The following is a 71,937-nucleotide window of genomic DNA, read 5'->3' as shown; positions in this document are numbered from 1 at the left end:
CTTTCTTCAGAATTAGCTGCTGAAACTGCAAGCATAGATCTTGATGTGACTCCCTTACCAGTTTCAATTTACTGTAGTGTTTTGTTCAATTCATGCCCAATGCTCTACCCTGTTGTGATGTTTGCTTTGCTTCCAGAGCTTTTAAAATAATAGCTATACATATTAATGCATAATATCTAAATTAAGAAACCAGGTGTACTGTAACTTGTTTTTACATAGATATATATAGAGATATGTATGTATATATACATACATGGACAATTGACCAATGGAACCACATCTTTGCCTGGACCTTCTATACAAATCTGTGAAAGAGACAGGATGACTGCCTAGAAGTACTTCTTGTGAGGCAGGTTACATGAAAAACCAGTAACATTTTCAAATCATTCAGTGGCTGTTTTTGTTTTAGTGGGCTTTAAAATAGCTTCCCTCCATGTTTGGTTGCAAACTCTATCTATTCTTGAGCTGGCTGAAAACTATGCCAGCATGAAATTTACTGTCCCCGCTGTCTATACTGCTTCTATGGTCCCTGTTCCCAGGCACTACCCATCACCTGCTTCCTCTCAGGGTAGAAACCTTGGAGGTCTTCTAGTCCAACCCCCTGCTCAACATTCCAGACAAATGGCTGTCCAGTCTCTTTTTTAAAAGCCTCCAGTGATGAAGTACCCACAACTTCTGAAGGCAAGTCATTCCACTGGTTGATTGTTCTCACCATTAGGAAATTTCTCCTTAGTTCTAGGTTGCTTCTCTCCTTAATTAGTTTCAATCCATTGCTTCTTATATTGCCTTCTGGTGCTTTGGAAAACAAGTTGACCCCCTCTTCTCTGTGGCAGTCCCTCAAATATTGGAACATTATGTCACCCCCTACTCCTTCACTAGACTAGACATACCCAATTCCTGCAACCCTTCTTCATATGTTTTAGCCTTTAGCCCCCTAATACTCTTTGTTCTTTTCTGAACTTTTTCCAGAGTCTCATCTTTTTTATAATATGGTGACCAAAATTAGATGTAGTATTCAAACTATGGTCTTACTAAGGCTTTATAAAATGGTACTAATACTTCATGTGATCTTGATTCTATCCCTCTGTTAATGCAACCTAGGATTGCATTGGTTTTTTAGGCAACAAAACAGATTTTATACACCTTGAGGCTGCCTTTGGATGGTGTTGAAATAAGGAGAGAAAAACTACTTTAGCCCAATGGATGACCCAAGCCTGTCTCACTCAACAGGCTCGGGATAAGATGAAGGCAATGTCATGCAGGCACAACAGAAAAGAAGATATTTTGTCACAGCATCTAGGTGAAATGGAGAAGGCCTTCAAGCATTTTGTATCTTCCACCTTTCTTTTCATTCCATGGAAAAAATAGCTATATGATATTATTTCAATTAGTAAGTGTTAGAACCTCAGTACCAACTTTGCAACACCCAGATCTCAAATTTTGATGATACACCTGACTGAGTTTGAAAACCCTAAGATAGCCCATATTATATCCCAGTTATTCTTGGTATTCAGCAATAACTTCCTCATAGCAATTCAATGACTCTTTTTGTTGAGTAAGTTACTCTTCAACCAGGACATTTTTGTGTTCCCAAAGACTAGCCAGGACAAATGGCTTGTGCTGCTAAGAAGATTCTGGGGAGACAGTGCTCCCATTCTGGTTGAGCAAGAAGAGAAAGATGTCATTATGAGCACTAATTATTTGGAGCAAAATATGAGGAACCCTTAAAGTTGGCAAAGATTCTCTCTTCTTCTTTCACATCATCAAAAAGCAACCTCTTTTGGATGCTAGCCAGCAATAGGCCACCTTGGGCTGGGAAGCAATCAAGCTGAAGTTGTCTTAACAGACCATTTATTATACTCAGGGGAAAGGTGGATGTGAACAAATCAATAACACAGAGCAGTGTCTAAAAGTAAAATGTGAATCCTACACAAATGGCAGCAGTACTGGTTCCCTCCCCGCCCCCCAACACCCCTGATCTATTATTCTCAGCTGGGTGAACTGTTGTGCAAATCAGAAGCTTCTGTTTTGCTGCTGGCTCTGCAACTTGAAACAGACTGGCTTTTCCAGCTTCCTCTGGTCGGCTCAGAAGAAAGCGGTGGCTGAGACGTGGCAGTAGGGCTGCTGTTACTAGAGGGTTGTTGTTTTTTTCTTCTTGCTATAGCGAGGAAGAAGGCAGTAGCAGAATCCAGACTGAAGCGATCTCAGGTTACAGAAGAAACATGGAAAACAATATTTGGAAGGTTCAGGATGGCTACATTAAGTCTTTCATAAAAAAAGAACGTGCTCTGGCACCCAAGTGCCAAAGGCAAAAAAAACAACAACAACAATGAGGTGTAATGCTTTATGGAAAGTTCTGAGGATGATGATTTGGGAAAGGATTATTAGGTAAAGTCCAAGTCCTCTCTCTCCCATTTATTTCTTCCCTCAGGTAAGAGCTGTTCTATAGATGAATGAAGCAGAATCACTAATAGGTGCCAGAATGAACAAAAAGAACAAGAAACTCTGCTGGAGGACAACCAGAGCCAGCTTCTCCTGTCCTTCCACTTTCTCATGCAACTGGCTTGGGACAGCAATTCTTGGACACTCATCCTTAGATCTCCACCCTAGATCAGCAGTGCACTTATATTTTGCCTGGCAATTACAATTGCCCTGTTGGGAGTAATAATCACTACTCACTCTTCACCCACAACCTGAACTAAACAGTTTTGGTTCCATCCATCTTTTAAGCTGAGTTCCCAATTTACTCAAGAAGCTTTCTCTTCTTGAGAGGTCCCTCATTTCTCAGCCTTCCATTGAAGCTGAGCCAGCAATTTGTCTGTCCTCTCTCACTCTTCCCATGAATTCCAAAAGGATAGCAGAATCAGGATCAAAATGAGCAGGTAAGCCAATGATGTATTCGGCCATCTTGCGGCTTCCAGGGACTTCCAAGGAAAATGCAGGAGGTGGTGGGTTGAGGAGGAGAGAAGCTTATGGCCAGGAACTTTCACTCCATGTCTTCTGGGACTATTTCCCTTCCTGTTGCTGGGTAGAGCAATGATTTGGAGAGGAAGCCTGGGCACATGAGTACAAAATAGCGAAGGAATGGGTTGCGATATGAGGTGCCAGCCCCAAATTGAACATGGAGGGCTGATCAGACGGATGGACTTTGGGAAGCACCTTTTAATTGCTTTCACTCTCCCCAAATGGGAAAGAAAAGCCTTGGGTTCTTGGAACCTCAGCAGTGGCCACCAACAGGATGCCAGTGAAGAAGACCTAGTTATTGGCCAGAGAGAACAGCAGTCAGACAACTGTTCCATCAGTCAGAGGGGGTCACCATTCAGGTTGTTCCTGCTTTTCTTGCGTTTTGTCTTGGCTGAAGGGGAGGGGAAGTCCAGAGATTCCAGGCGGAAGGGGCGTGGTTGGGGCATCTCCAAGGTTTGGGCAGAGGGAATAGATATCAGGCTGGAAGACAGCATGGAGGTGCTGCTGTTCAGTAAAGGAGGCGAGTTCTGGGAAACTGCAGAGGGAAAAACAAAACAAAACGAGTAGTTTAATTTCAGGAACACCAACAACAAAGCCTCACTATCCATCCTCCATCCTCCTCAGGAGCAATTTGTCCAAATGTCTTGCAATAATGCTCTATGTTCATTTTGTGGGCAAAGGCTCGTTAAAATTTCTGTACAATTATGTGATATATACAGGTAGTCAACAATAGTAAATGGGACTGGAATTTCTGTTGCTAAGCAGCATGGTCATAAAGTGCAATGTCACATGACCACATCACTTAGCAACAGCAATCCCAGGAGTCTGTTCTGTTCCAGCCTACGACCGGCCCTGTTGGAATGTCAGGGACAACCCCTTTTTATAATCAACAGGCTGGAAATAACCCAACCAAATTTATTTACAAAAGCTAAACGAAAAGTTCAAACAAGCCTTAAACCAAAAAGGTTAAACAAGAGTTAAACAATAACAGACCACGACTCTATCAGAAGATCTTCAAACGGTTGCCTTCAGCAACCAGCACCTCCCCTTTTAAACAGCAGTCTCAAGGCGTGGCTTCTCATTGCCTTCTCCTGAGTTGCTTCATTGCTTTCCTCTGTTCAGTTCTGCTAGATTGCCTCCTGCTCCTAGTGTCCCTGAACAGAGCCAGCTGTGGATCGTCTTCTTCCAATCCTTCATGCTCACACAGCTGGGTCTGAGGAGGAACAAGACAGGACGGGCCTGGCTGAGAGTTCTGCGGTGCATCAGAAACTTCCTCTGACACCAAAGGCTCACCAAACCCCTCCTCCTCCTCCTCTTCAGAATCATCCGACTCAGCTGCCAAAACCACAGGCTGACGCTGAATCAGAACAGGGTCGCTGCTACTGTCACTAACTGAATCCCACCAGTCGTTAAGTGACGACCCACCCCAATCCAAGCCATTTCTAGCTTGGTCCCTCCCAGCTCTGAGCCTCAGTAAGAACTGCCTCCTCTTGAATCCCCCCCACCTATTCCCCCCCCCTGCCACACACACACTTTCCATTTTGGCTACCCTGCACAGTGACATTCCTCAGCCAGCTGCCACCACTTCCAGGCCTCTACTTCACCCCCAGTGCTGAGGAGTGCTGTGTCAAGCTGTATGCCATGGCCAGCCACCCCAGTGCCACAGGCCAAAGTCCCAGTTATGCCTGCTGCCCTGCATTCTACAGACCCAGCTGCTTCCAGCTGACCCTGGCCATTTTCCTCCTGATGCTGACAAAGCATTTATGGCGTGACCCTTTGCAAGACAGCAGCTGGCCGCCCCAGGACTTCTTCCTGAGGCTGTACCTGCCATTCTCCAAATTCCACACCTCGTTTTGGTGATGTTTCGGGGTGGGGTGGGGTTGGGGAGGCTCAAAATTTTTCCAAAGGTTTTCTGAACTTGGCAGACCACGAGGAGTGCAGGGGAGCAGGGACAGCTGGATCTTTGTGTTGTGGTGCTGGGATGGCAGGCCATGGTGTAGAGCTTGAGGCAACATTCGGTGGTGGCAGTACTAGGGCTGAAATAAGGTAGTGGCAGCTAGCTGAGACTGCTCTGCCTCTGATTGAGTCCAAGTGGCACCATTGCCAAGGAATATCACTGTGGAGGGTGCCCAAACTGGCAGAGATGGAGAGGGAATAGGTGGCTGGATGGAGTTGAAGTGCCCCTGTAGTCATAAGTGCAGGCAAGCTGCCAAGTACCTTAATTTTATTTATTTATTTATTTATTTATTTATTTATTTATTTATTTATTTATTTATTGAATTTCTATACCGCCCTTCTCCCGAAGGACTCAGGGAGGTGTACAGGGCAATAAAAGTACTACATACAAAAGTTAAAAGTAAGATTAAATTAATTTAGCCCTAACAATAAATAGTTAAAAATACCCCAAACCCTAGACCAGGCCGGCCTGTTCAAATAAGTAGGTTTTCAGATCACGGCGGAATGAGCGAAGGTCGGGAGCCATCCGGAGCTCAACCGGTAATTGATTCCAAAGGGCTGGCGCACCCACAGAGAATGCTCTCCCCCTGGGGGCCGCCAGCCGACACTCTCTGACCGACGGCACACTGAGGAGGCCCTCTCTGTGGGAGCACACAGGATGAAGGGAAGATGACGCCGGCAGCAGGTGATCCTGTAAGTAATCCGGACCCATGCCATTTAGGGCTTTATAGATAATCACCAGCACCAGCATTTTGGTAATCACCAAAATGCACCAGCATTTTGATTATGCGGGGGCACTGCAATGGCTATAATGTCAGGGACACGGCTTAAGAACCATTCATTCAGTGCCGCTAAAACTTCGAACTCTTGCTAAACAAAAAGTGACTAAGTGAGGAATACTTGTAATGAATAATGGAATAGTTTAAAGAATAATATGGAACTGATGTCATGATTTCTCAGCCCTCCCATAAAAGTACAACATCTGCCAGTCTTGGGGACAGAGAAAATGATTTCTTCCCCCAGGACAGAAATGTTAAGAGGGGAAAAAAAGATTTTCTCTCTTTAGATGCCTCTGAGATTCTGATGAGTGAAATTGTAGTACTCTTCTGTACAATTATTCAACACATGTGAGATGGTATTAAGCAGGCAGTTTCCCAGAGAAAAAAAAATAAAGAGCACCTGAAGGGATTTACCTAGACTCTTCCTGGGGTCAGCATTGAGAATCTGGCTGGCTCGTTTTGAGCGGAAGTAATTACTGGCAATATTTTCACTGTCACTCTTACTCAGCATCATCTTGTAGCGGTCTTCTTCTGGCTGGGGACAAAGACAAGGGACTACAGTACCAGTTTCTCCTCCTACAGTTCAAGGAGAATCACAGTTTTTCTAATTTTAATAACCAAGTCTCAGATTCCAGTTGACCTGAAACCTCTGCCTCATCTTTTCAAGCTCCAATTTATTCTGCTATATTGTCTCTAAATAGTAATAGTAATGGCAATTAGTGGAGGAACTAGAAACTTTTGATTGAATACACGGTAATCTGCCCTGAAATATTACTATTGATCTTTATTATAGTTATACAGTACTTTGTCCCCTGCTTATATCCTACCTCATCCCTTTTGTGGCTTTCTGAGATTGCAAATTTTCAGCCTTGAAAAGAGTTGGCCATGGAACCGGTAAGCAGAGTGTAAGGGGACATCCTAGGCTATTGGGACATTATTTTAGAGGCTGTAAGATAGTGGGTTTAATAAGGGAAGGTAACCCAGCCAGATCAACCGAAAGCTACTATTGCCAGAAGATGATAGTAGCAATCAATCTCAGCCCTCATTTTCCCCACTAAGATCTTCTTCCAGTGATCAAGACAAGACAAAGGCTGGGAATACCGGTTCATGTGAGGGACTGAATGTTGCATGTATTTGTAGGAGCATTTCTGAGTGTGTAATTGGACCTGAACAAGGGTTAGCACTAATTATAACAGAAAGGAGATTTATTTTAGAAATTATATTACAGGTAGTTCTCGACTTACAACTACAATTGAGCCCCAAATTTCCATTTCTAATTCGGGTGATGTGGCCATAGGGATGCTGCTGCAACAGCTATAAGTGTGAAAACCAGTCACACACAAGTCACTTTTTTCAGTACCATTGTAACTCCAAGCAGTCAAACAAATGGTTGTAAATTGAGGACTATCGATAGAGATTGATAAAACCTAGTGCCCGCCTAACCCCCTCCTATCAGAAGGGGAGTCAGAAAACATCTGTGCTATGAGTGTATGCATGCACATATGTGCACCTGTAAGGTAAAATAGAAGGAAAGGGCTTCAGATTAGCAATCTCTTAAAGAAAGAGCAGGCAGGACACAGAATGTATCCTTAACTCTCCATCTACACGCCAGTGCCCCTTTGTGGTCAATAGGTCTCTGAGTACTGAAGAGACAATGCCACTGAACTTGGACTTCCAAGAAACACCTACAACAGTGATGGCAAACCTTTTAGGGACTGAGTGCCCAAACTGCAACCCAAAACCCACTTATGTATTGTCAGGTGCAGGGTGGGTGTGGCCCATTGGGTGGGCGTGGTTGCGGTGGTAACGGCAGACTGGGTGGGACTAAAAAGTTCAATCAATCAATTCCAACTTTGCGAGATCTTTTTTTTCCCCGCGAGAAGTTGAAATTGATTTTTTTTTTTGCACACACCGGCGGAGGCCTAAAGCGAAAAGGTTTTATAAAACCCAGCTGAAGGCCTAGGACTGGGGCAATGGCGCGTGTGCCCACAGAGAGGGCTCTGCATGCCACCTGTGGCACGCGTGCCATAGGTTTGCCACCACTGACCTACAACTTATTCTCATTAGGCGTTGAACACCCTTTTTCAACTTACCACTGTCACTGTCTCCCCATTCTCTGCTGATGAATTCTTCTTGCCCGCCTTAGTCAATGACAATGATGAAACTGCTGTGAGAAAAACAGCAACAGTGCCATATCAGTACCCCAGGCCCATATTGTGCCATTGAAAGAGGGCAAGGACATCCGGTGCTCACAACAACACGCCCCCACACACATACACACTTGCTTCAGTTTACCTTTGGAATTATTTTAGTGTGTTTTATCATTAAACAAAACTTTTAAAATTCTGCAAAGCAAAGCACCATTTTCCGTTTCTAAGAACAGATCTGTGTTCCCTAAGGACAATCTGAGGTTTTGGAAACAGGCCTTCCTGCACAAAAGCAGAAACAGAAGGTGTGAGATATCATGATATGGGCCCTAGAGGGCTAGAGAAGGGAGCACAGTCTTTAGTTTGCCTTCTTGTAAGTGGCAATGCAATAGCAGGGTTTTTCTGAATGTTTGGGAAGCTATTAAAGGCTATTCTAAGCTTTGGGATGGAGTGATGGTTCAGTCCCTGTTGGACTGGTGTGTGTGGGGGGGATGCTTTATCTGTTATCTTTGAGCCATCCATGATCTCTTTTTTATTTTGCTTTTTCTTACTTTTAATTCCAAGTCATCCAGAGCACTTGGGAATCAGGCAGCCTTTAAATTGGATAGATGGATGGATGGATGGATGGATGGATAGATAGATAGATAGATAGATAGATAGATAGATAGATAGATAGATAGATAGATAGATAGATAGATAGATAGATAGATAGATAGATAGATAGATAGATAGATAGATAGATAGATAGATAGATAATAGGGAATACCACTTGCTGGTTCATAAAAATAGGACTTTTACTATGCTTAGACATAAGCATTGGCAAATAAAAATGCTCAACTACACTAAAGGCTCTCCTAATTCTAACCATTCTTGGTGACAGATTTCCAGATTTCATTTCAGTTCCTGGCCTGTTTTTTACTTATTAACAGCCATGGGGGCGCAGTGGTTAGAATGCAGTATTACAGGTTAATTCTGCTGACTGCCAGGGGTTCGATCCTCACCGGCTCAAGGTTGACTCAGCCTTCCATCGTTCTGAGGTTGGTAAAATGAGAACCCAGATTGTTGGGGGCAACATGCTGACTCTGTAAACCGCTTAGAGAGGACTGTAAAACACTGTGAAGCGGTATAGAAGTCTAAGTGCTATTGCTATTATTTGAATAAATCCTAACTGACTAGATTGTCTTAAATCACAGTTTACAATCCTCAATGGCCACATTCACCCGGTAAACGAAGCCAAAGCCAAATAGTTCATATTTGGGATTAGCATACAGGTAGTCCTCAATTTTCAATTGAGCCCAAAATTTCTGTTGTTAAGTGAGGCATTTGTTAAGTAAATTTTGCCCCATTTTATGACCTTTCTTGCCACAGTTGTTAAGTAAATCACTGCAATTGTTAAGTTAGGAACACAGTTGTTAAGTGACTCACGCTTCCCCATTGCTTGTCAGATGATCGCAAAAAGTGATCATGTGACCCCAGGGTACCACAACCGTCATAAATATGAGTCAGTTGTCCAGCATCTGAATTTTGATCATTTGACCATGGGGATGCTGAAATAATCCTAAGTGTGAAAAATGGTCGTAAGTCACTTCTTTTCAGTGCCGCTGTAAACCAACTGTTGTAAGTCGAGGACTATCTGTACTATACCAATTAGGCCAGGCAATTGGTGGAATGCATTTGCATGGTCTAGCGAGTTCTTTCTTGCCTGCGTTGGGAGTCTGGAGCAATGCTATCCAGATGATATCGCAGTGCCTGGAGCTTCTCTTACCTGCAGGGAGGCTGGTCTTCTGAGTAACAGGCTCTGGGATTTTCCAGGAGCCTGATTCCTCATCCCAGGTGGACTCCCGCTTGATTTTATCGAAATTGCTATAACTGCAGTCCCGCCGTATTAGAGGCTGCACTTGGTCCAGGAGCTGCTGGAAAAGCAGGAGTTCCCGCTCCTGGCGGCGGATGGTGGCCAGATAATCAATCCTTTCCAATTCAAACTCTGAATGTAGATCTTTGATTTCAGTCTCAGCTACCCGCAGCTGGGAAGGAGAGAATCACCGGGTAAAAGTATAATAATTATTTTACAATAAATGTAATATATGTTCCGCTCTGGGTAAGACAATGGGCACGCAGCATCACCATGCAAAAAGCCAAAAGATAGACATCTGAATGTAATTATTGTATAGTGGGTTCTGGAGCGCAGGAAGGACGCTGAGACGATGAGTACAGCATGGCAGATCTTTATTAGGTGGAAGGGACTGTACTGGGAAATAGGGGTTACCTGCCCTCCTTTTATACCTGGCCAGGTGAGCAGCCAGCCAATGGGTTTGAACCTCTGTTTCCCGCCGAAACAGTTACAGTTCAACGCCCCCTGGTGGTGACTTCTATGTAAGTGTGTATGTGTTCTCTTCACCCGGATACATAACAGTAACACTAAGAGATAGATATCAATTCTCTAAATTAAAATGGCTGGCTTTTCTCTTGAGAAGAACTGCAAGGTTTAAGAAAATACAAATGTCTGTCCTTATCAGAAGCTGTCCTTATTAGTGCTGTCCTTATCAGAAGCTAGGCTTTACATACAGAAACATCACTGGGTGGCTTTGCACTTGACAACTGGGCATCCGGAACATATGGCCATAAAAAACATAAGGCTTCTTAAACAAGCAAGCCTAGATAGAGAAGACTGACAGTGCAACTGGTGTAGCCCAACGCATGGACCAGGACCAAGGAAGTCAGCTTATGGGTCCTGACCTATGTGTTGAAAACCAGTGCTTAAAAAAAGGATATTTTTAAACTTCTGCACTTCCAGCCATTTCATACTGGAAATGGGCTGGAAATAAATAAAAGTACAGACGCAGCTAACTGCTTCGGCAGGGGGAGAAATCACCTTTTCCTTTATCTTTTCCAGCAGTCGACTTTTGGCTCGCACTTCCTCCTGGATAGAGTCGTAGACGTTGAGTAGGACCCAGTCGCTGCTGTCCTCATCGGATTTCTGCAGAGCCTCCAGCAGCTGCTGCTTCCGTTCATCTGCAATTTTCTTCCGACGTGTATGCTTTTCCTTCAGATCTTTGTTCTTGGCCTGTTCTCCTCCAACCACCTGCTGCTCTAGCATCTGCAGTCTAAGAGGCCACAGGGATTCATCTTAGCTTTAGGCAGGTCTTTTAAAACCGTTTCTAAACTCAGGGATCCTGTCTACCACGAGAAACCCTGAAGTCTGCAGCCTCTGTGCTATGCCATGGAAAAAACCCACCTGGACTGGACCACCCACGGCGGGGGGAAAAGTTGAAGATGGCAGGCAAGTTGTTTTACCATTTCAGTGGCTTTTGTTACTGATCTTGAGGCCGCAAAATAGTTCAGCAATTCCAGATGGATAGGTTGGAAGCGAATGAACTAGCGTATGAGTAAGAGCATTTCACCAAGGCAGCGTTAAGTGCTACCCATTCACCTCCACGTTGGCAGAAAATTATACTGACGTGAAACTGACAGTATCCACTGCCATCCCCTATCCTGCTTCCACTGCTGCTTGTTCAAGTCACTACAGTCACCTAAAGCATAATGGGTTTACACATGGTGGGGCTGCCCTTGGATGGTGGCAAAGTAAGGGGGAACTCTACTTTAGCCCTAGTGCAGCTAAGAATTATTTCAGTCTGCCTCACTCATAGGCTGTTGTGATTCAGGGTCAGCCTGTGGGTTCGGCAGTTGGGTCGGACGACTCAGAGGAGGAGGGGGTGTTGAAGAGCTTGCTGAGGGGGTTGGAGAGCTTGCTGATGAGAGCCCTCAGCCAGGCCCCTCCCACCTGGTCACGCCGGAGACCCAGCTGTGTGAGCCTGACAGCGTGGATGAAGATGACCCACAGCTGGCCCTGTTCAAGGACGCCTGACGCAGGAGGCAGTCAATCAGGAGTAAACAGAGGAAGGCAATGGGGCACCTCGGAAGGAGGCAGAGAGAAGCCACGCCCTGAACTGTATAAAAGGGGAATGCGTGGGAGGGCTGGTTTGCTGAAGGCAACCGCTTGAATAGTTCCTGTTTCATAGCTCCTGTTTCATGGTTGGTGTCTTGTTTTGCTCTGTTTTATCTTAATAAATTTGGCAGGCTTAATTCCAGCCTCTTGCCGTTTGTAAAGGGGTTGTCCCTGCCTTTTCTGCAGGGCCGGTAGCAGGCTGGTACAGAACATAGGCTGAGAAAGAGACGAACCCAGTAACATCAGGGGGATGCTGCAGAAAATAGATTCTGTCGGGGTGTGTTTATGCTGCAGTTAGATGCAAAGGAGGAAAGATCCCAAGGGATGGGCATCTGTTTTTACTCCCAGAGCTGTAATCTTTCAGAAGTCAAACAGTACTCTAAGGCAAGAGCCAAAAGCTAGCAGTAGAAAAGGCAGAGCCCAAAATGGGAGGTCCTGCTTCTTCTTTTCTCTCTCTCTTTTTTTTCCACCTCCCCATTTCTTCTTTTCTCTTCTCATCCTCCTCTTATCTCTCTAAATTCAGAGAAGGAAAAGTTTCTTTTTAATCAGAGATGTGATCTAACTGCTCAATGAAATTAGGTGAAAGTTGCACATTTCATTCAAACCGCAGTATGTCTACCCACTCTTGTTGATTTTTAAAGGTCCTCTTTTAATGAATCGGAGCAAAGCCGTGACCTGTTATTCTGAACATGGCAAGGGAGAAGGAGGCCCCACCTCCCTCCTCTTTTCCTCTGCTGAAACCTGAGCAAAAACTATCAGTCAAGAACCTCACACGCCCCATCATGTGAATAAAGATGCAGCATTCCCCATAAACGGTGCTGAAGGCCTATAGACACCTTTTATATGTGATGCACATCTATTTTTGGCTAGCACTTTGGTATAAGTCTGGATTGCTGAGAATGCTCAGATACCAGCCCTTATAGTGGTATGTATGTCAGGACCCCAAGACTGGCTAAGCTGTAAGTAGAATGATTCTTCTGATATGCTTGCCCATTTTCTTCAGTCAATGTTCAGAAACATCCTACAATAGATTTACAGAGAAAATCTGCAAGAGAGCGTTCCCCAACATCAAAGGAAAAGAGGTCTGCCTCGTGTGCTTGGGTGCCTCATGCACTGCAAACCAAGACTAGTGTGAAGTCCCTTAATTTTTCTTGAGAACATAAGTACATAAGCAATGCTGTGTTGGATTGGATGCCTGGCCTATCTAGTCCAGCAACCTGTTTTTACAATGGCCAGCCAACTGCACAAGGAAGCCATAGGTCAAAAGAGGGCCTTCAGAGGCAGGTATGCTGCCATCAAGTCTAATAAGCATTTAGCTCCATGACTTCCCTGAATTGATCCAACCTTTCTTGGAAATAGCCAAGCTGATAGCCAGCATCAACCCTTATTCCATATTGTCTAATCAGTTGCACCTCTTCTGACCAGCACTGATTCCAATCTAGAATACCTAATTCCAAGTTAGAATACTAAATACCTAGGGAGAGATTGGGAAGAAGATACCAAAACTCTAATTTGCCCCAATTTATATATATATATATATATATATATATATATATATATATATATATATATATATATAGTGTGGTAGGATGGAGGGTTTGTTGTCACTGTGTGTTGGGGGGAGAGAGCACGGGGGGAGGCTCAGCTAATCTCAGTGTACACGTTGTACTTTGACAATAAAGGTTTATTATTATTTATTATTATACACACACACATACATAAATATATGAATATATATATACAGTATATATATACAGTATATATATATATGTATATGTGTGTGTGTGTGTGTGTGTGAAATGTTTGTTAAGTATTTAGAATACACTTGCTTAGGCCCCAAACACGGGACAAATCTTATTTCCTGTTTCAGCCTGACTCCGTATATATATATATATATATATATATATATATATATATATATATATATATATATATATATATATACACACACACACACATACATATATACTGTATATAAATTGTTTTTCTTTCAAATAGCAACAAGAGGCATTCATAAACACCATTCCTATGATACCTGTTGGTCTTCTCAGTTACTGACCTGGCAAGTACTTGCTGCTGGTTCATAGGGATAAGAACATCTTCAACTACATCGGTCCCAGGTGTGTCTGGTCGGAAAACTTTCCTCACCTGCTGGTCCACTAGGGGAGCAGGTGACTCCTCTATATTGGACTCCTGAGTACAACAAAACATGGGAGACAGCAATTGAGAATTTATATTAGGTATGATTGACAGAAACCTGGGTAACCCTTTATTTTCAAAGTGCCTCCAAAAAAAGAAAATGGGACAAAATGAATCAAGAGTGTCCATCTTCTAGACATGTAGAATTAAGTCTAAAGTCAAAGCTGATTGGAACATGAGCATTTAGCAGCTGCTTCCTATTATCCTTGGTTTTGATGTTGTCAGACTTCAGCCCCACCCAAATGTTCTGCAAGGGGAAAGAAAGAGCAAACAATTCTGCACGTGTTGAAGGTGCTCCAAAACCAAAAGCCATTCAGCTGTTGACCTCACAATGCTCGTTTAATCAGAATCAGACTAAGATGGAGCATTTTCAAGGTGCCCCTCCCCTCCTGCACATGCAATGTATCTCACACACACACACACACACACACACACACACACATCTTCCCCCTCTGCCAACTAGGTCAGTTCAGGGCTACCAGATGACATCATTCTACACTGACAACATTGATCTATGGTAATACATAGATGCATACATCGAGATAAAAAATCTAGATATCTTTAACTCCTGTGATCCCTTGTCGTTAGCTTGGCCTGATAAAAATTGAAGTAAATAATATCTGGACAGCACCAACTGCTGGCCTTACAGCAATCAAAATGAATGTACATCAGCAATATTTGAAGCATACACTAATATATTTAATGAGAAATAAACTGTTTTGAGTGGCATGTGTATTTAGGATTACAGCATAATTACACAAAAATATTCATGTCGAAGAAATTATTTTTTTCAATTGGATTTATTCCCAATTAAGGATAACTAGGATTATCACAATGTGACACCAGTGCACACCTAGGAAGTAAGCCCAATTTATTGGAATGGAGATTTCTTTGTTAGGGCTACTAGCTATAGTAAAAATTCAGATAACCAGCAGGTCTGCAGAGAGATGTGTACATCACAAATTATTTGCTGCCAACTAGGAGTAATCTGGATTTTTGCAACCCAGATCTGATAGCCACTTAGGATTGGACAACCCTAAATACACTTGGAGGAAAAGTGTATTCACAAGGTTAACATCTGATTCCCCCTCAAGTCTTGCTATGCTGCCTCATCAGGGCTAGTGGGAGAGGTGTTTTTCTTGGAAACGATGAGTGAAGAATGCTGGGAGTACTTATACCTAAGGCATGAAGATCATTTCAACTGTTCAGCTAAAGCAAGCAGGTACCTACATTGGGTAGCTGTCCTATAGGGAGCTTCTGGGAGGTAGAGGATTATGTTAATGACAATAGCAAAGGTATAATTGCATATGTCGGAGAAGGCACTGGTAAACCTGTACTTTATCATATGCTCTTACAGGGGATGTAAGAAGCTTAACACAGTAAAAGATGAAATGAATCGGCTAGAAATGAATATGTTACGTATCAATGGGGTGGACCTGGACCCTTTCAGTCAGAGAACCGTACAGTTTACTACTCAAGGCACAAAAAACACAGAAAGACCGGAATTTCTTTCATAGTCAGAAAGAATACAGCAAAGCTCACACTTGGGTACAATATGATGGTCCATATTTGTGCTTTAACCAAAGATGCAGAAGAAAAGAAGGTTAACAGGTTTTATGGTCAAGTCCAATCTGAAATAGAACTTGTAAGCAAGGTGTGCTGTTACAATGCCAAAGTTAGAAACAGTAAAGAGAAAAACCTAGTAGACTGTGTATTAGTCTGTTATTTATTCAACTATGTGCTGAATATATATTAAGGGTATTGGTGGAAGACGTGCACAGTTTAAAACCCGGAGAAAGAAACAATAACTTGTGTGCTGTGCTGATGGCTCTACCCTGAGAGGAGAAAATAAAAATCATCTACAAGCTCTAGCAATTAAAGGCGAGAAGTCCAGTAAGAAATGACTGTAATCATATAAAAATATAAAAATGACAACAGGTACTGCTACCATCCTTAGAACTGACAATGAAGGATACTGAAGTGATGAACAGCTTCTTATCTCTAAGACCAGCTATCAGCATCAAGAAACCAGTAGTGAAGAAATAGATCAAAAACTAGTATGGGAAAGGTATTCTGATGTTGTGGTGCATCTACATCTACAAAGATCAGGACTATGCAGCTAATACTTGTGACACTCAGTGGGAACAAAAATCAGATTTTTGAAGAGGCAGGAAAAAGTGCATGCTGACGCTTTTAAACTCTGGTGTTAGAGAAGATTTTTGAGAATACCGTAGATAGCACTAGAAAGCAAACCAAAAGGGTACAGAATAAAGAATTCCAGAGTTTTCAATTGTTCTGTACCAGCCTGCTACCGGCCTTGCAGAAAAGGCAACCCCTTTACAGACGGCAAGAGGCTGGAATACGTCTGCCAAATTTATTACAAAAACAAACAAGACACCAAGATACCGGAGCTTTGAAACACTATCTGAGCGGTTGCTTTCAGCAAACCAGCCCTCCCCAAACATTCCCTTTATAAAGAGTTCAGGGCGTGGCCTCTCTCTGCCTCCTTCCGAGAAGCCCCACAGCCTTCCTCTGTTTACTCCTACTTGACTGCCTCCTGCTTCGGGCGTCCTTGAACAGGGCCAGCTGTGGGTCATCTTCATCCACGCTGTCAGGCTCACACAGCTGGGTCTCCGTGGTGACCAAGTGGGAGGGGCCTGGCTGAGGGCTCTCATCAGCAAGATCTTCAACCCCCTCAGCAAGGTCTTCAACACCCCCCTCCTCCTCTGATTCGTCCGACCCAACTGCGGAACCCACAGGCTGACCCTGAATCACAACATCAATTGAGGCACAAATGACCAGTGTCAAATTATCATATTCGGGACACAAGATGCAAAGACCTAACTCTCTTGAAAGGTGGAAGGATACAGGATGACCAACAGCAAGAAAGATGGATGTACAGTAGAGGGCAACAGCAATAACCTGTCCTTGAGGAACAAGTGTAAGAGCTGGAACCAAAATAATAGTTACAGAAAAGAAATTTGAGTCCAAGGGGAAAATGAAATTTGAGAAAAACCTGACCCTGCCTAAGTTCTCTTGAAGATAAAGCGGGGAGGTGCATTCAGACTTGCAAGATTCTCTGATTGTAACCTTATAATAAAAGTAGTAAAAGCTTTCATAACTTTGGCTTCCTAATCTGGACTGCCTCGAAAAGCTGACATCGGGCTTGGTTAAAACAGTGATGGATACACTGTTGGAAAGCCTGAAGAGCCAGGCTGGGGACAATCTAATACTCCATCTCCCAATAAAAATATGTTTTATTGTTAATTGATATTAGTTGAATGCAATAATTTAGCATTGTTGGATGTAGTTTTGGGATAACTCTCCAATTCTGCTGGCACTAGGGGTTGCGGCACTGAATTTCAAGGAAGTTTTCCTTGTCAATAATACGAATTGTAAAAAAAAAAAAAAACAACTCTTATATAAATGCGTTTCCAGCATTACCCTCAAGATATTATAACATTTTGAAGCACTAAGAATTACTGTAATTAGAAAACCCAATTTTTCTCTCCTCAAAGCACGCTGTATTGCTAAATCTGCTTCATCTGACTTGAAAGCCATTTTGTGAACATTCTGCTATTGGTGACGTAAAGACAATCCAACTTCTCCTTTGCTGTTTTATAACAAGGACATAAGAGTTCCATCTGGCAGAATACCTTAGCTGATAATTCAGTTTCTGCAGCAGAGAGGAGGGCCGAAGGTGCTTGGTCAGAAAGAGCTTCAGCTGACTCTGCCATTTCTAGAACAAACAGGAAATGGAGATAAAATAAGAAGAAGCCATTAGGAGAAACCTCTGTTAACCTTTTGTGGTTGGAACTGATTTGAGAGATTAAATGCAGCTAAGCTCCCTGAAGTGCCAGGCAAACATTCTGGGCCTCCTCACTGCTTTGAGGTCTCTATGAAGAGACAGATGGCGATGCTGTTTAACAACTCTCTCTGATTCACTACAACATCTTTCCAGAGTCTATCCTGATTATATCCATGTGACTTATAGAGTATTGTAATATGCTTTATATGAGTGCCTTTGATCAGAGTTTGGGAGCCCCCCAAAGAGCAGCACTTCCATCTTGTTTAGTTTATTTGTGCAGTTTAAATTGATCTACAACTTCTGCAAGACACCAGTTTCCATATATTTTCTAGGATCAAGTGTTATGTATGCAGGCACCTGCATAGCAACAGCCACCAGGGGGCGTTGGCCTGAACGGTTTTTGGCGGGAAACCCAGTTTGGCGGGAAACCTAGGGCCAACCCCATTGGCTGTCCGCTTACCTGGCTAGGTATTTAAGGAGGCCAGGTAACCCTCATTCCCCAGTTGGCCATCCCCTCCAATAAAGAGCTGAACTCACACTCTGGCTGGCGTCTCTTCCTTGCACAATATCTCTTCCACTACACAATATCAAGGATGAAAACTAAAGGCATAGCTAGTGCCATATAAGCATCAGCACTTCACTCTGGATCATCTTGATTCACAAGATCCCAGTAGTAAAAGAAGTAAAAGTTAACTGGAGCAAAACTTTGGGCCCTCTGGCTACTCCAAAAACTGCACTGTTCATCTCTTCCAAAAGCCAAAGCAAGAACTACCCACTGGATCTCCCCAGAATACTCTCTAAAATCTGAGGGAGGACACTGCTCTGAAGAGTCAGCCAGCCACCTTCCTGTTGGCAGGGAAAATATTCCCCAGCTGGCAAAGGCAATACTCAGGAGTTAGCAGATGGTAACTGCAATCAGTAAAAACAAGAAGATGGTAGCCTAATCTGCTTCTGCAATAGGACAGGCAAGCTGCTTGGGGGCTGCAACATACATAAGCGTAAGCTTACCATTCATTGCCCACAATAAAGAGTTTTGCCATGCCTCAAGACAACACTGGCCTTATCAATTTTCTCTGGAACTTTTGAACAGATATTAAAATATCAGACATGGAATTTTCTGCTCTTATGTTTATTAAAGAAGTTACTATACTGTCTACTAGGATCTCTTTCTGGAATCCATATTATTAATTAATCCTATCTTGTTCCAGATGGTCTGGAGGAAGTGTGTATATTGTTCTACTTTGCATAAAATATTCTTCAATTTTAATATTTTGCTTATTATATTACTGCTTTTGTTAGTCATTAAGGCAAAGTCTCTCTCCCTCCCTCCCTCCCTTCTCTCTCTCTCTCTCTCTCTCTCTCTCTCTCACACACACACACCACAAAAAATCTCTAATTTTGTAATCCCTGATGACAATAGATGATAGACTGTTTATTGAAGTTTTGTCTTGGACCTTACTGTCTCAGGTTGAATGGGACAAGACATTGACAGCTGAGTTTCTGCTTCATTATCCTTCTCATTCTCCATCATTTTTCTGTTTGTCTCAGGACAATTCTCTAGCTTCCTCTCCCCGTTAACAGATGAGTAGCTGACTTTGCACCCATTTACTGATCTTACAGTAAAACTGTTGCAAATTGTCATTTCATAATATTCATAGGATGCAAGAGGAGTTCAACAAAAGAAGGCACTCTGACTTTATATCTGTTTCAGGTGTTTCAATCTAAAATCACTACAGTAGTTTCCTGATGGGTGTTCTCAGTTCGTCTCTCAAATCACTGACTTTAATCCACAGCAGTGTTGTTCAGGCTGCCTGAGGTTTTTTTTTTTTAAATTCCATTTATATCCCGCCCTTCTCCGAAGACTCAGGGCGGCTTACAAGCTTAGCAGTAGCCTTCATTCTATGTATATGCCTGCTTATTAGGGCTTTCACACCCCTCCCAAGTGGCATTATTACAAAGTCAGCTTAATTGCCCCCAACAATCTGGGTCCTCATTTTACCTACCTCGGAAGGATGGAAGGCTGAGTCAACCTTGAGCCTGGTGGGACTCGAACCTGCACTAATTGCAGGCAGCTGGTGTTACTTAAGGAGGCATTAGCCCACTGCTCCACCAAGGTTTTCACACTATTCTTGTCTTTTGTTCCATTATAAAGCTCTTCACTGGCTCCCTACATGAGTCAGAGTCTGGTTCAGACTATGGGTGCTTACAATCAGAGTCCCCCATTCATAATCCTGTATTTATCTGCCTTGTTTCCTCCAGCTAGTTCTTTGTGTTCCTCTGGGGCAAAATTGTCTTTTAGTTCGCCATTCCAGGATTGCAATCTCTGGGCTCTGGGATTTCAAGTCTCAAGACTGAAAATCTAGAAATCAGCCTTCTCCTTGTCTTCATCTCTCCAAATGTGATGGTTTTTAATGACCCATTTTATTTGACCAGTGGATTAGCATGAGGCTTGGTTATTCTACCCTACTCAGAGTAATAAGAGTACTTTCCAGGTTATGGTTAGTTTTATATTAATCATAGGTACACACATGTTCTGGAGTACTTTAAGACATCCTTGTTGCATTTGTTTTAGTTCTAAATATTGGTCTTACTGGTTGGTTGTTAAGTTATGAACACATTTGAATGGGTGGAATTTTGTAACTATTTTGTTTTTGGATTGGTACTGTGTCTTGATCAAGGCGTATAATAAATAATTATGCATATTTTCTAACTAAGAACAATTTACATTTTAATTATGATATAATATTTATTATAATAAGGTGACATTCTGCAGCCAGAATCAAGTTTTGGTGCACATGCTGATCCCTACTTTGTCTACAATCTTGTCTGTAAGACCCAAAAAAACCTTTCACATGTACCTGTTCCACTTGTACCCACTTCTTTCCTGTCACTCTCTTCCAAAGTGTGGAACTTCAGATCATAAGCATTCCTCAAGGCACTGATGTCTTCCTCGAGCCGGAAACGAGATTCTTGTTCAGCTTCATATTCTGCCTTCAGCTGGGCCAGCTTCTCCTCATATTCCTGAAAATGTCAGGAAAATCAGCCAAGGCAATCTATTGTAATGCGTCTTTGAACCACTCAGAGTCGCTTTGTAGAAAGAGATGGATGGCATACATTTAATTCAAATAAATAATAAAAAATCCTCTAGCCTATCTTACCTTCTCGACTCTAGAGGATGTACTTATGACTGACAGGGACTTTAAATCTTTTAGACAAAGAACAGGAATTATAGACTTGCATTTAGTGGGTGCCTAGTTGTGGAGGCTTTTATAGAAGCTCAGTTTTGTGGCCTTAGGAGATGTTGTTTTCACTAACCTAAAGACCATATAGGAGCCGTGACCAGGGGGGCCTTTGCCCAGGTTCGCCTGGTGCGCCAGTTGCGGCCCTAACTGGACCGAGATGCCCTGCGCACAGTCACTCATGCGCTCGTGACCTCCCAATTGGACTACTGCAACGCTCTCTACATGGGGCTGCCCTTGAGGACCACCCGGAGGCTTCAGCTGGTGCAGAATGCAGCCACGCGGGTTGTGATAGGGGTTTCCCAATACTCCCACGTAACACTTCTGCTCCGCGAGCTGCATTGGCTTCCGGTTGCCCTCCGGGTGAGATTCAAGGTGCTGGTGATGACCTATAAAGCCCTAAATGGCTTGGGTCTGCGATATCTGAGGGAGCACCTGCTGCCGGCATCAAGCTCCCTTCGTCCTGTGTGCTCCCACAGGGAGGGTCTTCTCAGGGTACCGCCGGTAAAAGATTGCCGGCGGACAATACCCAGGGGGAGGGCCTTCTCTGTGGGTGCGCCGGCCCTTTGGAACCAGCTGCCTGTAGAGCTTAGGACTGCCCCTGACCTTCGCTCATTCCGCCAGGACCTGAAGACCTGGCTCTTTGAGCTTTCTGGCCTGGACTGAGAGTGTTAATTGGGGTTTTAATTCGATTCTAATTGGGATTTTTATTTATTCAAGGTTAATGTAATCATTTTAATTGTTTTTAATTTTTGTATTGTTTTTTAAAAAACCTTGTGAACCGCCCTGAGTCCTACGGGAGAAGGGCGGTATATAAGTTTAATAAATAAATAAATAAATAGAATTAGCCCTCATTATTCTTGTATGGAAACAACTTTGAATATCCAGGGCTATAAATTATAAGTTATTTCTGGAAAGCTAGCCTAAGCCAATGACCACAGATAGTTAACCACGCCTTAATTATGTTAAAACGGTCAGAAAAATAAACAGTGAACAATATTTCAGAAACACCTTGGTTGTGTTTTCTCAAAATGCCACATCTTGAAGTTCACAAACAAAAACAGATAGCTGAGATCTAATGGACAATTGTTTTCAGAGATAATGCCATCTTCAGAAAATATTTCCCAGGGAAGTTTATTTATTTTTATTTTTATTTTTATTACATTTATATCCCGCCCTTCTCCAAAGACTCAGGGCGGCTTACAAGCTTAGCAGTAGCCTTCATTCTATGCATATGCCTGCTTGTTAGGGCTTTCACACACACACCCAAGGTGATAAATAATAAATAAATAAATAAATAATCACCTTTATCTTTAAGCTCCCAAAACTAGCAGCATCTTTTTTGCAGGCTCATGTAGAAGCCTCACCCGCACCCACACACTTCTTTAATGAATCAATTTGAAATGTATGTTTTCAAAGGGAAAAGAGCCTCATGATTCAGCTTCCTTGTTGGGTGATTTTGTTATTCCCTAAAAGTCAGTTAACAGGCTGTCTATACTACAAAACTTCCATGGCTCCCAATCCGCCATGGCTAGGCCTTACGGGAATTAACCTGTCTGGAAGATCAGATTGAGGAAAACTTCACCGTAGAACTTCCTTCCTGCACCAGCGTTCAAAGGACACGGCCAACTTACTTCTCTGATTAGTTGCTTCTCTTTCTCAACATCTGCCTGGAACTCAGGAGCAACTTCTAGTTTGTCCTCAGGTTGAACAGCCTCAGGAGGTAACAAGTGAGGACATTCTTCTAAGGAAGGAAGGAAATACTGTAACTAAAAAAAGCTGCATGCCTTAGAGGCTTATCCATATTGAACCCTTCAGTTGCTCTTCTCCTGTGCTCATGCTGGCTTGACACCAAGACACTTGGGCAGCAGTTTGCAAGGAATTCAATCTGGATGGCAGGTTGCTACATCCCCCTACTACACAATTCTATATATATATAGAATAGTGAGGATAAAAAGCATTGAAGTGTATATATGTGTAAGCACAACAATCAACAAAAATTAAAATTCCTTTTTATTGCCCTATTGTTGTCTTTATGTTCTAGAGTTTTACAGCTACAGTATGTTTATTTATTTATTATTTATTTATTTGTTTTATATACCGCCCTTCTCCCGGAGGACTCAGGGCGGTGTACAGAGCAATAAAGTAAGCATACAATAAAGTAACAATAAAACAAATAAAACCCAAATCCATCAGGCCAGGCCGGCTTGTTGGAAAAGATAAGTTTTTAGATCACGCCGGAAGGAGCGAAGGTCGGGGGCCATCCGGATATCAGCTGGTAAGCGGTTCCAAAGGATTGGCGCACCCACCGAGAATGCTCTCCCCCTGGGGGTCACCAGTCGACATTCTCTGACCGGTGGCAGTAATGTTGATTACTGTAATGACACAATGGTTGTAACCAGGGCTTTTTTTCTCGTAGAACGCTCAGAACGGAGTTCCGGCACCTTTTTTGGATGGAACCTTGTAGGTTAGGCAAGGCAGGTTGTATGACATGTGTGAGTTCCGGCACCTTTTTCTTTTATAAAAAAAGCACTGGTTGTTACAACTTTTATTTGGCTGGCTGTTGCTTGAAACTCAGCAGAAACTTGCTTTAAGCAAACATTACATTTGTTCCTAATGAGCTGCCGTGAATTTTTTTTAAAAAAAATGCATAGGAGAAAGATAATCCAAAGAAAAATAGTAAATTTATTTAGGTTTCTGCTGGGTTTTGACCTAGTGACTTTCTATTCAGAAGTTAGGCTTTCTAACCTTTGTTCCTGGTAAAAGTAACTCCAGAATATATTAGAGACAAGAATAATCACTGATTCAGTTCAGAAGACATTTTTAATTTTGTTAATTAATCAGTGAGCTGCTGGGGTTATTTTGTAAGAAAGTAGAATGGCCAGAAGCATTCAAAATATTACTAAGGGAAATGGATTGCTTTAAAAATGCAGAAAAACAAAATCCCACTTTGAGAGATCAAATTTGCAATGAGAGGAGGTAAGTATAAAGCGACATTGCCTGGCCTTGATCTAAGAAATGGTTGCTGGTCCATTCTGGCAACCAGGTAATCACTCAGTGCAGATAAGCCCAAAATGGCTTGAAAATGGTCCTGGAAGCAAGATTCTTCTGCTATTTTATAGTGACTGAAACTAACCACAACTTCTACAATTTGGATACTGTCCATGTTAATTCTGGATAGATGAACTTTCAACATTTTGTTTCTTTCATTATTTTAGCATGGGAAATATGTGCTTGTATTTAGCTGCTGCAGGCAATCTGGATTTTGTATCCACAATTTGAGGAAAAAGCATGATTTCCCAGAATTTACAGTATGAGTACTGGATTTCTGAGAAAATGCCATTTCCCCCCACCACCACCACCATTTTAAGAGACTTTTAAAGTATCAATGCATCATGGAAAAATGGTTTGCCAGCATTAAGGGCATCTTAGTTCTTAGATATATGATCTAAAAACTCATTAAATTCAGCAAAATGCTTTTGGAAGTTTATTAGATTCCCCAAAGCATGTTAAAAAAAGAAATTAGCTGTTATCCTTTCCATGGTTGAGATGCAATATACACAAAGCAACTCTAGTACACATTTTAAGATTATCCTCACTGGGAATTCTTTATTGGTTAGATGTTATTATTAGAGTGAACTAATTTCTTGGGGAAAAATTAAAGTTGAAACAAGCTAAAGGATTACTGAACTATATTCCAAAAATTGGGATTTATCAATGTATGAAGGTCTTTAGATAAATTGTGCCTGGATATGTGTGTAAAAAGTATTACATTTGTGTAGCAGATTCTAAATGTTGGTTCAATGTAATTTGTTGAATTAGCTTTCTTTTGATAGAATGGCAAGATCAGGATAATATCATTTGATTTGATTTTTTTCTTGGAGATATCAACGATGGAAATCTGAGGCTTCTTTACAAGCAACACACTTTCTATAAGTTGAAAACAAAACAATTAAAAAGAATTGTCCCTGGAAATAAATAAAAAATATATACCCACAAACATTTTCCATTCTGTTCCTCTGGGGCCCTCGCATCTCTAGTCATTGAATGCAACTTGCGTAAACATGTTCTTAATTCTTCCTTTCACTTGTCAGACAACTAACGGGAAAGTGGACAGTGTCCCTGCTTTATAATAATGCAATGGATGTCATTGTTGAAGAAGATAAACTCTTTTTCAAGCAAACAACCCAAGGAACTAACACAACAGATAGGACCTTGGTGCTCTCTAAGCTTAGTTTTTTTTGCAGACATTTCATTACCCAAACTAGGTAACATCATTAGTATTAAGACAAATGTACCATCACCATCTAAATGGGCCCTACCTTGTAAGTTATTCAGGTTCATCTGCTGAGCCAAGATAGCTCTCAAATGCTTGATCTCCTCCTGGTACTCCCTCAGGAGAGCATCTTTAGGGTCCTCATTGATGCGAGGCTTGTTGCGGATGTTCTTGGCTCGGTGGGCATAGCGCAAACTGCTAAGAGTCTCATCATAATTGTTGTCAGCAGGAGACAAGCATGCCACCATAAGTGTCTTGGTGTTACCTCCAAGAGAGTCCTGCAGCACCCGAGTCAGTTTGGAGTCTCGGTAAGGGACATGCCTGCATCTTCCATCTGCCAGGGCTGAGATCACATTGCCAAGGGCTGAGAGAGACAGGTTGATTTTGGTGGCCTCTTTGAGGCGCTCACCAACAGCTCCAGTTTTGGACTGCCTCTCACTCCCAGCAAGGTCTACCAGATTGAGCTTTGAAGCCCTCAGATGATCTTGACCTCTCTCATCTGTATAAAAAGAATGAATCTGGGGTGATCAAAGTTCTTGAAAGAGAAAGTAGCTCCTAAATTGTACGTTATAGTCTTAACCAACCTGACATCATTCAGATTACCTGGGATTGCATCTCCCAGACTTCCCAACCAATAAGGCTGTTAGCTCATCTGTTACAGTCCAACCTCATCCAACACGTGTCAGATTCAGAAAAGCTGCTCTAAAATGTAAGGAATGCATACTTCCTCTGCCAGTGATAAGAAAATTATTTCTGTTCATTTCAGATGTCAGAAAGTATATCTGCAGGCATTTCAAAAACTGAACCATGTGTATCACATTTACTCAAGGCTAAAATAAGATAATAAAGTGATGAAGCATTTGAATGGACTAATACACTCCATTCCTCCATTACAGTGTTCCTCTACATTAAAATGTATAAGACAAATGTTTTTATTTAATTTATTTTAAATATTTATATGGCTGTCCAACTCAACCACTTTGGGAGGTGTAGAACAAAAATGAACATTAAACAAGATTAAAATAATGCTACATGTCATTAAAAATAACTCATGTGTAAAATAGCAAACTGAACAGCTTTGCACTAAAAAAAATTAAGCTAAAATATGATGTAGTTTGCTTGGTAACCCAAGATCAGCCAAAGTGATTTTGGTTTAGTGTTATATGTGAATTAGGTTTTCATTAGTTGTTCAACAAACTAATGGTCTGATTAAAATAAATTTTGCCTTAACTATGTGAAACCAATGATAACCTGGCTAGGAATAAATGACATGAAGCAGCTATGCACAATCTTCTATGACAGTATAAGAGAATCGGGAGCATGATTTTAAGATTTGTAGTCAAATGAAAGATTTCATAGGTTCCACTATGCAACATCTTTACTGGTAGCTGTTATTGCTTAGAAGAAAACCGTCTTGGGACAGCCCAACCTTTATACAACATCCACAGATCAATTGTGGAACACAATTTCATTTTCACAGGAATTAAATTTTCTTTTGATTCTTTTCTCCCTGCTTCACCAGCAGAGATCCAGAAATCTGCTTTATGCTATCCCAACCCACCGCCTTACCCATCTACATTTCATTTTTACCTACAACGTAGATTTCCATATTGATGGTGAAGACAGAATGGGAACGCGAGGAGTCCTTGTTCATCAAGGTATAGCCCACTGCACGATTTTTCCAGCCTGTCTCCATGATGCGCTCACACTGCGCGATACTATGTACTGTGTGCTGTGAAAGACCCTTCACATACACCCCTTTCTCTGGATGCTCTTTCAGCTGCAAGGAGGGTCATTAGAGCAACAATTACAATGAAGGCTGCAGAGAACTGTATAGACTAAGAAATGGCCAGAAGCTCTATTTCATCAAGTGTCAGGGCAGTAATAAGGTGTCCAGGCAATTGGTTATTTTGGATCCAGAATACAATAAGCACAAAGGGATTTAAGCTTTATTGTTAGCTCAAGCATAACATAAAAAAGAATACTTACCAAACAAGATGATACCCAAAGGGTGTCCAGTTTTCACAGTACTACAGTACTGGGTTTCACGTGGAAGCCCCCAACAAACAATAACAACTACAATTTTTATCAAAACTTGGCAGTCATGGTCCTGCTATGGTAAGGAGACTGCAGGACCTGACCTTGACTGGCTGACACATAATTCTGGGATGGGAATTGAAAGTCTGAGTTTCATTGTGGGAAAAGCTTTGAAACTACATGAAGATCCCACCTCTTCACCTTTGTTCAGTGAGCAAGAATGAAAAGCAAGCAGGCTACCTCAGAATGAGCTCTAAACTTCTGGATTAACTCTAATATGAAGGAGAACCAAAGCATGTCACTAAACTCCTCAAAATAACAATGGTTGTCCACACTGCCCCTATGTGCTCAAGGTGTAATCAACCAGAAGGAAGGTCTTGAATATACAATACAGGTGGTCCTCGAGTTACGAGTGTAATGGAGCTGCCCATTCCACTCGTAACTCGAAAACTTGTGGGAGGGAATCTTGTACCTCGAATGAGATCACTCCCTTGCTTGTTAAAGACGCACATGGCTTGTTAAGTGAACATGAGGTATCTCAGGGTGGAGAAGGCCATGGAGGGCCTTGTGATGGAACAGGCCCCCAAGGCCTTCCTGACCCACTAAGATACCTCATGCTTCCCCCTTCCTTCCTGCCACGCCAGACTCACTGTGAAAAGATCCGTCTCCTCTCTGCCATGGTTCCTATTACCACCCGGATTTGAGGCTGGGGGATGCTTCCATGACCCTCTGGCGGCCCGATCCAGGCACCGGAGGGCTTCTCCAGGCCACTGCCGCCCAGATCTGAGGCTGTGGGATGTTTCCGCGGCCCTCCTGTGGCACAATCTGGGTGCCGGAGGCCTTCTCTGGGCCATTGCCACCTGGAAACGAGCCGCTGGAGGGCCATGGAAGTGTCTCCCGGACTCAGATCCGGGTGGCAGTGGCCTGGAGAAAGTGTCGGCGCCAGGATCGGGCCACCAGAGGTCCGTGGAAGCATCCCCCGGCCTCGGATCCAGGTGGCAGCAGCCAGAAGAAGGCATTCAGCAGCCAGACTGCCATCCCTCGGCTTCAGTTCCATTCTCTGTTGCAGAGAACAGAGACCTAAACTACCATGAGATCACACGAGATCAGTAGCGTAAGATCTCGCCCCACTGATCTCACATGATCTTGTGTTACTTTAGGCCTCCATTCTCTGCGAATGCCTGGAGCAGCCAAGAAAACAAAGGATCTTGATCTTCGCAAGGTGAATATTGAAGGCCTGGTGCCTAGGGAGACCCGGGAATGAGGGTGGGGGTGGGGAGGGAGAGAATAACCAGGGTGAATGTTGCAATGCCACTGCGGTTGCTTGTAAAGGCGAACGACTGCCGTGGTGCTGCCATATTCATAATTTCGGGACTTGCTCATAAGCACTAGGCGGTGCTTATCGTGTAACTTCGAATGAGCATTAAGTGAACGTTGTACAGTATAGTATATTGAATGCCCTGCTACTGAGTATCCAAAGGGATAATTCCTCCTTTATATAATTTTATTAAAAAGTTCAAAAACAAAGGCACAAACTAATACAAACTAAGATAATGTAAGAAAAAGAAAAAGAACTCAAAGAAAATGCTAACAGTGCAAGATAGAAAAAGTAAAAGAAAAGTGGAAAAGAAAGAAAAAAGATACAAAGAAATGGTTTCTGATCTTCTTTACAGCAGTTACAAGTACAATTGTAGATTTACCTCTTCCTCTAAGATACATCATGACTCTTCTTTCTATATATCCTCTAAACTTCTAAAGCATAAGTTCATTTTTTATGCAACAAGTCTATAAGGTGTTTCTAGTCAACAATAAACATAGATAATATCTTTTCTCTAACCAACATGTCAATCTTTCCATATCAGCAAGTTATCTTCACTAACCATTTCTCCATTCTGAGAAACCAGACGTGAACATAGACATGCAGAAATTTGACCCATCTTGATTTTAACTGATGGGGAGAGACGGCAGAACCCAGAATGTTCAAGAATTTGTCTCTTCAGAATTGAGAAATGGATTACTCTAATTTATTGCTTAATTCAATGTGTTACTTATTGGGCTAACAACCTGTCCTATTTTTTATTTCACGTCGCTAATAAATTTTTCATTGTATTATAACATATATTCTTGACAGTTTCTTTTGCTCACACTGAATTGTCAGAGCTTAAATTTCTGGCAATTGTTGGGATGTTTGACTTACTTCATACTAAGTTCTTGCCCTGTTAGTCTGTTGTCCTCACCTCCAGTTTCTGCTTGGTGTTTGGACCCAGGAGGTCTCTGATTTCTTCATTATAGATCTCTAGGTAAGAGGCTCTCACCAAAAACTTGGTGTTTTCTGCACACTATGAAAATAAAATAAAAGGGAAAAATATTTCTTAGATTTCCAGTCTGAGAATTTATTTGGTGGGGGCAGGGAGATTTATTTCCCATAGGTACATAGATTGTAACTGAGTTGTTGTACTCCAACACTCTGCAACTACCAACACAGCATGTTAAGGAAATGGCTTATAAATACACCATCATTAATACTACTTTCTTATTTATTCATTACTTAGTCCAGTAATGCCAGGGCAACATACATTATCGTTACCTTCTAGAATATGTTAGCTCACACTGTGTGTGAACGCATGTTTGGAGAAAATGTTTTAAAGGAATCTTGAAAACAGTTGATATAGTTTGAACCTCCCAATGACTAATACAAAATCAGAATGTACCATCAAAATACATTGTAGGGAGGAGATTCACTTATAAGAGCTCTTTTGCTATCATTGGAAAGATATCATCATATCTTTAGTCACCATTTACTTCTAGAATTTTAATTACTTATTTTGTGTAGTGAACCCTTCTGCAAGCCTAGTCCAAGGTGCCTGAAGCAGAAAATCTAATTTCAAAAAAAAATGTATGAATAAAATAGTAAAAAAATGATTTGGAAATGCACAAAAATATATGGGAAATATGTTTTAATAAGTTGAAGGTTATTCACAATCTCTCAAGATGTAGTCCTTAAAATTTTGAAAATAAAGAATAGCATCCACTGAGAATAAAATATGGAATACATGTCAAATAATAAAATATAAAGAGGATATCTCATGTGAACTAACACGAATCAAAACCTTTTAGGAAAATTTCTTATACGTGAATAGATGTTATATAAGAGCATGGTATAACATTTTTTGTTAGTGCTCTTTCAATAAGACCTGTGCAAATTTTCTTGATAGAAGTTATAGCTAAAACGGCTTGTTGAAGTGTATCACCATACCATGATTATTAGCTTGAGATTTGTTTCTAATTTATGTTATCACAAATATCACTCCTCAACATATTATAGTTATTAAAAAGTAAAGGTAAAGGTTCCCCCGCACATGCGTGCTAGTCGTTTCCGACTCTAGGGGCCGGTGCTCATCTCCGTTTCAAAGCCGAAGAGCCAGCGCTTGTCCGAGGACATCTCCGTGGTCATGTGGCCGCCATGACTAGACGCCAAAGGCGCACGGAATGCTGTTACCTTCCCACCGTAGTGGTCCCTATTTTTCTACTTGCATTTTTACGTGCTTTCGAACTGCTAGGTTGGCAGAAGCTGGGACGAGTAACAGGCGCTCACTCTGTTACGCGGCACTCGGGATTTGACCCGCCAAACTGCCGACCATCTGATCGACAAGCTCAGCGTCCTAACCCACTGAGCCACCGCGTCCCTCTATTATAGTTATTATACATATACAAATATATGTGTGTATGTGTACAGGCACAAACGCATAATGCCACTGTTGACTTTAGGAGAATTATATTCAGAGCCTTCTCTGCTGTATGAATGAGTTCAATCATATTTGAACATAGTCATATGAGTATCAGTAAGGAACATTATTAACAAATGACAGTCTTTTTAATAAAATGGAATTATATTACATTTTACTAAATCTAACTCATGCTTGTGTTGTTCAGGATCTCTCTTTAATGTTTCTGCAGTGAAAGACTGGTAACAGCTATCTGTAAGAGAATAGGTAGACTGACTGGTCCATTAGATAGAAATGTATTTTAATATTATGCAGTGATGGAAATCAGCACACCCACAAGGAAATAAGAGCACATGAACCCACAGCAGCTAAACTATAATGGCTAAGATAAGACAATTTCTTAATGAGGCACACAAAGTTGTTGAACTGGAGTTTCTGGAAGAAGAAACACAGAAGAGCCAGTGGTTTAAACAACAACTAGATACTGTTTTGTACATTTTTTTAATTAATGATATACTGTACCTGCACACTCTCAAACAAATGTTCAAAGGCTCTGGGAATGATACCCCTCTGGGTAGGTGGGTCCTGAATCCCTTGCATGGTAAAGGATTTCCCACTGCCTGTCTGCCCATAGGCAAAAATGGTCCCATTATAGCCTTCTGTAACACCCTGAAAAAGAAGAAATCAATTAATCAAACAGAATAATAATAATCAAACAATTTGGACTTGTATGTTTCTACCTCAGTATCTGTCCTGTCTTACTGGATCCTCTTTCTAAAAACCTAATCAGGAGCATGCTTGCGTGACTAAACTTGTCCAAGAGTTTCAGCAATCTCTTCTTATAGACACAGAAATAGAATCTGGAAATGGAAATTGAGAGGCCAACATTCAGGCCCATTAACTAAGCATCTTTGGACAGGAGCTTCAACAAAAAGAAAGATGCAAATTAATAGGGAAAGTATTCAGTGGTTTCCAGGAAAACACCACCCAACTTCATGTAAATTCTGCAACTGACAAATTTTGAACAAGCAAAATACTATAGCTTGCTCCAACCTGGAATTGGAATTCTCATTATCCTCCACAAGACTGCCCAAAATTCTATATAGGAGTAAGAGGTGAAGGAACCAGAGAGAGTGAGGGAAAACAACCTGATAATCTATTGGGGGTAAAGATGTAACATTTGCAGTCGTATTTCTATCTGGGAAGAGAAATTAAAGAGGACTATTTCTAAGTATTCGTGTAAAAATGCTTTAAATGCGCATCCTGTTACAAACTAATGTGAAATATGGGGATTTTCATAAATATCATTTCTATATACTTAAAGCCTAAAAGACTTTTTAAAAATCTGAGTCAATAAATTATCACTTACTGGGACCACCCGACAGATGCATTGTCAAACTGTTCCATCCAGGTAAATCATGAAACTAATGTTCATTTGCACAACAGACTTAATCCAATCTACAAATAACCTAATCAACATCTCCTTCCCAGTGATTCTAGCAGAATATAATCACTCAGATAGCTGATTTACATGATCAGGTTGCTTTCGTATGACTAATCATTTCTTAAGTGCAAGAATGTACATCCATATCCTCTGCCAGCCTCCAGCCCACTGGGAAGGCAATCTCTGCTCATCTTTTTCAGTTACACATCAAAACCAGTGTTTTTCGGAACTTCCGGTTTGCCATCGCAGCGACCGCGCTCACTGAAAGGTGAGCTCCGTCTTCCACGTTCGATTTTGTTCCGCTGGGGGACCCTGGAAAGGGTCGAAAGTTGCCCTGCAGGGGCGACGAATAAGGAGGGGACCCCCGCTTGATCATGGGAGGGTGGCAGCCCTTCCGCTTGATCTGGGGCAGACTTCCAAATTGGCGGAGGAAAGACCATCCACAGCAATATGGCTCGTCACTAAGCTGCAGACAGCCGAAGTCAAACTTACCATCAAGCACTTCTAAAGTCACGTGGATGAAACTGGGTGAGATCTGATATTCTCTTTAAGATCTTAAGTATTTTCTTTTCCTGTAAAAGCTGCCCAAAGTATCTTTTCCCCCTGTGAGGAGAGAGGGAGGGGAATTTCTACCCCAGCCTCTAAGAACAGCGGCGACTGACTACCCAGGGGAGTTAAAGCACTAAAAGAACAATTTTAATCTAATTGGATTTATATGTTTCTGAAACTTGGGGACCAAAAGTTTTCTTATTTTTACTGGAGACTTTTGTTTTTATTTACAAAAAAGAAATAAAATTGGAAAAAGGATTATAAAAATTTTGGACTTAAAAACCTTTGAATGACATCAGTGACATCTTGTGGAGACGTTTGGTATTACAACTTGTTATTACCTAAAAGAGACTTGGCTTGAAGCCCAGACTTCCGATAAAACTTTCGAGCTTGATAGATAACACCTGTGAGAAACTCAGCTGTAAAGAGAATTTTTGGGTGGCATAACTGGCCTGCTTGAACTATGAATGTAAACCTTTACTGACTTTCACAGCTATATGTGGGGAATTGCTTTCCTATTTCTTTATCTGAGGAACATTGGTCATTACATGAGATGATGAAATATCTTAGACTATAAAATCTTACTTGACAAATGACTTCTACTATAAACATCACCTATAATACATGAAATAGAGGTCCCATACCTAGTTATAAAACTATTTTTAACATCTGATTTTAAAGTCCTCAACTTAACACACTATTAAGAGAATATGGATAAAGACCAGGAAAAGATCCTTTCCATGTTGAAAGCAATACATGAAACCATTATTTCAGCTTGTGACAAAATAAGATGCAACATAAAAGAACAAGATGCCAGCTTAGATATACAAACCCAAATTTTGACTACAACCAAAGAACAACGCAAATGATAACAGAAGTGAAACAATCAAATACTAAGACAGAGGACTCAATTGACCAACAAATACAGTTAATGGAAAATCCAGAAAAGGGAGTGACAACACTGAAAATGGAAAAGACTTTCTATATAAATCAGAAGAAATTTGAGGAGAAAGAAGAACAGATTGAATGGAAGATAAACATATCAGGACAATCATGGAGAATTGGAATAATAGGGAGACAATCTAATTAACACAAATGGGCTAGCACTTCCAAAAGAATGGTAACTAAATGGTCTCTCTTATTTCAAATAATATATATAATAATAGAGGGAGATCTATTTGATGATTTAAAAGCACTACCATGAAAGGCTAGTTGGCAAAGGAAGAAAGCCAGAATAAGGCTGAAGAAAATTGAGGTTCTGATTTATTAGAGGGGATTTCATATTACTAATTAGATGGTTAAAGGGAGCAGTTGAGATAAGGGGAATTTTAGTCATTAAAGTTAAAATATTTGGAAATTAGTTGAAAACAAGGATTCTATTTGTTTAATTTTTTTAAAATCCCATTTATATCTCGCCCTTCTCCGAAGACTCAGGGCGGCTTACAATCTAAAGCACAAATCAATGTGCTTAGCAATATTTAAATATTAGACCCCCCAAAAAAATTATGAATATGTTTGATTTATTGATCAACCCAGACAATATATATAATGGCTTTGATTTATTGAAGGGAATACTGTATTATTAATTAGATGATTTAATATGGTGGGAAATAGATAACTTTTAGAAAAAAGAACAAGACTATACTCAAATAGATGTGTATTTTGAACATTAGATTCTGTTATGAATTGAGATAAGGGAAACTTTGGTTACTTAAAGCCTGGAAATTATAAATATCAAATGTTAAATTTGAATATTGATGGGAAACTAAAAATTGGGAAAAAACCAATAACAGAACATTGATTGTCTATAAAGATTGAATGTAAAAGTAATTAAGATATGTATAAGCTAAAATTTTATTGATAAATGTAATAATGATGTTTTTACTTAGTTGATATAATAAGAACTGTATTAGCTTAAATATGAGATAGTAGATATTAGGGGAAAAAGAGAGGAAATATTTGATGCTGTAACTTGAGATTTGTACTAAAGATTTTTGTATGTTATTGAACTATTGATTAACCCAACCACCACGCTGCTTTTTAAATACCCAAATGTAAAATTAGAAAACTACCGGTAATAAAATCTTATTTAAAAAACACCCAGTGTTTTGTCATGTGACCCAGCACAAGCAGCTACCACATTGTATGATATTGTGTTTATATATTTATTTATTTTATTTATTTTATTACATTTATATACCGCCCTTTCCCGAAGGACTCAGGGCGGTTTACAGGGTAATTAAAAAACAAAGATACAAAAGTTAAAAACAGATTAAAAAAATTATATTCGTCCCTGCATAAGTAAAACCCCAGTTAAAAATTAAGATTAAAACTAAAATTAAAATTCTCATATATTTATATTTTATGAAATTTGTATGGCTGCCCAATTTATATTTTATGATTCTGGGCAGTGCACTCTAATAAAAAACAAGAATGGTCAAAATCTAACCCTAGATAATTTGGAACCTACATAACGAACCATAATCACATGTATAATTAAATCCGAGTTTGACAAGTAACTCACTCTCAAAGCAGAGTAAGTTCGTCTTGGCCTAATGCAATTATAAGCAGATGCCTTTACTCCCAATTAGTTATTGTGTTTGAGATCACTATTTTAGGAATAGAGAACCTTTCTTCTCTCCTGTTTTTTTTATAAGCTCTTGGGCTGGAATACAGTTACAGTATCACTGTAACATTAATCTGTTCCAAGCAGACACAATGGGCACTGCTTGTTTCTGCAATCATCAGTCTTTGGGAGGGATGCTCTGAGCTATCCAGCACTGAGTTATAAGGAAGAGGCCAGCTTCTTCAAACACTATATCTTTGGGGGGGTTTTCTTAAGAGATGATTGGGCAGGAGCTGACTGAGTTTAGGAGTATATGTGACACAATTGATCAGGGAAAGTCAATTTAACCTAAAACAAGCCAGGGACCATTTTAATTTAAAACTTTAATCCACAATTGGTTACCCCATTCTTAGCATAGTCAAGTATACTGTGCAGACCAGACATAATGTGGTTTCTGAACCACAGGTATAGCTTAAGATGCTGAGTGATCCCAGCCAATTTTAAACATATTAGTCCAATTTAAATCATATTAATCCAGCCACAATTTACCACGATCTGCTTATAACTGTAATATTTATAAACTGTAAGTAATTTGTCGGATACTAATAACACTGATCACTTTCACTCACCTCTATCACCGGGCAGGCAATTTCATTGTAGATCTGTTCCGTATTGTGGTTCATGTAATATGCCCCATCAAAAGTGAATTGTTTGGGAGGATCATCTTCAGCTGTAGGGTTCTGGATGAAGCACTGGCCACGGGCACTGTCCATATTAATTACTACCTTGCAGCCAAGCTGTTTTTCACGTTCATTCAAAGGGCGGCAACGCACAATCACTTTCACTGCTTCTGAGGCCATGGCCAAGACCCATGAATTCTGGCTTGTTGGGTCTGTCTGTGTGTGTGTCTGTGTGTGTGTGTGCACTAGGTCAAATTAATTCTAGAGCATGAAGTTCCTACTCACTTCTGTGGATGTCAGGAGATAAGTGACCAAAAAAAAGGCAAGTTATAGGCAGCTGTTGTATTCAGATACAACTGGCCTTGGAAACTGGCTCATTTTGCCTGGCAGTATAAGCATTAGAAAACAAATACTTCCTTATGGGTACAGTCGATGCAAAGAGATGTGCCTGAAGCAATGAGCTTTCTAGAAAGAAGGCAGAACCACCAACATCAATTAAAAAGTGCCAGGGATGGGGAAAAAACCAAAGGCAATGTTGGGCCTGGATGGTAGAGGGGAATCTGAATGAAAGATGCAGTTGATTTTCCTTGGTCTTGCTGTGAGAGAGGTAGTGATATGCTACAGCAGAAGGTTCCAGGTTTCCATCTCCCACATAACTAGGCTGTGAATTTGTACAGATTCTGGGGACAGTTTTCTATGGGACACACCTAGAACCCACTTATGACCTCACAATACCTCCTAGAGACATAGAAGGCCAAGCGGTGAAACGGAGACATCCAGCAAATTATCTCCGCTTGTTTCATCCAAGGTTGATGCTGTAGCAGTGAAAGGAATACAGGGCCCCTCCACCACTCTGAATGTAGCTGATCCAAAAACAGGCTTTCAAGCTCAGAAACTATCTACCTCTGCTGCCCACCCTCCCCCAAAAGGCCTCAGTGTTACTAGGCACTTTGAATTATGCCTGGATGGAAAGAGCACAGGGTTTCCATGGGGAAGCTGGCAAGAAATTAGGTGCTTTTCCTGATCAGTTTGATCCTAAGGATCGCTAAGCGCTGTGTCTTGGAAACAGGAACATGGGAAGATGCATTCAGTCAAGCAATGGTCCCATCTCAAGCCTGGTGCAATAGACCTAGCTCTTCCATCAACCCCTGCTCTGTGGTCAGAGAGTGAATGAAGAGTGTGAAGCTCACACTAAGCTTTGGGGCAGTGTCAGAAAAATGGCAGGAGACAAACACGCAAAAGGCAGCTATGCTAAGTCATGTTCCAGTAGCAAAGAAGTGCCCGGCAAGATATTTGTGTCTTGCATGTGGGACAGAAGGCAGGTGGCTGAAAACCACTTCACATCTACTGACCTGGGATGAACTGGAGGGGGGAAGGGGAAAGCAGAGTCTATAACCTATTTATTATTTGAATGAAAAGGGGCAGAATGATGAATGGATGGATGGATGGGGAAGCTGAGGAAAGTTTAGCGAGTGCAAGAAATATGGCATAAAGCGGAGATGCCCAGCAAAGTAGGAAGCTCAGGGAAGCAATGCTCTCCTTTAGAAGTGGGCAGAGCTTGCCATGCAAAAAGCCTGGCGGGGGGGGGGGGGGAAGATAATGGAGCAGTGGTGGAGGGTAACACCCAGGGCGCGGCCTCTGACCCCGGACCTTCCTTCCGTGTGCCCGCCTCTCACCGTCCCTCCAAGGCGGGTCCTGGCTTGCCCGCCTGCACCCTCGCCCGGCGCCACCGACTTCCAGCTTCTATTTGCAGCCTGCGGGGCTGCTGACGGTAGCGTCCCTGTTGCCTAGGTTACTAGGGAACATCGCTTAAGTCCCCGAGGTTGCTCAGAGGAGCAACGGGCAGGGAATGTCGCGCAATTACTCTGCTCGTTCTTGGGAGGAAAAACAGATTCCGTGAAACAAGTACAAAGGCGCATGTTAGGCTGTGGCAAAGCGAGGAAAAGATTTGTGGCACTTTTAAAGATTCTTAGCACTATAACGACATAAACACTTCAACGAGTTAGATACTTGGAGTACAATCCTGAGATACGAGAATATATACTCTCCTATACATGTGCTTTTCCTATTATTACTTATAGTGATACCATCACAATCACGGGTTCACTCTTTTTCATTTTTTTGGCGCTCCGTCGCATTCACAAGCCTTGTGCCTTGGCTGTTGGTAGTTGCTTTTTGGAATGTAAAGGGATATTCAAATTTTTGATGTACCCCAGATTAGAGCAAAAATAGACACATTCCGATTTTGTAACAAATTTATAGTACTAGTGCCAACTTGGTGTCCAAAGATTCAGAAGGCGCACACACACAATAAACCACGCTTTTTCTATTCAGTGGCGGTCTGGATTTTTGCAATCAAGGCCTGACGTCTAATATACGCTGGGGAGAAGCACGCCTGTGGGTCTCATCTGTTTCAATCATCATCCCTCAGTTTTCCACACACCTCTGTCTAACTTGACATGGGTGCTATAAAAAAAACCTCTGCGACGAATATTTACATTAAACTGAGATTCACCCGTTATTTATTAAACTATGCAAGAGACACCCCCCCCCCGGATGATTATTTTGGGTAGCACACATTGGTTGACTGGAAATCGGAACTCCTCATCTGGGGAGGCGGAGAGAGGGGGGAAAAGCATTTCGGTGCACTGGAGACCGGAAGTGAGTGTATCCCGCGTGGTCGCGGCGAGAGGAACCCGAGGAGGGCGCGAGTATTATGGGGAGGCCCAGCAAAGTGAGGACTAAAGCTGAGGGGTGGCGAGTTACTTGAAAGACTTTGGGAGTTGTTGAATTTGTAGCCAAGCGCAGGTTTTGTGATCAGGGTGGTGAAAATGGAGGATGAGGGTGCCTTGAGAGGCAACGGAGCCTGGGATAGGTGCTGCGGCCGAATTGGTGAATGATAGAAGGACGAAACGGAATTAGAAGTCTTAGAAATTGAAAGCCCAATGAGCGAGAAATAAAGATTTAGAAAACTCAGTATTGGCCTGATGCGAGATTGTTGTAATATATCCACGCTCAAGAAAATGACATGGGTGTGTCCCATTTTGTGAGAAGATAGTTGTTCGTCCTTGATTGAAATCCGCCCTGATTATAAAGTTGCTCTGCTTCTTAATGTGAGGTTCTAAGATATTGTTTCTATACATATTAATGGGACCATTTCACCTATCTTCCCAATTGGCTTATTCTTCCTGATACTTGGGTAATTCCAAACAAATGAACTGCAAATAATACTGTAAAAGTGCTTGGTTTTGAAATAGTTAAAATAAAAATTCCTCGCTGCTCTGATGTTTTTAGGGGAATATTCCGTTATTGGATATTTTAGATAATTTCTTGCCTCTAATCTTTGGTATACAGACATTTGTTAAGAAGAGAGGGGAAAACCAGAGCAAACCTAATAATAGCAGGCTATGGGAAAGTAACCTGAAATAAGAAAGTAGATTTGGTATGGAGGGGGATATTTGTTTTGCGTAACTTGAACCCTACTAGTGTTATTCTTCATTCAATTCATTTTTCCATTTCAGACTAAGAATCAAAAGAAGGAGCGAGCAGCAGCCCAGCATCGATCTCAAGAAGAATATGGCAGTGTGCCTCATTCCTTTGTGTTTCATCGTGGTCATATTGGCAAGAATATACAGCAACTCATCCAGGATGTTCGGCGAGTGATGGAGCCCTATACTGCTACCAACCTCAAGGTGAAATTATTAAATGATGCCATGGAAGGCTACTGTGGTTCATGGAAATAATTGTTTTACAGGTAGTGCTCATTTAACAACCACAATTGGGACTGGGATCTCAATCATTGATATTGGGGTCATTTTCTAAATTCCATATGAACACTTGAAAATAATCTTTCCAAAAGCAAATATTAATTATGTAGATTTATATGTTTATGGAAACTTTATGTGCGCTTTATTCAAGTTATAATTACTAGTGCTTGCATTTTATTTTCAAAGCAGACTATAAAATGAGGTGGGGACAGAGACTGTAAGAAGGAAAACAACTTGGCTAAATATTGTAACCACTCTAATCTTCAGACCATTTTTGCAATGCTATTTACTTCTATTGATGAAGTAAAATTTAAATATATTTTATCCTAGATTTTGTCCCCAAAGCACACCAGACAGTGGAACAACCCTAGTCACTGTTGTGTCTTTTTTAGGCGCAGAAGAAAAATTCTTTGAAAGATTTTGTGGCAATAGCTGGACCTCTGGGTGTGACTCATTTCTTGGTCTTCACAAAAAACCCCACCAGTATCAACATGGTAAGTGATATGTTAAGGAAGTATTCCATTTTAAGAATCTATGACCCTGGTTGTCCATGCTAACTGGTCTAATCTAGACCTCTGTTCAATTATATGTTTTGGGGAAGATTTGGAGCATGTTCTGACCTGGCGCATAGTTTCAGTTTCATGCAATACTATTACATCTTGTTGCCACCCAATGTGAAGAGGAGATATACCTAGAAGATGGCCATCTCCCTGGTTGCATGTGGCAAATCAGCCCTGTTATATGTAGGTAGAAGTAAAATAGGAAAGCTTCACTTGAATCTTGAATCAATCAGGATAAAATTTTGTAGCTTCTGATAAATGAGCAGGAAAAAGACCTCGGAGCTGTGTTTCATGACAAGTATGTACATGTAACAAATTTATTTCTTGTTGAAAAAAAATAATTAAAAATAGAGCTGTTAATATTGTAAAGTCTCCTGCTGGATATTGCAGGCTTGAAATAAGATAGGGGAGTCAAAATGATCAAGAGATAGAGGCACTTGTCTTTGAAGATATATACAATATTCAAGACTTTGGTTTTTAAAAAGGCAAATAAGAGGTGACTTGCGGTAAAAAGAAATTGGCCCTTATTTAATTAAATATACCAAATACAGACTATTTTATTATACTTGTCCATACATAATTTACACCTAGTGTAAAGTAATTTGAAGTCACAAATTACACCAGGTCTTCAGTCCATTGAACTGGGATGCTGCATCACCCACAACTTGGAAGGACTGGTTGTAAATCTCCTTTTTCAGCACTGTCATAACTTTCAACAGTTGCTAAGTGAGCAGTTGGGTGAACTGTTATGTGGAAATATGAGCAGGAAGAATCTTGTGCTTATTTTTCTGCTTTGGGACTTAAGGCATCCAGATGGCAACAGTTGTGAAGAAATAAAATTGTTGAACCAAACAGATACTTAACAATCATTATTTTACATTGTTTGAAGGCATCTGCTTTCACAGTGGTTGAATGTTAAGCTTATTTCTTCCCTGAACCGTTTTTAAATTTCTTTACCCAGTGAATTATCTTAATTCTATCTGCTTACCAGATGCAAATGATGACAATTGTCTAGCTGATTTAATTCTGTGATTCTTACTTCAAAGTAAACGCACTGATGCATCTGTATAAAGAGTGTCCATACCATTGGAAATGAAACAGAAGTAAGAGCTATAAACTATTAATGTTAGGGCCTGCTTTAAGCTGCTGAATCCTGCAATATTAGTACTTAGGAATTAATGCTCTTTCCTGGTGATTTCTCTCTTAGAGACTCCTGCGCCTTCCTGGTGGACCAACACTGACCTTCAGAGTCATTCAGGTACCAAAGGGATTATCTAGAGTGGGATAGGCTGGGTAGAATTTGTCTGGAATTTGTCACGGAAGGAGATGCTAATGCTTACGATTTTAACTGCTTGCTGTTCCTATGGATAGTATGCAGAACTGCAGATGTGTTCCCTAGTGTGTGTGTTCTGTGCTTGGGTGCAGAGTAGTTCTTATTCTCCTCCTCCTCCTCTTCCTTCTGTAACAAAATAATTGAAATTTGAAAGCTTTGTGTATTATTCATATAGAATGACCTTGCATAATTAATTTTCTATAAGTTCTGGCCACTGCCATTATCTGGTTTCTGAGATTTCACAGAGAATAGCCCATATATTTTCAAACCCCCATTTACTAGCATGAAGAATACAGACATTATATAGGTTGTTTTAAATAAAAGCTGAGATTTTGAGGCAGTCCTCGAAATAGAGTCATCCCCTTTGAAAAGAATGTAAGCCTCACTTGTCTGTGTTGTTTGCAACAGTATTCACTCATCAAAGATGTTGTGTCGTCTCTGAAGCGGCATCGGATGCATGAACAACAGTTTACCCATCCTCCTCTCCTAGTGCTGAACAACTTTGGCACTGAGGGCATGCACATCAAGGTCATGGCCACTATGTTCCAGAACATGTTTCCCTCCATCAATGTTCACAAAGTGAGTATATTCAAGCTTGGAGATTGGGAAGCTAATTAGGTGACTAGTTTGCTACTCAGACTCCTCTGGTCTGATTCCTGTCCTTGTGATAACGTTGCTGCCTCAAAATTGAAAGGGATAGAGCTAAATCTGATCCAGGCATAGAGCACTGGTAGATGAAACCTAAATGGTGGCAGAGTTATTTTAAGATACTGTTCAGGTTCTTGGGGATAATTTTGATCCCGATGCAAGTGATGATAGCATATCTTGGATGATAGTTCTTTGTGATTTCCTTCCAAAGTAAACGCACTGATGCATCAATCCTTTATTACCCAGTTTGCTGGATTTTTGGTGTTTCTAACACTGAGTTCTTGTTAACTTTGGAGTGCAAGTTTTATAAATGCAGAAATGGAAGAGAGTTATTTAGTTTCAAATCTTCCTCCTCGGCTTTCAAAGTTGAATGTCACATATATTGTTCAAATATACCTAGTGGCCATCTCTAACTGTGGAAGGGGGAAGGAAGATATAGGTTAAAGCTCATTCCCACTGCCTGGGTTAAATATGATTTTAGTCAACCCAGAAATAAATTTGCTTTTTGAGAACCTGTAGCTGGAAACTGTGGAGATAAGATGCTCCCGGAACATTTTCAAAAATGTTCAGGGAAGAAAACAGAGATTTTCCAAGTTTTCCTCTATTCCCCTCCCTCCCAGAAATATTTAAATCAACGATAGTTTAGAATTGGACATAAGAACTCTTGGACTTGGAAGTTCAATCATTGGGAAGTAGTTTGAGTACTGATTTGTTGGCAGCTGGAAAATCTTAACCTGAGGTTGCTTTTCAAGAAAGGGCGCAATACTGGAAGAAGGAGGACCTGCCTACTATTGAAGAATGGACTTTGAAAGTTTCGAACTTGGCAGAAATGGCTAAAATCTCAGCATATTTCGGGAGAAGGGCGGTATATAAATCAAATAAATAAATAAATAAATAAATATGTGAAAGATCACTCGCAACAGAGATATATAGTGGAATGGAGAAGATGGATTGATTATATTCAGAACAAATAGGGGACTACAAAGTATCATTTAGCATTTGAATAGTTATTAGTTATTGTAATTAGAGGCTATATTATTTTTCTTTTCTATGGCTAAGGAGAGTTAAAGTGCGATAGGGTTTAAAGACTAATTATAGTAATTAGAGTATTTTAGAGTAAGATTGTATGATGTAATACCCTGTATTCGGCTCTGGGAAGTCGGGGGTGGTGTTGGGATGGGAGGGATGGGGAGGGGGTTGGGGTAGATGGGGTATATGTTTCAAAAATGTATTTTAAAACTTTTCAATAAAAAAAAGAAAGAAAGGGCTGGAGCCTTAGTCTGAATCCTCGGGTCTCATCATGGGTGCCCTTCTTTTTCCCTACCTGTCAGGTCAGTTTAAATACCATCAAACGCTGTGTCCTGGTCAACTACAATCCTGACACTCAGATAATGGAATTCCGTCACTAGTAAGTAGGTTTTAATTTCCGCTCCGTGCCACTCTTGCTTCTGATGGTTTGAAATAGACTGCACAGGGATTCTTGATGTGAAATACGTTGTATTCAATGCGCAGAATTCTACGGTGCAGTATGAGTATGCACTCGGGGAGCGGGGAGGAAGGAAATGTTTGCAGAGTATTCAGCACTTTTATGGTATGCTGGAAGCTAAGGGGAATTTATGTGCCTTTTGCTATTTTCATGCTAGCTCTGGGTCCCTGTCCCACACTGGCTCTCCCTAACTTGGTTTGTCCAAATGAATTGGATTCTAATCCCCATCATCCTCAGCCAGCTGAGGGTAGAGGAAGATGGAAGTTAAAGATCAGTGTGTTGGGAAAATGGAGGCAAGGCTTTCCTGCTGTCCACAATGGCTCTATCATGACTACAGATTCCATTGCAGACACAAACAGGGGTTTGTCCAAGCTGGATGCAGATGATGAGAGCATCGCAAACTGAGGTGTCTCTGATTTTATTTTTCAGTAAACGCTCTGATGTGTCCAAGCCGGTTAGAAATGGATTTTTTTTAATGATGGGTGACAGCAGTTTTTTTTTCTGATGAGCTCAGAAATCGTTCCTCTTTTTATCATACAAACCCAGACTTCCCCTAAAAAGTGGTCAAAGCAAAGAAGAAAAGTCATCAAAATATTCATGTTACTAACCAGTGGCTATTCCTTAACATTTAAGACAGTTTACTGAACAATTTAAATAGTAGGTAAAGGGGAAATTAAATACAAAACTGCAAATTTTCAAGCAGTCCTCTAATTGAGCCTCCTGACAGTAAAACATTTAAGCAGTTATAGAAAAAAGGGAACTCTTCAGACTATTTTACATCTAACAAAATAAGTATCTTTCCAAGTTTGTATTATTTTGTTTTGCAATGGTAAAGCATTTAATCATCTTGTTAATTTTTTAATTGTTGGCATGTAATTCAAGAGGAATTGGAACATGCAAGAACCAGGATAAATAAGATGTCTACCCAAAGCTTTGACTACAAAGCTGATTGCAAAAGGAGTAAATTTTAGATGGCTGATGCCAGAAAGGATTCTAATCAATTGGAATAATACAAGATATCGATAGGGTTCAGTGTGGAAGGCAGAGGATTTTGATGAAAGATATAGAGCATTTCTGGGAGAAAGAACACAATATCAACAAGCCAGAAACAGACAGAACAAACAATAGAGCAGGGCTTTTCAACCTTTTCACTCATTGTACCGCTTTTAGGATATGACAACATCCGAGTACCACCAGTCGCCTAGCAAGGTGTCAAAAACTTGATGATCAAAAAAAAAAAGGAAAAAAGTGATGAAGTACAGGTAGTCCTCGACTTACAACAGTTCGCTTAGTGACTGTTTGAAGTTACAATGGCACTGAAAAAAGTGCCTCCCAAGCCACAGCCAAGCAAGACACATGCCTGCCCGCCCGGTGGCGCTCTTCCTCCTGTCCTAGGTTTTCATTGTTGTGAGCATTTCTGTTGAGGATTGGCAGCGGGGGTGGGGTGGGGTGTTTGGTTTTTATTCCCCCCATCTGCTGGGTGGTTGTAGCAGATTTTGGTCACTTCACATGACCCTGGGGCACTGTGACCGTCATAAATATGAATCAGTTGCCAAGCATCTGAATGTAAATCACAAGACCCTGGAGATGCTGCAACATTCCTGTTGATCAGCGCTTCTTCTGGGCTCAGAAGCGCCAGGATCAGCACCGAGCTCCAGCTGGAGCCTGGCACTGATCCTGGCGCTTCTGCTGAGCCCTGACAGCCCCGAAGAAGCGCTGATCCTGGCGCTTCCGCTGAGCCCTGACAGCCCCAAAGAAGCGCTGATCCTGGCGCTTCCGCTGAGCCCTGACAGCCCTGCAGCTCCAGCCATCTCTCGCTCAGGCTTGTGTGGTGCTTCCACCGGTTCAGCTCATTCCCCTCCCCCGCTACCACTTTTCTAGGATGGTCGTGTACCACCTGCCAGGTGCCAATGTACCACTGGTGGTACTGTACCACTGGTTGAAAAGCCCTGCAATAGAGGAAACAACTACACAAATGGAAGAAGAAAAAGAGAAGATGAATCAAGAAGATGAGGGAACAGTAAGAGCAGAGGATTACGAGATCAACAAGACCTAAATTTAAGTAAATCAAAACAGAGAAGGAAAATGGATTTATTTTTCAGTGAATATAAACGGATTGAATTCCCCATCAAAAAGAAAAAGAATTTTCAAACAACTATAGAAATTAAAACATTGATATAATTTGTTTGCAAGAGACACATAAAAAAACATAAATTTTTGGAAAATCCAAAATTTGGAAAACTACACACCAGTCTTCTTTTTCTGAGCGGGGCCTTTATTTTACACTAACATTGAGAACCATAGCAGTTAGAAAACAGTTGGAGCGGTTCATTCAATGAAGTCAGGGTTCAAAGAGCTATATAGGTCCACTTAACGGCTGAAGGGTCTTGTTTATTTCAGAGTTTGTGTATAAATTGTTTCTTGTTAATATGAGGACAAGAATAGACCTTCCTGACGTACTATCTCTTGTCTTGCATAAGGCTGGTAATTAGACCATTAATTTAAATATTGACTGTCTTCCGCAGTCTTGTACACTAGACTAGATTGTTGGATTATAAGTCCCAGAATTTCCAGACGGCATGGCTGTTAGCAATTGTAGAGCTCTAATCATGATTCTCAAGCTCCTTGGCCAGAAGAATGGTCTTTCTCGGGCCTGATACCATGGTACCTTCCCTTGGAGAGATGCCAGGGCTTGAACCAGGGCTACCTCTCCTCCTCCTGTTCCCCCCCCTGCCGCCGCCTCAACAAAATTGTAATGAAATGTGCTTTTTTTCCTGATGAAATCTGCTGACACCTATCCTGTATTTTGTAGCAGCCTGAAAGTAGTGCCAGTGGGCATGAGCAAAGGGTTGAAGAAGCTCCTGCAAGAGAGATTTCCTAACATGAACCGCCTGGATGACATCAGTGAATTGTTGGTCAGGTGAGAGAGCTGGGGTGGGGGGGGTGTACTGTCTTCCTGCTCCTTCCACCTAGAATTTAGCTTTCTTTTGAATCCTGGGGGGAATTCTGCAGAGGTGTGAGAAAGGGAGGTGATTTGAACTCAGGGCTGGGGTTGTGTCTTCATTTTACAGTATGTGCACTCTGTTGGTCAACCTATCCTACCCCAGCATAGTGCCCCTCCATAGTCCAGTCAGCACCATGCTAACCGAGATTGGTGGGGTTTGTAGTCCAATACATCAGAGTGGGAATTATTTTCAGTGCTGATGATAGTCATGCTAGAAAGAACAAAAATGTGTTGTTTCATTGCCCTGACCTGCAGAGACATCAATCTCTCTGAGAGCGAAGCTGAGCAAGATGGCAGTCACAATATCACGGAGCTGCCTCAGGCCTACGCTGGTCGTGGGAACATGAAGGCCCAGCAGAGTGCAGTCCGACTCACTGAGGTCAGTCAGGAATGTTGTCCTTGAGAGTTGGGTGGGAGTGTTAAAAGATTGGAAATGCTTTACGGACTTTTCACTGAAAATAGAAAAGAGTGAAGGGACAATAAATGGATGTGACTGGAAAAAAAAGAGTAAGTAATAAGCTGAAGGGATTTTTTCTTTTGTAAAATCAAAGAGGGACGATGAGTTTGTTTTATAACTGTTGAAAAAAAGGTCACACTGCTTAGTTTTTCTGATTCTTGCTTATTTTCTTTTTTAAGTTTTGCTCTTTGTTTTTTTTTTCTTTACATTAGTCTTTTACTTATGTAAACAGTCTTAGTGATTCTACTAAAAAAAAGTTGGGTGAACATGGATGTAGCATAGGGGCTAGATAGAGCAGAAAACCGAGCTCTTCTGAATCTCTAGCTCATCTGCTCTGATCATCTGGCTTTGGAATGGGCCCCCCATACAGCCTTTCTTCCTTTCTGCTCAAGATGCCTGAATTTGAATTTCTTTGTGTCCAGATTGGCCCTCGGATGACCTTGCAGCTCATCAAGGTGGAAGAAGGACTAGGTCAAGGCAATGTACTCTACCATAGCTTCAGTAAGTATTGTGGCTCTTCTGTTTTAATTCTTCTTGTGTTGGGGAGCAGAACCAAGAATATTGCTGGAGGCATGTTCAAGAACATCTCTCCTATGGTGGTGTACTCTATGACTTAGAGGATAATTAGTGTGATTAGTGCAGTTGCTCTTCCAGTACTGTTGCAAACATTTCTCCCTTTTTGCAAGATTCAACTGGAACAGAAAGTTTTTGGGAGATCAGTGTTGTGCTTTGGAGGAGCTGATGAATGTACATCATGGACTTGTTTTAAGAAACCTTGGATGACTAGCCTTGGAGGTTTGCACTTTTCAAACGTGTGCGCACGAGAGAGAACTGGACCCACTGGCTATGAACACCTCAACTACCTCTCGCATCCCTCGATCTAATAACTTGGGCGTCCAAAACATTCAAGGCCAAATTCAGTGTCGTAGCCCCCTTGCACTTTGTAGTTTAAAACAGGTCCATTGTTTGATCACTTCCAACTTGAAGTGAAAAGAGCCTTGGTGGAGCAGTGGGCTAATGCCTCCTTAAGTAACACCAGCTGCCTGCAATTAGTGCAGGTTCGCATCCCACCAGGCTCAAGGTTGACTCAGCCTTCCATCCTTCCGAGGTAGGTAAAATGAGGACCCAGATTGTTGGGGGCAATTAAGCTGACTTTGTAATAATGCCGCTTGGGGTGTGTGTGAAAGCCCTAATAAGCAGGCATATACATAGAATGAAGGCTATTGATGTGTGCTTAGATTGTAAGCCGCCCTGAGTCTTCGGAGAAGGGCAGGATATAAATGGGATTAAAAATTTTTTTAAAGGGTTGTAAAGTTCCAGGCAGATCCCGTTGGGGTGTGGATGTTGTGGATCTAAGGCACAGCTAGTTTCATGCAAGTACATTCATCGAATCCTAGAGTTGGACAGAGTGATTTAGGCCATCAAGACCAGCTCGCAGTGCTCAGTGCAGGCATCCCGATTAGACAATCCCAGACAAATCATTTCTAACATCTGCTTGTATATAGGTACTGAAGGGTGTGTGTGTGTGTGTGTGTGTGTGTGTGTGTGTGTGTGTGTGTTCCACTGCCACCTTTCTGGCTGGTTGGTTCCTTTGTTGAGCTACTCTATAAAGAACATTTGCTGTGTCATTTCCAGACTGGGCAAATAAAACACTTCCTGAAACACTAGAGAGCTGCTTTTAGTCATTATAATGAATTAGATAAATGAATGATCTACCATTGCAAGCTAGCTCCCTGTCTTCCTATAAATTGATCTGTCTTTCAGCAGTCAAAACATTTCTGAGACTTCACTCAGTTTATTGCTCATCATGGCAGATGGGTTTTACCTGTCCCTTGGTTGCCTCGAGGCTTGCATAAGTGAACGAAGGGGGAAGCTATCAGCCTGACCTTAGTGGCTCTTCTTCCCTGGGCAATTTCCCATTGGGTAATCTCCTGTGCCTTCTCCCAGTTCACAAGACCGAAGAAGAGATCCAAGAAGCCTTGGCCAGAAAAGAAGAAAAACTGAAGCTCAAGGCTCAACGGCGCCAAAAGCAAGAGGCAGATGTGGCCCACAAAAAAACACTGAAGCAAGCTCATCGGTAAGGGTTGGGAAGAAACGGGCACTCAAGCCAGGAAAGCTGCTCTTCCAGGCATTTGTTTCAGCACGGGGGGGGGGGGAAGTGGGAGTGGTGAACGTCCCTTTGGGTTGAGAAGATTGGCCCGGGGCACTCGTGGAAATTATCCTTGGCCACAGGAAGAAGAGTCTGGCAGGGATGAAGAGGAAGACGGAGCAAGCGGTAGGGGAAGACAGCGATGCTGAGGACCCTGGAATGCAGGAGCAGCAAAACGTAGACGAGCCCTCTGACGACGATGTAGAATATTACCGCCAGGAAGTTGGGGAGGAGCCAGATGAAGGTCAGTGCCTACTTAGTAGCCTTTTAAAGTAGAACAATTGGGTGGTGCAGGAGGGAGAATTTGGGGAGGAGCCAGATTTTCCAACAACCCCATAGGAGGGTTTCCTCTTTGTTCTCATAATGCTACAAGCTGTGTCTTTTCTGAAGCTGTTTTTCCTCTTTCTGGGTGGGCTGTGGCTTCCTACTTCCTACTTCTTTAAAAAAAAGTGTTGAGAGTCTAAAAATGACTCTTCTTCACTGCTGTGTTTACTGCGTTCCGCTCTTTCTAGATCTGTTCCCACAAAGCAGAAAGAGGAAACGGAGGCTCAGCCAATCCACCACACCCAAGAAAAAATGCAAATACGTGCATTCAGTGCAAGATCAGAGTCAAGAGCGTATGGGGGCCAAAGCAACAATGAAACACAAGAAGGCTTCCCGGCCTGGTCAGCAGAGGCAGCCACAGAGAGACACTCCTCAACACCGACAGGGGAAGAAGTTGAGCCAGCAGCAGAGGAATACAAGGCAGTACAGGAGGCCACGGAATGTAAAGCAGAAGCAACCCCAGGCTGCAAGACAGCCAAGAGGCAAAAGACAGACAGGCATTAGGCCTCTGGGATCACGATGGCAGGGAAAATCTAGACTGGGGCAGAAGCAGGCCTTCAAAGGAAAAAGCAGTTTCCGAAAAGCAGGGCATTCAAGGAAGCAAAAATCAGCATAACGTCCTGAGCCTCTTGCATGGTCTTTGTGATGTACTGGTGGTTTTATAAAATATATATTGACTTCCCTAATCTGCCTCCTCTTCTTTTTTGGGTTGGACCTATACATGCTGTGGTGTGGGATGGGTTGGAAGTGTCTTTAACAGCTGGAAAGGGCAGTTGATCAAAGTTTTTTTTTAAGAGGACTTGCGCTTCGGAAGGAGATGAAATAAGGAATAGATGGCCATTTCTTTTGAGGATTAAAATTTTTCTACTGCGATGCAGAAGGTTTCTGAAAAAAGTAAGTTTTTATTTGATAATGTAGAACAAAAATGGCAAAGAAGGATATACCTATGACTGCTGATTTTATCGGCAGGATTTTTTTTCCTTTAGCAATAATAATAACTCAACTTTTAAACTCTGGTTCTCCCGCAAAGGTTTTCAAAAGATAGCAAATATATTTGGCTTCTTTGTGGGCAGCTGCAGCTCTTCAGAGGCTATAAAAAGAATAATTTGCTAAACTTACTCGTCCAAAATGTAGGGGCAGGTTTACGGAAATACATCCTAGTTGTATTCAAGGTTAAATCTGTGGAAGAAAATACAAGTAGTCCTTGACTTAACAGCCATTCGCCTGAAAAAAATGACTTGCAACCATTTTTCACACTTTTAACATGGTCACCTGATCAAAATTTGGATGCTTGGCAGCTGACTCACGAGCATTGCAGTGTCTTGGGGTCATGTGATCACATTTTGCAACCTGACAAAGTCTGGGGAAACTCGCAGCTGCTACTAACTTAATCACTGCGTGATTTATTTAACAACTCTGGCAAAGAAGGGGGCAAATCTCAACAATGGTCTTGCAGCAGAAATTTTTGGCTCAATTGTCATAAATTGAACACTACCTATATAATGATATATTTATTTTTGGTCAGTGTTTACTGATGATTGGACAATGTTCCTACAGTTTTCTTAGCAAGATTTGGAAGTGGTTTACTGTTTCCTCTTTCCTAGGCTGAGAGAGAGATTGGCTGGCTCAAAGCCATCCTGTTGGCTTTGTGCCTAACGTGGGACTAGAACTCACAATTGCCTAGTTTATAGCCTGGTGCTTGAAACCACTACACCAAATTTGCCCTCTAGCAATATAAAACTTTATGCAGTAGTTTAGATATGGCAATTTGACATCTTTTACATCACGGGTGTCAAACTCACATGACGTTGCAATGTATTGTGACTTCACATTGCCGGAGCTGGGGTGGGCATGGCTTCTGCATGATGAAACCAACCCGCAGGCCCACAGTTTGACACCCCTGCTTTAAATTGTCAAATTGCCATAGATTGAATTTTAGTTTAACTTAGTAAATCAAGCCATGGTTAATAAAGATTGATAATAGCTATAGAATATACTTTTCTAGAACTAAACTCAAAAATCAAAGCTAATACATCAAATTGATGAAAAATAGGTGATGAATATTTTACTATTAGAAAAATGATTACAATTTCTGAGATGGAGGCAATTGTTCCATTGGTTTCAACATGTTTTAAAACAATGACATCTTATTTTAGTCATTGACCAATCAAAAAATAGAATCAATAAAATGAACATCACAAAAGTATCCCCTACACATTTAGCAACCACTTGTGAGCAAAGCAATGTCATATAATTGTAAAAAAAAAATCCAGAGATTGCCATGACTGAATTTTTAATCTTGGCATCCTTATCATAAACACAGATGTTTAAATCCCACTGGTTACAAATCTAGGCAGCACACATACACATCGGGTTCTTTGAATTGATTATTTTATTTTATTGTGTGGACTCTAGCAAGACTAATCAACTTTAAAGTTGATAGAATCCAGGGCCAAAACCAACTTTTTCCATTACTGTAATCGTTTTCACACTAAGTACCAAGTTCCTGATTTAACTGGTGATTGCTGTGGTCTATTCAAAAATGACATAGGATTGGTGGTGGAACTGGATCCAAATAATGCCTCCCTCTGCTTATCTCTGGTTCTTTGAGATGGGCTGCATTTGGGAGTTAGATTAGCTAAAGCAGGGCTCTTCAAATTTGGCCCTTTTATGACTCATGGACTTCAATTCCCAGAATTCCTCAGCCAGGCATGCTGTCTAAGGAATTCTGGGAGTTGAAGTCCATGAGTCATAAAAGGGCTGAGTTTGAAGACCCCTGAGCTAAAGCATTCTTTCAGAATTCTATCATTTCAAATAGCGTTTTAGTGGCCTTTTTTTTCCTAAGCCAAAAACTCCTCTCAGTCTCACTTGACTAAATGCAATAAACCTTTCTTTCTTCTCTAAATTATAAAAAAAACCCTGCTTTTTGTAGTTGTATTCAAAAGTGTGATATGGAATGACATTGAAGATCTTGGAGCTAAGATCTCAGCTGCTTCTTAATCACATTTATTTTTCTCAGTAGCTTTATTCTATCTTATCTCACATTCTCCCAAGTTATCCATGGAGTTTAAAATTATGTACAGGTAGGATTTCAGAAAAAGTCAAATCTTTTTTCAGCTCTGGGATTTATTCTTTGTTGGACAGCCAGGATCCCTCCACCTCATGCTGTCTTGTATTCTTGCTCTATTTTCAGCATATTGTGATCACATGCAAAAGAGCTGTAAAAGTCCTTTTCATTGTGCAAGGGAGGTTCTTTTCAACTTTATTTAGTCATGATTCATCTACTTCCTCGTACAGTTTCAGAATCTACATAATAATTCACTACCTCATTTTGAATGTGCACTTCAAAACGTCTTTGCAGTAAGGGAAAATACGGCTGACTCACTTCTATATGGAATCGACTGGAAGCTGGATTAGGTATGTGTGCATTGGGATACTATTTAAATAGCTACTGCACTCTCTATCTTAGTGTTCTCCAGATGTATTTGTCTACATCCCCCACTATTTCCAACAATAGTGGTTGGAGGTTCTGAGAAGTGCAGTTTTACAGAACATGAGACATGTCGGAGAACACTGGTGTAATGCTGCTTATTTCCTTTTCTCAGCTTTCATTTTGTCCCTTTCACTTTGTTTCACCTTGTTCCACATTTATGTCGTCTGTCTTTTAACTCTGCACCAAGTACCTGAGGTATGGAAGATGTATTTTATTAAACTCTATGAATGGATGAGTTGGGAGACCTGACAGCCAGAGTAGTGCAGGAAGTCTGTCTTCTACAGTTTAAGCTTTGTCCTAAGATAATATACCCTAGATACTATGACCAAATCAGAGTTTTCAGGGTTGGAAGGCACCCTGGAGGTCTCCTAGTCCAAACCCCTGCTTAAGCAGGAGACCCTATACATTTCAGACAGGTGTCTGTCCAGTCTCTTTTTGAAAGCCTTCAGTGATGGAGTGCCCACAACATCTAAAGGCAAGTTGCTCCACTGGTTGATTGTCAGGAAATTTCTCCTTAGTTCTAGGTGCTTCTCTCCTTGATTAGTTTCCATTCATTGCTTCTTGCCCTGCCTTCAGGTGCTTTGGAAAATTGGTTGATCCCCCTCTTCTTTGTGGCAGCCCTTCAAATATTGGAACACAGCTATCATATCTCCTTCTTTTTACTAGACTAGCCGTTTCAAATTCCTGCAACTCTTCATCGTATGTTTTAGTCTCCTGAAACAGGCCCCCTAATCATCTTTGTTGCTCTTCTCTGCACTTTTTCCAGAGTCTCAAAAAGCTTCTGAATTCTGTTAGTCAATGTGACATTTATCTCCTAATTTACCTTTCCTCCTTGCCAATGCTGCATGTGACTTGTTGAAGGTAGAATAGCTTAGTTTTTTTTCGGTGGGAAGAGGTGTCATTTGGGATATTTGTGAGTACGATGTGATGGAATGTGCAGTTGGAGAATAAGGGGGAGGGGAATCTTGGCAATTGCAAGGTGGCTTCCCAGGGAGAAGACAACACATTTCCAAAAGAGGGCCCCACAATAAGAGATTGTGCAGTCCTGAACTAGATAAGGGGGGGAAGGGAGGAAAAGATTCAGGGTAGCATACTCTAGAACCGTGGTGGCGAACCTATGGCACACATGCCACAGGTGGCACGCAGAGCCCTCTCTGTGGGCATGTGCGCCGTCACTCCAGTCCTAGGCCTTCAGCTGGGTTTTATAAAACCTTTTCACTTTAGGCCTCCGCCGCCATGTGCAAAAAAAGAAAGGTTCTATCAATCAATCAATTTCAACTTCTCACAGGGAAAAGAAAAAGATCTCGCAAAGTTGGAATTGATTGAACTTTTTAGTCCCACCCAGTCTGCCATTACCACCGCAGCCATGCCCACCCAATGGGCCACGCCCACCCAGCACCTGATGATACATAAGTGGGTTTTGGGTTGCAGTTTGGGCACTTGGTCTCTAAAAGGTTCACCATCACTGCCCTAGAACCTTCCAGAGTATATTTAAAGTTAGAAGGTTGTAGCTTTAAGCTGGTAAGATTACGTCAGTTAGGTGTCAGAAAATAAAAAGAAATGACACAATTGGATTTCATTCACCTTCAAGCTTAGGCCCCACATATCCCATGTCATTAAGCTTATGGAACCAAACAACAATGGAAATTTTCCAGCTACAGTTTCAATAGAATACATTGTTTGCAAAAAGTTGCATCAGACAAAACTATTTGCATAAATTCAAGGAAAAGTAGAAGATAATTGAATACTTTGGTTCAATGGAAAAGACAAACTAAACGTAACATAATAAATCAAACTGAAGTACGTTTAGTGAGCACAGGTCAAATTTAAACTAACTGCCACAGCACAAAAATTATAATGACTATATTAGATGCATTAATGTATTAAAACTATTAAATAAAAGGGCCTGATACACTTTTGGTTAAGCTACGATCCAGAACTTGCTTTTAACCAGAATAGAAATAACAAATTCTGTGCAATTAATAAAGAAAACAGCATAGTCTTTCATTATGCTAAGTTCAAAAGGAATGCAGTAGATGGCTAAAACATCAGAATAGAAGATCAAATGTGAAAAAAATAGGTGAGGTAATTTGATGAAACTAGTGTGTAGTGGGGTGCCCCAGGGCTCTGTTCTAGGCCCAGTGCTCTTCAAAATCTTCAACGATTTGGACGAGGGGATAGACAGGGAACTCATCAAATTTGCAGATGACACTAAGCTGGCAGGAATAGCTAATAGCCAATACTCCAGAAGATAGGCTTAAGATACAGGAGGATCAGGACAGACGTGAACACTGGGTGCTATCTAACAAAATGAAATTCAATGGTGAAAAAAGTAAGGTGCTACATTTAGGCAAGAAAAACCAAATGTACAGGTATGGTATAGGTGGTACCTTGCTCAATAATAGTAAATGTAAGAGTGATCTTGGAGTCCTAGTGGACAATCACTTAAATATGAGCCAGCAGTGTGCTGCAGCTGCTAAAAAAGCCAACACAGTGCTAGGCTGCATTAACAGAGGGATAGAATCAAGATCACGTGAAGTATTAATACCACTTTACAATGCCTTGGTAAGGCCACACTTGGAGTACTGCATCCAGTTTTGGTCACCACGATGTAAAAAAGATGTTGAGACTCTAGAAAGAGTACAGAGAAGAGCAACAAAGATGATTAGGGGACTGGAGGCTAAAACATAAGGAACGGTTGCTGGAATTGGGTATGTCTAGTTTAATGAAGAGAAGGACCAGGGGTGACAGGATAGCAGTGTTCCAATATCTCAGGGGCTGCCACAAAGAAGAGGGAGTCAAGCTATTCTCCAAAGCTCCTGAAGGCAAGACACGAAGCAATGGTTGGAAACTAATCAAGGAGAGAAGCAACCTAGAACTAAGGAAAAACTTCCTGACAGTTAGAAAAATTAACCAGTGGAACAACCTGCCTCCAGAAGCGGTGAATGCTCCAACAATGGAGGTTTTTAAGAAGAGACTGGACAGCCATTTGTCTGAAAGGGGTGTCAAACTGCTGGCACACAAGCCAGATGTGTCATCCGGAAGCTGCAAGCACCCCATTGCCAGCAATGGCAAAACCGTCCAGATAGGTTGCATGATGTCAGGTGACATCGCAAGTTTGACATGTCTGGTATAGGGTTTTCTGCCTGAGCAGGGGGTTGGACTAGATGACCGCCAAGGTCTCTTCCAACTTTATTATTATTATTATTATTATTATTATTATTATTATTAGTAGTAGTAGTAGTAGTAGTAGTAGTAGTAGTAGTAGTAGTCAGTATAATTGCTTGTGAATACGTACAGTATATGCAAGGGGAGAAGTTAAGACTTTATGAGCTATTATTGATAAATTGTTTGCAATCAGGGATGAATGACTGCAATTTTAAAACACACACCAGAAAATGGCTATATTGAACTATATTTAAATCATTGGAATAAGCCTTTAAACTTGAGCAAAGCAAGCATTAAGGAAAACAGTATTTTTCCTCTCAACAAGACAAATTTAAAAATGGAGTAATAACCTGTAAGATAAGGAGGAGAGTGTCTTTTCAAAATTTCTAAATAGCTCTTTGTCAGGGATATTTGACAAAGCCCTTGTGGACCCCAAGTGGTGTATGAGTGCATATTTGAGATCTATTAATAATGAAATGTTGATTATTATTTTTGTTATTTGTAATAAATTGGTAGTAGTAGTAAAAGGCACCAAGCTAGAAATGGGGAGATCATGACTTCTAATCCTGCCTTTGGCTCAAAGCGAGCTGGGCAACCTTGGGCCAGACACTCACTCACTGCCGTGGGAAGGAGGCAAGGGCAAACCGCTTCCTTTGTTCAGCATTTTTAGGCTAAAGGCCAAGAATCCTGTATGTGTTAGGATGCTACTACAACTAAAATATTTAGCATGTTCAGTGTGAAATAAAAAGCTATCATAATTATTTATAAATGATAAAATATACTAAATTATATTTTGAAAGTTTAGGGAGGCACCGAATAAGAATTGGAAGACTACTTTGGCTTGTATATATTTCCATAGATGCATACTGATTGCTTATGATTTACAATAAAAATATTATTTTGTGTCTCTTGGATTATGCATTTTTTTCTGGAAGACACTGATCGGCTGATTGTTGGAGACACGGTGTCAGAGTGCAGAATTAGGCTTGACTTTTGTGTTATAACAGCTTACAGGTGGTCCTTGTTTAACGACCACTCATTCAGACTAGCAACAATACTGAACAGAACGGTACTTGTGACTGCTTCTCAAAGTTCCATCTGGCGAAGCACCTCCATGGTCCTATGATCATGGTATCCGTGCTCAGCAAACCACTCAGATTTCCAATCTTTCAGCATCCATGGTCATGCAATTTTGATTTGCGATCTTCCCTGCATGGCTTCCCACAAACAAAGTCAACAAAGAAGCCGGCAGGGAGCTGCAATCACGTGAAGTCCTCACTTGATATCCTGCATGGTCCTCCCTTAAGGCCAGTAACCAGGGACTTCCAGAACTGCCATTGCTAAGTGGCATGGTCATGTGACATCGTAATTTACAATTGTGTCACTTAGTTACAGAAATTGTTGTCCAAATTATTGCTGTTAATTGAGATCTGTAACTGTACCTTGAGTCAAATGTTATTCCACTTGTTAAATAGTGGGTTCTTTGGCGCAGGAATGAAGACAAGGTAGCTGAGTACAGGGAAACTCATATTTTATTTCGTGCAGAATCTGTACTGAGCAAATGGCTGCAACTAGCCGCAATATATAGTCTAGCCCCTAGGCGCAGCCAATAGGTTTGAAGCAACCTGTGGATAGCCAATTGTAGCGCTGGAGACTTGTAGTCTGGGTTGCTGGAGAGCTGTTAGCTGCTCCAGCAACCCACGTGCTATTACTATGAGCCCAGTACATAACACCCCTCCCCTCTTAGATCAGACAATATTAACACAAGTTAGTCTCAATGCAATTATCAAGACTCATTATCAAAACACACTAAAATAAAAGTAATAGAACAAAAAAAACCCCATATAGGTTACAACGTGATTAAACAATGTCTGAATGAATAGGCTTCATGGATAGCACACTTAGACAGTTACAACATAGCACTAGTTTCTGTAGTATAGGGGCATGCAGCAATACAACAATATTATAGCTCTTTATTTTACAACGTAATCAGCAAGATATGAAGGGGGTTTGTGTGCCCTAGTGGAATGTCTCGGAGTCCCAATCACTTTGTGGTCTACCAGCTTACCCAGTGGGCTGGGTAGACTTGTGTCCCTTTGTGCTCCTGAGTCAGGGGGATTAGATGCTCTCTGGCTGGCCTCTCCAGGTTGGCCCAACCCAGAGTGAGACTGATCAGCAGAGTAGGCGCAGCGGTTGCTGAAGTTCGGATGGCTTGCTCCTTCAGGGGATCCACGTTGCATTCCAGGACTCCCCACTTCTCCCTCTGGTTCCACCTCAGTTATGAAGGAAAAGTCCTGAGAGTCCATGTGAGGACTGGCATGGCCGCAAGTTTGAGAACCTTGGGAGGGACTTATGATGCAGTCCTCACTTAGTGGCCGTTCTGGAAACCGTTTCCTGAGCTGATCAATGTGTCGTCTGACAACTTGCCCACCCTCCAACCCCACTTCATAAGACAGGGGTCCGGATGCTTTGGTAATTTGAGCAGGAACCCACAGATTCCCATGACAATAGTTCCTGGCCCAAACCCAATCGCCCATGTGCATCCCCCTTGGGGGTTTTGGTCGAGAGGCTTCTGCTGCCACTCTATCTGGATGCAACCTGTCCAGTTTAGTGATCAAACGCCTCCCCCAACGTAGTTCTGCAGGACTTTTGCCTGTAGCAGTGCAGGGCGTGGAATGCTGGCAGAGTAGAAAATCTGCCAATCTGTGATGCCAGTCACCTGTGACAATGCGCTTGAGTGATTCCTTTGTTGTCCTCACCATGCGTTCAGCTAGACCGTTAGAAGACAGATGAAAAGGCGCAGACGTTGCATGTCTGATGAGATTAGCTCTAAGGAAAGCCTGAAATTCAGCAGCAGTAAATTGGGCCCCATTGTCTGAAACTAAGACATCTGGCAACCTGTGTGTGGCAAAGAGTTTTTTCAGCACCTGGATGGTCCTAGCAGTAGTCATGTTAGGAACTGGAATTACTTCCAGCCATTTGGAGTGGCTATCCACTACTATAAGGAAGAGCTGTCCCTGAAAGGGCCCAGCGTAGTCTATGTGAATCCTAGACCATGGAGTGTGCATTTCCTCCCACCTGTGAATTGGAGCCTGTGGCATTTCAGGCCTAGATTGCTGGCATGTATAACAACCATGGACTTGTGCCTCAATGTCCTTATTAAGGCCAGGCCACCAAAGGTAGCTTCTAGCTAAAGCTTTCATTCTGACAATGCCTGGATGGCCTTCATGTAATGACTGTAAAACCCTGTCTCTTAGGGAAGTGGGAATTATGACTCTGTTTCCCCATAAAATGCACCCTTTGTGGGCAAATAACTCATGCCTTCTGACAAAATAGTTCTGAAATTCAGAACCTAGGCATTTATCCAACCAGCCCGTGTATACCCATGACAATACTCTACTAAGTATTTTATCTGTGGCAGTTTCAGCAGCAATATCCCCCGCATGGAAGGGAAATTCAGGTATGTCCTGTATGGACAGTATTCTAGCAGCTGGAGCCGGATCTGGTTCCATTAGTGGCAGTGGTAGTCTGCTGAGGCCATCAGCATGGCCCATTTCTTTGCCCAGTTTGTAAATCAATTTAAAAGTGTATGCAGATAGAAAAATAGACCATCTCAGTATTCTTGGAGAAAGTATGTGGGGGGGTTGTTTGTTGTGAAAAGTCCCAACAGAGGTTTGTGGTCTGTAAAGACCGTGAAGTCCCTGCCATATAAGTAGTCATGGAATTTTTTAATTCCAGCAACAATGGCTAGGGCCTCTTTGTCAATCTGAGCATAGTTGCACTCAGCAGAGGACAATGTCCTAGATTAAAATGCTATAGGAACCTGTGTTCCATTTTTTTCTATGTGGCTTAAAACTGCCCCCACCCCATAGGGAGATGCATCACATGCAAGACATACTGGTTTAGACTCTTTGTAGTGAGTTACAGTGGACTTTTCTGACAATAGCGCTTTAAAGTCCTGGAAACTTTTTTCATGTAAGTTAGTCCATTTCCATGGAGCTTTCTTATCTAGAAGCCTGTGGAGGGGCTCTGCTAGTGCGGCCTTATGAGGTAGAAATGTGTGGTAGAAGTTTAGGATGCCCAAGAATGCTTGTAGCTCTCCTTTGGATTTGGGTCTAGGAGCCATTTTAATGGCCTTCACTTTAGAATCAGCAGGGTGAATGCTGTTAGCATCAATTCGGAAACCCAGCAATTCTGTTGAAGGAACCCCAATACACTTGCTTTTTTTAAATTTGAGGCCTGCTTCACAAAGCCTCTGCAAAACAGCCCTGAGCCTACTGGCTAATACTTCTGGGGATTCCCCTGCAATGAGAACATCATCAAAATAAGGGCAGACGCCATGAATACCCTTAATTGTACGCTCCATGATTCCCTGGAAAATGCCCGGTGCAACACTGACTCCAAACTGTAAGTGTTTAACTTTGAAAGCCCCCCTGTGAGTCATGATTGTCCGAGCCACCGCTGTGGCCTCATCAACCGGCAATTGCTGATAGGCCTGTGCTAAATCAATTTTAGCAAAAATAGTACCCCCTTGCAAGGAGGCTAAAATGTGGTTGACTACTGGGACTGGGTAAGCGTGTTGCTTGAGGGCTTTATTTAGAGTGCATTTATAGTCAGCGCAAATGCGAATTTCCCCATTGGCTTTAAGTGGAGTGACTATAGGAGTATCCCAGTCCCCACCATCAACAGGCTGTAACACGCCCTGTTCTACAAGCTTATCGATTTCTGAATCAATTTTATGTTTTAAGGCAAAGGGGACCCTACGAGGCTTAACCCTGATTGGAACTACGTTGGGATCTAGCTTGAATGAGATAGGCGGGCCTGTGTATGTTCCTAGGGTTGAATCAAAAACATCTGCATAGTCCTCACATACTGACGCGAGGTCTGCCATTTGTGTCCGGTTTATACCAGTAATCTGAATACCTAAGGCATCAAACCAATTGAGTCCAATGAGACTCGTTCTCTGGCCCCCTACTACTATTACATCCAGGTGCCCCCAAAACCCCTTAAATTTTACCATTAAAGTGGCTTCTCCCTTAACTTTAACGTGAGCATTTTGAAAATCAGTTAGGATTATATCTGAGGGTCTTAGTTTGGCCCAATTGTTACTGCGCCTACACACAAAGTTAAAAGTGTCTTGAGAAATAATTGAGACTGCAGAGCCAGAGTCCAATTCCATCTTACATGGAACTCCTTGTAGATCTACCACAAGCTTAAGTTGGGGTTTGAGGAGGCGTCGAGCCCCGGTGTGGCACACGCTTCTATGGCTTCTGAAAAATCCCACACTAACTGGACTCTGGGCCCCAGTACCTCTCATAATCGGTTCTTCCGACTGGTGTTTGGGTGGCCAGTCTCTCTGTTGGGCTCTGCAAACCACTGCGATGTGGCCCGTCCTTCCGCAAGCTCTGTACGTGGCAGATCGGAATCTACAATTGGCGCGAAAATGGTTGCCGCCGTACCCTTTACATCTCGGTAAGAGAACTGCCTTGTAACTGTCCTCTTGCTGCTGGCTGTTGCGGTGTTGCGCATTGGGTTGCTTTTGGAGTCTGTTGATTTCAGTTTCTTCTTCCTTTGAAGATTCATTGGTGCGTTTGGTGCCCTAAAAGTGGACTGTTTCTTCAAACTTTGTCGTTTTGGCGGGCTGTACTGCTTGAACTGCGCCCCCGGCGGCTTCATCGGCCATCACTTCATCTTGTGCCTCAGAAAATGTTAAGTTTGGTCTAGCAAAGAGTCTCTGCTGAAGCGTTTGGTCCCATAGGCCACAGACAAGCCGGTCTCCTAGTTGCTTTTCTAAATTAGAAAATTTGCAAAGGCGTGCAGCCTGCCTCAGGCCTGCTATGAATTCCGAAGCTAATTCACCTGGTTGCTGCACTCTTTGGTTGAAGTTAAACCGCCAAGCCATTTCAGACATCTTGGGCTGAAAATGTCCGGTTAGCTTCTTTTTGAGGTCTACGTAGACCACTTCAATCGGTGTCGGTGCGAAAAGGTTCTCAGCCACATCAAAGGTTGCTGGGCTGCACACGCAGAGTAGTGTTGTGGCCTTCAGTCCTTCTTCTGCAATCTGATTAGCCCTGAGGTAGTTCTCTACCTGGGATAAATATGATGGCCATTCCTCCGGGTGCTTCACGTCGAATTCCTGAAGTTTCCCGACCTTCGGCATTCTTTCTTTGCTGGTTCCTGTGTTTCTTTCTGAATCCTGCTTTCCAGGCTCAGGGAATGAGTCCACTGAGCATGAGGTCGCTAGTGTAGCTTGCTAGCCGACCTTGAGAGAGGGGGGGGGAGAAAATGCCTTTTCCCTCCTCCATGCACTGCCTTCCCCTCGTAGACTTCAACTCGTTTTTTAGTGAAGCAGGATCCCATCCTCGTCGCCAGAATCTGTACTGAGCAAATGGCTGCAACTAGCCACAATATATAGTCTAGCCCACAGGTCTGCAACCCGCGGCTCCGGAGCCGCATGCGGCTCTTTCAGCCATCTCCTGCGGCTCCCACTCCTCTGCCATGTGCAGTCCCCAAAAAAAAAGTGGGACTAAAAAAGTTCAACCAATCAATTCAAATATGCAGGGTAGGTGCATATCTTGCCTTGGCTCCACTCTTCAGTCAAACCCTGTTCTGCGCATGCGCGCATGTATGCGCATGTGCACACATTTTTTTGCGGCTCCCAGTTTTTCCTTTTGTGAGGGAACCGGTTCCGAGTGGCTCTTTCACTGTTTCAGGTTGCTGACCCCTGGTCTAGCCCCTAGGCTCAGCCAATAGGTTTGAAGCAACCATTGCCGCCTGTGGATAGCCAATTGTAGCGCTGGAGACTTGTAGTCTGGGTTGCTGGAGAGCCGTTAGCTGCTCCAGCAACCCACGTGCTATTACTATGAGCCCAGTACATAACACCACTATTAGTTTATTCTGGAGCACTCATTTGTTTTGTAAATGCATTTTTAAATTTACTCTGGAAACCAACTGGAAGGTACTAATAATGAATATTGCCTATCCCCCAAATGGATCCTTTAAGGGATATCCAACCATCCATTAATTCATTGTACAATGACTTACAAACTTGCTTTGTTGGGCCTAAAGAAAGATTCTACCTGTAGAAGTCCCAGATGGAGAACTATATCTATTTTTTATATGCTGAATTTCTCTTTTTTTTTCTAATGGTCAAAATACTGATTTACTTTATTTATTAATTTGCATAGCGGATCATGAATACATAGGTAAATCAAGTTCTGATTGTATATGAGAATTGTTTTGTGAGTTTTCTCTCTTTCCATTCTCCACATTTTTATATAGCCATCGTAATCATATTAGACTTCCTGGAAATTCTGTTTATCAAATAAGCATCTATCCCAAGGGAGCTGGAAAAAAAAAGCTGAACAAAACAACTTATTTTTTTTTAAGAGAGCTGCAGTTGAAGTGATAGGTGTCAGCATTTCTGATAATATGCTCCTTCATGTTCTCTGTTTGTAGTCAACAGGTGGCCTTGGAAGCCCCTCACTTCATTCATCCTGCTTTGTCCAGTATGAAGACAGAGAACCTAAGCCCTGAAGAAGAACGTAACCGCTTCCAAGAAAAACTGTGGGTCATCATAGTTCTGCAGTTCTTTTTCGCTGTTTTGGGGAATGGCTTTACAATCTACCACTTTGTGGCTTGGGAACGCACCTGGCATTCCGGCATCATCTACTCCTTCAACCTGGCGCTCTCTGACCTGTTCTATGCCATCTCCTTGTTGCCCTTGGCTGTTTACTACTATCCCCCCAAGAACTGGAAGTACGGCTTCATTCTGTGCAAATTGGATCGTTTTGTCTTTTTTGTCAACATGTACGGCAGCACCTTTTTTATTGCTTGCATCAGCCTGAACCGCTACATCGCCATTGTCCATCCCTTCTTTGCCCGTGAGCGCATCGAACCCTTCCATGCCAAAGTTGCCAGCGGGATGGTGTGGTTTCTCGCGATAGCCATCTCAGCCCCTGTCCTTTATTTCTCCACAGTGGAAAGTAGAGGCAGCACAAAAATTTGCCTAGGAAGTGCTTCTTCATCAGAACTGCCTGCTTATCAGCAGTACAGCTGGTTCCTCCTGACTGCAGGCTGTGGACTGCCTTTTCTCCTGACTCTCTTTTCTTGTGTGGCCATTGTTTGCGCTGTTAGACGCAGTCACGGTATCACCAGGAAGGAAAAGCGTAAAGTGAAGATACTGATTTCTACAGTTGTGCTCCTTTATGCCCTCTTTTACTTGCCTTTTCACGTCTTTCGCAATTTGAATCTTTATTTTCGTATGGATAAATACAGCACGTCCATTTACATCGCCTATCAAATAACTAAAATCCTAGTTCACTTTCATGTTTGCATCCACCCATTCATCTATGCAGCTCTAGCTAAGAACATGCCCAAATGTTGCTGCAAAGGTTTACAGCGGCAGAAAGCGCTGCAAGCGAAAGAAAAGAATCTGGAATTGCAACCAGCACCTTCCTGTGACCACTGAAATCAGTGATAAAAATACAATTGGCTACTAGTTAGTTTTGCTATTCACTGACAAGCTGTCCACTGAGGTATATTTCCTACTGAAGGTAAAGATTTCCCTGTCAGTCATGTCCAACTCTAGGACATTGTGTTCATCGCCATTTCTTGGCTAAGGGAGCCAGCGTTGTCTGAAGACCATTTCCATGGTCATGTGGCCAGCATGACTATACTTGCCCAGGCGTACAGAACACTGTTACTGTTCCACTGAAATGGTACCTATTTATCTACTAGTATTTGTGTTAAGTGGGCAGGAGCTGGGGCAAGTAATGGGAGCTCACCCCATTGAGCCGAGTTCAGGTTTCGAACTTGGGCTGTCAGCTCTCTAGCTGACAAGCTCAGCATATTTAACTGCTGAGCCATCATGCCTCACTGCTATTTTCTACTATTTTCTCATTATTTAATGGGACATGCACTTTCACCCTTGCTTTTTGATATTTATGTGGAACCCCTGGCTTGTGCTGTTAGACTACATGGAGTAGTACATAGCTGAACATAAACCGGTTCTCTTTAAGACAATTGTTAGATGTTTTTGTGCCAGCCATGGCAGTTCCCCCAAAAGGTCATCAGATGGGAGCAAAGAGGCATCTTTGCTCCCACTGGTGGGTCAGGGGTCTCCAGCCCCTGCAGCCCCATTGGAGAGAGTTAATGGCCCTCCAGCCCCCTCACTCTCATTGGTAAGGGAGGGGCTGGGGACCCCCATAAAAACCTCTGCTCAGGGGCTGCTCTCTCTCTTGTTGCTTTCTTCTTCAAGCTCCCTCTGGGAATGATCCATGAGCTCAATCCAGGCATGGATGCCTCCATGCCAGGGAACTCTTTCTCTTTACTCTATCTTTAAATAAAGCTTCATCTGATTGCATCCCTGCGTGCTGCTTTTTTTCTTGGAAGCACCTCAACGAACCATCGGTCTCGTGAGGCCTCTCACAATAATGTAGTGCCAATTTCAATCCTTTCAACCACACATTTTCCCACTCTTCCATTTGTGTATTGTAACCATATTTTTATTCCACTTTATCATACATTCATTTGTTATGTTTCAAATAATAAATGTTTATATATTTTAACAATCACATGTTCATTATTTGAACACAACTCCATTTCACAGTCTTACAATATTTGATCACATAATTCTTTTGCCTATATTGAATTTTTCTGATAACTGTAAATAGCAAAACTGTTTACAACCATGTCCCTATCTCATCAGTTATTCTCTTAATTTTATTTTGTCTTCCCCATGACAAAATTGCTAGCCATTTTTAAGAGACTTGCTTCATGATATTACTTCTGTCTCATCCCCAGCTTAAGGCAGTGCCTTTCTCAGTCTCTCCCTCATGGCTCCAAGATTGACCAAAATGCACCAAACTTTGGCAAACATGTCAAGGAGTGATACTGTCCTTACAGGTGGAAGATGGGCATATTTCATCACTAGCACAATTATGTCAACATATTTTTCTGCCAACTCATTAAAATTACTGTGAGGACATGCCCACAGATTATAGAATATTTGCCTTTTTTGTACTATAATTGTAGTTATGAGCTCTCAAAGCCTTCAAATGCTGCTAGTCTTAGCAAGATTTTGCAACTGTATATGGAGACTTGAGTCAAAGGATCTATCTGGTCATACAAAAGGAAAGCAATGCACAGCACTTCCTGTTCTTCAAAGAGGGCCCCAGTGATGAGGACACTTGAAAAGGTAAGAAAATCTTTATTGCCATTTTTTACTGTGGACACAATGGCACACATCAAAAATGAAATTTAGTTACCCGTTCTCAAATTGAAACACATACATGACACACACCTAAAACACACTACATACAACATATGTATAGACCCACACCCCTGCATATACATAACAATAAAATATTAAACACTGTCCATTTTTAATATATAACGGAAGGAGGAAGCCTGAGAGTTCACGAGGTTAATGCTGTATGGAATGAAACTATGGCTGAATCTGGATGTTCTGCTACGGATACCACGAAGCTTCCTCCCAGAAGGTAACAAGGAAAACAGGTTGTGAAGAGGATGTCTAGTGTCCCAGATAATCTTACAGACCCTGCTCAAGCAACGCTTCTGTGCTATGTCCTGGATGGGAGGGAGGGAACTGCCAATGATCTTTTCGGCCATCCTCACCACTCTCTGCACCTCCTTTCTGTCTGAAGCAGTGATGCTTCCAAACCAGACTGTGATGCTGTATGACAGGATGCTCTCAATCGTCCCCCTGTAGAAAGTGGTCAGAACAGGGGAAGGAAGATGAGCTTTTCTCATGCGACGCAGAAAGTGCAGGCGCTGCTGCAAGCGCTGGTTCTCACTGTTGAGCAACCAAGCCAGCCCACTCATTAGCTGCATACCCAGGAATTTGATGCTGGTAACCATCTCCACAGGTGAATCATTAATGCATAGAGAAGTGTGGCTGTGCCTGCCTTTTCTGAAATCAACAATGATCTCTTTGTTTTTTCTGGTATTTAAAACTAGGCTGTTTTCCTTACAGCAGTTCACCAACCCCTCAACCTCCTTGCGGTAAGCTTCCACTTTGCCACTGGTTGTTTGTTAGAAAGAAAAGCTAGCTTGCCAAGCATGGTTTTCCCAGGAAGAAAATGGTTTTCCATGCCAGAACTTTCCCTTGTAAACTTTTAGAGGTTTTAGAAAAAAAATTCTTCATAACTATTTAAAATTAACAGCAACTGTAGGACAAGATGAGACAAAAGAAATGGGAAATAACATGCGTGTGTCCTGTTTAAACCACAGAAAAATGACCATGGATTATAGTTTACTACTATTACCCACCATACTGCCTTGTATGTGGAACTAGACACACAAAAAAACACACTTTTTTGGGAGTGTAATCCAGCACATTTGAAAAGTATCTGGATGAGAAAGGGCTTATTTCACAAATTTGGAGTAATTTTGCAATTCACCTAGTATTAACCAGTTTGGTGTAGTGGTTAAGCAGGGGTCTTCAAACTCGGCCCTTTTATGACTCATGGACTTCAACTCCCAGAATTCCTCAGCCAGTATGCCTGGCTGAGAAATTCTGGGAGTTGAAGTCCATGAGTCATAAAAGGGCCGAGTTTGAAGACCCATGGGTTAAGGCACCAGGCTAGAAACCCAGAGGACCTTGAATTCGAGTCCCACCTTAGGCTCAAAGCCAGCTGGGTGATTTGGGGCCAGTCACTCTCTCTCAGCCCTAGGAAGGAAGCAGGGATCTGACCAGCAGTCACTAGGATTCAACACTGACTCGAAGGGATAAAGAAAGGTATCCCCATTGGATGTCCATAACCTCAGTCCCATTTCCAGTCTTTCAACTGCTGAAGAGTTTTTCCCTGAAGGGAAAAAGGAAGTGTTATTAAGTCAGGTTATCCCTATATGACTAAAAGGGCATCAAAAGATATTTAAGTGGTGATGCCAATTCTGAGTTTTGAAGATCTGTTCCAAGCCCACACTCTCCTCTCCATCTTGCCCTTTTTCTGCTATGTTCAACATCTTTTTGACTTTTGTGTCTGTAGTCCTGTGAGAATGAGTAGACCTATTACCCAAGACACATTTAATTGGGGCTAAATAAATAGTCCTCAGTTCCAGAAGTAGGTTAATAATTTACTTTTTATAATTGCCCTATGTTATGAGCGGGTAAGGGGTGCTCCTAAAGATTAGGGATAATACTTGTGGGTGAACCTTCCACCTGGCCATCTGTCTCTTTTGATTATAAACATATGTTGTTCTTCTCCAGTGGATGTAGTGGGGATGTTGAGTATCTTGTCCACCCTACATCCCAACAATATACAGTAGTGGCCAAAATTGTGGAAACCTTTTAGGAAAAGTGTACAGTAAAAATGCCACCTTTGGTTAAGATTCCACCAATTTTTCTTCTAATTTCTTTATAACTGTAGCCTTGTTCACTTAATAATACTATTTTACATCGCTTTCTGGACAACCAGTCAACTCTTTGCAGCATTACTTTAATTTTATTATGTTTTACAAGCTCACTAAATGAAAGAAAAAAACCCCAACCAACTTGATAGTGATCACATAACACACTGACAAATGTCCTTCTCTCAGCTTCAATACATGACATCAATAACTGAATCCTACTGTGATCTGATTGACTCATTGCCAAAACAAGATGACATCATCAAAACAAGATGATCCTACTGTGATCTGATTGACTCTCTAAACACTCACGCTGATTGGCTACGATCAGATGAAGGAAAGCTACCTGATATCAACCTAAGCAAGTTGTGCTTCCTTTTTCTGGTTATTTGGCTACAACTTTACATAGAATACCGTACAGATAATTGAAAAAACTATGTTGCATTATATTCTTGATTAAATTATCTTTCCATTGTTATATAATTTTATGGTACTACTGAAAAAAAAGTGGTGTTATTAGCCATCAAACCTCAAAAATACACTTTTCCCAAAAGGTTTCCACAATTTTGGTTACTACTGTAATTGTGGTGGATGCTGAGGCAGGTTATTACTCTAATCTAAAGCTGAAGCAAGAATGTTCCTGGAGGGCAATGCCCACCAAGGAAGGGACATGCCTACAGTTAGTGGGAGCTAGGAAGATGCCAACCTCTGTACATCATCGCCAACATCAATGAGGCATCATAGATAGTACAGCGAGGCTTGTACTGGGAGAAGAGTGAGATACTATTTCAAAAATGGCATAGCCAAAGACTAATTGGGTTGTTGCTGTGAGGGCTACAGATGAGCAAGGGTGGCATTTTGAGAACATGAAACACAGCTAATGAGGCATATTTCTGCTGCAATTAGTGGAATGTGAAGGCAGGCCCCCTGAGCAGACTTGATAATGTTTAATACTACGCCAGGAAAGGATGAACAGATGTTTGACATGCCCGACAGATATAACATGGCATCTGACAAATAGGCATGAGCCAAGTATTGTTTGTCCTATATGGTGGTAAAAGTCACCCCCCCTCCCAGATGGATATGTGAACTGCATTCACTACCAGACCTATGGGGTCATAGTATGGCTAGCATGATTATTTAATAGGAAGGGATAAATAAGTTTATCCAGATGGGTTTATCAAAACATCCCAACGTCATGCTGTAATTTCCACTCTGTCTGCCTTTTTCCTTTGACTTGTCTTTGAAATGTAGTTGACCAAAGGTATATAAGTTGTGGTTCTCCTTTTCAACAAGGCTCTCAATAAACTGCCAATGCTTTGCTGGGAGTTTGATATATACTGTTTTACTGTTTACATCTAATATATCTGTATCTTTGAAGTGTTTTGGTTGTCTTAGCAGAGCCAGGTTTTGGCCACAAGAGGTTTGATGCTGACTCAGATTGTAGGGATGAGAGGAGAGGCAATCCCTCACTTGTAGCACAGTACTAGTTGTTTAAAGCACTGTGAGAGGTTCTGCAAAGGTGAGCTCTGGGCAGATGTGAAGTAGGTCAGGATACAATTGGTTTTTTTTCAGGTGCTCCGGTTCTTCATTGTTATATGCTCTCAGCTACTTTCCTTCACAATCAGTGGCAAATTTGCCTGACCAATAACCAGCCAAGACACAGTGAAGACCTTTTTGTTTTGTTTATTGTAATAAGCAGGAACAAGCTATCATAGCTTGGTTCTCTCCAAAGTTCATTATCTCAAAACAACATCTTTATACATTCCCTACACAGGCAGCCCATTCTTCCTCATTCCCCATTGGCCTAGGTACTGAGGTTACATTCTCTTTTGACTGCCTCCTACATGTTTCCTGAGACCCTCCATGAGTCACATATTGCATGTGCATTATAATTAGCAGATTATATACATAAGACGTGTCAATTAATATGTAGTATTCTATTCTATGTGCTTTGCTTATCACTGTGACCCACTTCTTACTTCTCAGAAAAACCACCTATTTTTCAGAATATCAGTTGCTTATCACAATTTATATGACCCTCGCCTGTGGCTAAGCTAGCAATTTCCTGTTGCAGCTACATATTTTGCAGCTCAAATCTTTCCATTCCCCACTCTGAAACCCCTTCTGGTACTTCTGCGGTCGAGCTAGCTATTTCCTCTTGCAGCTTGGTACGTTCTGAAGATCTTTCACCCCTATTCTCTATCATACATTGTCCTAGGTCACTTTCTTGTAGGCCTTCTGCATTTACAGGAACCTGGAAAATGTGTGCCAATCTTGTGCACCAGCTTGCTCCAGGTAAATCAATAGTGGAAACTTTTCTGAGTGGTGGTGGTGACAGCTAAAATGATAATAACACGATTTCCCAGCACTGGCTTTACAGGCAGGATAATCTCCATGTCCCAGTTATTTTAGAAGAGTTGGCAAGAGCACTTTATCATAACAGTCCACTGGCGGAACGAGAGGCAGGGGTTTAACTGTTCCTTTAAGGGTTATGATTAATTATCTGAAACCCATACAAAGTGGTTCAACAATGGAACTCAGAGAGTAGGGGGAGGGCTGAAAGGCCAGGCAATTGTCCAGGGCCGTTCATCCAACTCTGGGATCATATTCTGTTCCGTATGGTTTTCAACCCTTCTTCCCCGGGCTTAATGCTTTGGATAAGAAAATGATCCTAAACTGTAATACAGTGCTTTGCAAGCTGAGGTAAGTTATCTGCCTATGCTTTGGAGCCAAAGGAAACAGCCATGTTAATGAATCACAGGGAAATGTTGCACTCACAGAAGTTCTGGATCACCTTTATCATTTTCTGAAGCCCTCTATGAAATATTTCCCATGCCACTGTCAATGTCAAAAGAAGA

The 71,937-nt window shown here is 41.8% G+C and overlaps 3 protein-coding genes across 3 annotated transcripts; 2 read left to right on the top strand and 1 right to left on the bottom strand.

Moving 5' to 3' along the window:
* Positions 1–3,302: 3,302 nt before the first annotated feature.
* On the bottom strand, positions 3,303–36,495 carry KIF17 (kinesin family member 17; the record flags this gene model as incomplete). Its single annotated transcript, XM_081321599.1, has 14 exons — positions 3,303–3,499; positions 6,114–6,234; positions 7,793–7,866; positions 9,612–9,870; positions 10,719–10,950; positions 13,852–13,985; positions 17,648–17,730; positions 20,658–20,820; positions 22,673–22,782; positions 25,361–25,813; positions 26,905–27,094; positions 29,589–29,690; positions 31,599–31,745; positions 36,265–36,495. 14 exons carry the CDS (start codon positions 36,493–36,495, stop codon positions 3,303–3,305), a joined length of 2,496 nt encoding a protein of 831 aa, XP_081177725.1.
* A 2,468-nt stretch (positions 36,496–38,963) lies between these two features.
* Positions 38,964–50,729, top strand: PPAN (peter pan homolog). Its single transcript, XM_081320344.1, has 12 exons — positions 38,964–39,049; positions 39,837–40,007; positions 40,475–40,576; positions 41,850–41,900; positions 42,384–42,554; positions 43,955–44,031; positions 46,922–47,029; positions 47,369–47,492; positions 47,993–48,071; positions 49,518–49,647; positions 49,803–49,963; positions 50,232–50,729. Exons 1-12 carry the CDS (start codon positions 39,032–39,034, stop codon positions 50,657–50,659), a joined length of 1,620 nt encoding a protein of 539 aa, XP_081176470.1. The 5' UTR covers positions 38,964–39,031; the 3' UTR covers positions 50,660–50,729.
* A 2,664-nt stretch (positions 50,730–53,393) lies between these two features.
* On the top strand, positions 53,394–66,213 carry P2RY11 (purinergic receptor P2Y11). Its single transcript, XM_081320345.1, has 2 exons — positions 53,394–53,460; positions 64,163–66,213. Exons 1-2 carry the CDS (start codon positions 53,435–53,437, stop codon positions 65,172–65,174), a joined length of 1,038 nt encoding a protein of 345 aa, XP_081176471.1. The 5' UTR covers positions 53,394–53,434; the 3' UTR covers positions 65,175–66,213.
* Positions 66,214–71,937: the final 5,724 nt, after the last annotated feature.

This window comes from Vipera berus, assembly GCF_964194415.1.
Source record: "Vipera berus genome assembly, chromosome: 2".
Taxonomy (NCBI): domain Eukaryota; kingdom Metazoa; phylum Chordata; class Lepidosauria; order Squamata; family Viperidae; genus Vipera; species Vipera berus.
The sequence above is the reverse complement of the archived record's forward strand: the minus strand, read 5'-3'. Positions and strand labels throughout refer to the sequence as shown.

Excerpts from the sequence above, each read along its gene's own strand:
- PPAN (XM_081320344.1), top strand. Across the intron at positions 44,032-46,921 it reads ATAATGGAATTCCGTCACTA|CAGCCTGAAAGTAGTGCCAG; the intron begins GTAAGTAGGTTT and ends TGTATTTTGTAG. Across the intron at positions 47,493-47,992 it reads GTGCAGTCCGACTCACTGAG|ATTGGCCCTCGGATGACCTT; the intron begins GTCAGTCAGGAA and ends CTTTGTGTCCAG.
- P2RY11 (XM_081320345.1), top strand. The coding sequence starts at position 53,435 with ATGGAATCGACTGGAAGCTGGATTAG. Across the intron at positions 53,461-64,162 it reads TCGACTGGAAGCTGGATTAG|TCAACAGGTGGCCTTGGAAG; the intron begins GTATGTGTGCAT and ends CTCTGTTTGTAG.